We start from the raw sequence: 72089 nt of genomic DNA on the forward strand, positions 1-72089 counted from the left end.
GCATTCTATAACAGCCGTGTTAGAACCCCATTAACATGACACTACAACATTCTAAAACAGCCGTGTTAGAACCCCATTAACATGACACTACAACATTCTAAAACAGCCGTGTTAGAACCCCATTAACATGACACTACAACATTCTATAACAGCCATGTTAGAACCCCATTAACATGACACTACAACATTCTATAACAGCCGTGTTAGAACCCCATTAACATGACACTACAACATTCTATAACAGCCATGTCAGAACCCCATTAACATGACACTACAACATTCTATAACAGCTATGTTAGAACCCCATTAACATGACACTACAACATTCTATAACAGCCATGTTAGAATCCCATTAACATGACACTACAACATTCTATAACAGCCATGTTAGAACCCCATTAACATGACACTACAACATTCTATAACAGCCATGTTAGAACCTCATTAACATGACACTACAACATTCTATAACAGCCATGTTAGAACTTCATTAACATGACACTACAAAATTCTATAACAGCCGTGTTAGAACCCCATTAACATGACACTACAACATTCTATAACAGCCGTGTTAGAACCCCATTAACATGACACTACAACATTCTATAACAGCCGTGTTAGAACCCCATTAACATGACACTACAACATTCTAAAACAGCCGTGTTAGAACCCCATTAACATGACACTACAACATTCTATAACAGCCGTGTTAGAACCCCATTAACATGACACTACAACATTCTAAAACAGCCGTGTTAGAACCCCATTAACATGACACTACAACATTCTAAAACAGCCATGTTAGAACCCCATTAACATGACACTACAACATTCTATAACAGCCATGTTAGAACCCCATTAACATGACACTACAACATTCTATAACAGCCATGTTAGAACCCCATTAACATGACACTACAACATTCTATAACAGCCATGTTAGAACCCCATTAACATGACACTACAACATTCTTTAACAGCCATGTTAGAACCCTATTAACATGACACTACAACATTCTATAACAGCCATGTTAGAACCCCATTAACATGATACTACAACATTCTATAACAGCCATGTTAGAACCCCATTAACATGACACTACAACATTCTATAACAGCCATATTATAACACCATTAACATGACACTACAACATTCTATAACAGCCATGTTAGAACCCCATTAACATGACACTACAACATTCTATAACAGCCATGTTAGAACCCCATTAACATGACACTACAACATTCTATAACAGCCATGTTAGAACCCTATTAACATGACACTACAACATTCTATAACAGCCATATTATAACACCATTAACATGACACTACAACATTCTATAACAGCCATGTTAGAACCCCATTAACATGACACTACAACATTCTATAACAGCCATGTTAGAACCCCATTAACATGACACTACAACATTCTATAACAGCTATGTTAGAACCCCATTAACATGATACTACAACATTCTATAACAGCCATGTTAGAACCCCATTAACATGACACTACAACATTCTATAACAGCCATGTTAGAACCCCATTAACATGACACTACAACATTCTATAACAGCCATGTTAGAACCCCATTAACATGACACTACAACATTATATAACAGCCATGTTAGAACCTCATTAACACGACACTACAACATTCTATAACAGCCATGTTAGAACTTCATTAACATGACACTACAACATTCTATAACAGCCGTGTTAGAACCCCATTAACATGACACTACAACATTCTATAACCGCCGTGTTAGAACCCCATTAACATGACACTACAACATTCTATAACAGCCGTGTTAGAACCCCATTAACATGACACTACAACATTCTAAAACAGCCGTGTTAGAACCCCATTAACATGGCACTACAACATTCTAAAACAGCCGTGTTAGAACCCCATTAACATGACACTACAACATTCTATAACAGCCATGTTAGAACCCCATTAACATGACACTACAACATTCTATAACAGCCGTGTTAGAACCCCATTAACATGACACTACAACATTCTATAACAGCCATGTCAGAACCCCATTAACATGACACTACAACATTCTATAACAGCTATGTTAGAACCCCATTAACATGACACTACAACATTCTATAACAGCCATGTTAGAATCCCATTAACATGACACTACAACATTCTATAACAGCCATGTTAGAACCCCATTAACATGACACTACAACATTCTATAACAGCCATGTTAGAACCTCATTAACATGACACTACAACATTCTATAACAGCCATGTTAGAACTTCATTAACATGACACTACAAAATTCTATAACAGCCGTGTTAGAACCCCATTAACATGACACTACAACATTCTATAACAGCCGTGTTAGAACCCCATTAACATGACACTACAACATTCTATAACAGCCGTGTTAGAACCCCATTAACATGACACTACAACATTCTAAAACAGCCGTGTTAGAACCCCATTAACATGACACTACAACATTCTATAACAGCCGTGTTAGAACCCCATTAACATGACACTACAACATTCTAAAACAGCCGTGTTAGAACCCCATTAACATGACACTACAACATTCTAAAACAGCCATGTTAGAACCCCATTAACATGTCACTACAACATTCTATAACAGCCATGTTAGAACCGCATTAACATGACACTACAACATTCTATAACAGCCATGTTAGAACCCCATTAACATGACACTACAACATTCTATAACAGCCATGTTAGAACCCCATTAACATGACACTACAACATTCTTTAACAGCCATGTTAGAACCCTATTAACATGACACTACAACATTCTATAACAGCCATGTTAGAACCCCATTAACATGATACTACAACATTCTATAACAGCCATGTTAGAACCCCATTAACATGACACTACAACATTCTATAACAGCCATATTATAACACCATTAACATGACACTACAACATTCTATAACAGCCATGTTAGAACCCCATTAACATGACACTACAACATTCTATAACAGCCATGTTAGAACCCCATTAACATGACACTACAACATTCTATAACAGCCATGTTAGAACCCTATTAACATGACACTACAACATTCTATAACAGCCATATTATAACACCATTAACATGACACTACAACATTCTATAACAGCCATGTTAGAACCCCATTAACATGACACTACAACATTCTATAACAGCCATGTTTCAACCCCATTAACATGACACTACAACATTCTATAACAGCCATGTTAGAACCCCATTAACATGACACTACAACATTCTATAACAGCCATGTTAGAACCCCATTAACACTGCATGGGGAATATAAACATTAGCTATGAAACTGAATGTCTGGAATTAGAACAATATTCAAATTTCTAAAAGTGGGCCTAACTAAATATACCTGGTGGAAACCATCACTAGCCGGCCCCCGATTGTGTAACCCTGCTCCTTAGAGGCTGCTGCCCCTGTATACATAGACTTGGAATCACTGGCCACTTTAATAATGAACACTAGTCACTTTAATAATGTTTAAATAATGTTTACATACTGCTTTAATCATCTCATATATACAATACCAGTCAAAAGTTTGGACACCTACTCAGTGTTTTTATTTGTATTCATTTTTACATTGTAGAATAATAGTGAAGACATCAAAACTATGAAATAACACATATGGAATCATGTAGTAACCAAACAAAAAAGTTAACAAATCAAAATATGTTATATTTGAGATTCTTCAAAGTAGCCAGCCTTTCCATTGATGACAACTTTGCACACTCTTGGCATTCTCTCAACCAGCTTCATGAGGTAGTCACTTAGAATGCATTTCAATTAACAGGTGTGTCTTGTTAAAAGTGAATTTGTGGAATTTCAATCAGTTGTGTTGTGAGAAGGTAGGGTTGTTATACAGAAGATAGCCCTATTTGATGAAAGACCAAGGCAAGAAGAGCTCAAATAAGCAAAGAGAAATGACAGTCCATCATTACTTTAAGACAGGAAGGTCAGTCAATCCGGAAAATTTCAATAACTTTGAAAGTGCAGTCGCAAAAACCATGAAGCGCTATTATGAAACTGGTTCTCATGAGGACCGCCACAGGAAAGGAAGACCCAGAGTTACCTCTGCTGCAGAGGATAAGTTCATTAGATTTACCAGCCTCAGAAATTGCAGACCAAATAAATGCTTCAGAGTTCAAGTAACAGACACATCTCAGTATCAGCTGATCAAAGGAGACTGCGTGAATCAGGCCTTCCTTGGTCCAATTGCTGCAAAGAAACCACTACGAAAGGACACCAATAAGAAGAAGAGACTTGTATGGACCAAGAAACACGAGCAATGGACATTAGACCGGTGTAAATCTGTCGTTTGGTCTGATGAGTCCAAATTTGCGATTTTTGGTTCAAACTACCGTGTCTTTGTGAGACGCAGAGTAGATGAACGGATGATCTTCGCATGTGTGATTCCCACTGTGAAGCATGGAGGGGGAGGTGTGATGGTGTGGGGGTGCTTTGCTGATGACAATGTTGGTGATTTATTTAGAATTTGAGGCACACTTAACCAGCATGGCTACCACAGCATTCTGCAGCGATACGCCATCCCATCTGGTTTGCGCATAGTGGGAATATAATTTGTTTTTCAACAGGACAATGACCCAACACAGCTGCAGGATGTGTAAGGGCTATTTGACCAAGGAGAGTGATTGAGTGCTGCATCAGATGACCTGGCCTCCACAATCACCCGACCTCAACCCAAGTGAGATGGTTTGGGATGAGTTGGACCGCAGAGTGAAGGACAAGCAGCCAACAAGTGCTCAGCATATGTGGTAACTCCTTCAAGACTGTTGGAAAAGCATTCCTCATGAAGCTGGTTGAGAGAATGCCAGGAGTGTGCAAAGCTGTCATCAAGGCAAAGTGTGGCTATTTTGAAGAATCTCAAATATAAAATACATTTTGATTTGTTTAACACTTTTTTGGTTACTACATGATTCCATATGTGTTATTTCATAGTTTTGATGTCTTCACTATTATTTTACAATGTAGAAAATAGTACAAATAAAGTAAAACCCTTGAATGAGTATGTGTCCAAACTTTTCACTGGTACTGTATATATTTGTATTCTATTCTACTATATTTCAGTCAATGCCACTATGCTCAATTAATATTTATATATTTCTTAATTCCATTCTTTAACTTTTAGATGTGTGTGTATTCTTGTGAATTGTTAGATACTACTGCACTGTTGGAGCCGGGAACACAAACATTTCACTACACCCACAATAACATCTGATTAATATGTGTATATGACCAATAACATTTGATTTGGCTCCGATGGTGTCTCCATAGTTTCGGTTCCGTTTTCAGTCTCTTGACTGAGTGATGCTGAGTTGTTCTGAGAAAGCGATCAGCGTTTCTGTGACCTGGATAGAGAGGAGTGGGTGGACAGTGTCTTCTTCCCAGGGTTCAATTTGAGACACTGCCAGTGTGTCTGAAGATGGTGCATCTTTACATGATCCACCTCTGTCTGCTTCCTCTCAGTCATAGAGACAGTTCTGTTGTCTGCTTCCTCTCAGTCATAGAGACAGTATTCTGTTATGTCTGCTTCCTCAGTCATAGAGACAGTATTCTGTTGTCTGCTTCCTCAGTCATAGAGACAGTATTCTGTTGTCTGCTTCCTCTCAGTCATAGGGACAGTATTCTGTTGTCTGCTTCCTCAGTCATAGAGACAGTATTCTGTTGTCTGCTTCCTCTCAGTCATAGAGGCAGTATTCTGTTGTCTGCTTCCTCAGTCATAGGGACAGTATTCTGTTGTCTGCTTCCTCAGTCATAGAGACAGTTCTGTTGTCTGCTTCCTCAGTCACAGAGACAGTATTCTGTTGTCTGCTTCCTCAGTCATAGGGACAGTATTCTGTTGTCTGCTTCCTCAGTCATAGAGACAGTTCTGTTGTCTGCTTCCTCAGTCATAGAGACAGTATTCTGTTGTCTGCTTCCTCAGTCATAGGGACAGTATTCGGTTGTCTGCTTCCTCAGTCATAGAGACAGTATTCTGTTGTCTGCTTCCTCAGTCATAGAGACAGTTCTGTTGTCTGCTTCCTCTGTCATAGAGACAGTTCTGTTGTCTGCTTCCTCTGTCATAGAGACAGTTCTGTTGTCTGCTTCCTTAGTCATAGAGACAGTATTCTGTTGTCTGCTTCCTCTCAGTCATAGAGACAGTATTCTGTTGTCTGCTTCCTCTCAGTCATAGAGACAGTTCTGTTGTCTGCTTCCTCTCAGTCATAGAGACAGTATTCTGTTGTCTGCTTCCTCAGTCATAGAGACAGTATTCTGTTGTCTGCTTCCTCTCAGTCATAGAGACAGTATTCTGTTGTCTGCTTCCTCAGTCATAGAGACAGTATTCTGTTGTCTGCTTCCTCTCAGTCATAGAGACAGTATTCTGTTGTCTGCTTCCTCTCAGTCATAGAGACAGTATTCTGTTGTCTGCTTCCTCTCAGTCATAGAGACAGTATTCTGTTGTCTGCTTCCTCTCAGTCACAGAGACAGTTCTGTTGTCTGCTTCCTCAGTCATAGGGACAGTATTCTGTTGTCTGCTTCCTCAGTCATAGGGACAGTATTCTGTTGTCTGCTTCCTCAGTCATAGAGACAGTATTCTGTTGTCTGCTTCCTCAGTCATAGAGACAGTATTCTGTTGTCTGCTTCCTCAGTCATAGAGACAGTATTCTGTTGTCTGCTTCCTCTCAGTCATAGAGACAGTATTCTGTTGTCTGCTTCCTCAGTCATAGAGACAGTATTCTGTTGTCTGCTTCCTCTCAGTCATAGAGACAGTATTCTGTTGTCTGCTTCCTCTCAGTCATAGAGACAGTATTCTGTTGTCTGCTTCCTCAGTCATAGAGACAGTATTCTGTTGTCTGCTTCCTCTCAGTCATAGAGACAGTATTCTGTTGTCTGCTTCCTCAGTCATAGAGACAGTATTCTGTTGTCTGCTTCCTCTCAGTCATAGAGACAGTATTCTGTTGTCTGCTTCCTCTCAGTCATAGAGACAGTATCCTGTTGTCTGCTTCCTCTCAGTCATAGAGACAGTATTCTGTTGTCTGCTTCCTCAGTCATAGAGACAGTATTCTGTTGTCTGCTTCCTCAGTCATAGAGACAGTATTCTGTTGTCTGCTTCCTCAGTCATAGGGACAGTATTCTGTTGTCTGCTTCCTCAGTCATAGAGACAGTATTCTGTTGTCTGCTTCCTCTCAGTCATAGGGACAGTATTCTGTTGTCTGCTTCCTCAGTCATAGAGACAGTATTCTGTTGTCTGCTTCCTCTCAGTCATAGAGACAGTATTCTGTTGTCTGCTTCCTCTCAGTCATAGGGACAGTATTCTGTTGTCTGCTTCCTCAGTCATAGAGACAGTATTCTGTTGTCTGCTTCCTCTCAGTCATAGAGGCAGTATTCTGTTGTCTGCTTCCTCAGTCATAGGGACAGTATTCTGTTGTCTGCTTCCTCAGTCATAGGGACAGTATTCTGTTGTCTGCTTCCTCTCAGTCATAGAGACAGTTCTGTTGTCTGCTTCCTCTCAGTCATAGAGACAGTTCTGTTGTCTGCTTCCTCTCAGTCATAGAGACAGTATTCTGTTGTCTGCTTCCTCTCAGTCATAGAGACAGTTCTGTTGTCTGCTTCCTCTCAGTCATAGAGACAGTTCTGTTGTCTGCTTCCTCTCAGTCATAGAGACAGTTCTGTTGTCTGCTTCCTCTGTCATAGAGACAGTTCTGTTGTCTGCTTCCTTAGTCATAGAGACAGTATTCTGTTGTCTGCTTCCTTAGTCATAGAGACAGTATTCTGTTGTCTGCTTCCTTAGTCATAGAGACACTATTCTGTTGTCTGCTTCCTCACAGTCATAGAGACAGTATTCTGTTGTGTCTGCTTCCTCACAGTCAGACAGTATTCTGTTGTGTCTGCTTCCTCACAGTCAGACAGTATTCTGTTGTGTCTGCTTCCTCACAGTCGGACACAGTATTCTGTTGTCTGCTTCCTCACAGTCAGACACTATTCTGTTCTGTGTGTTTAGTTGGATCCACAGATATTTAAATATTGACTGGCTTTCATCAAGGTGCCCACTTAAGAAAAAGCTTCAAACTGTAACCAGTGCTTGCAACCTGGTTCATGTTATCAGTCAACCTACCAGGGTAGTTACAAACAGCACAGGAATGAAATCATCAACATGTATTGATCCCATCTTTATTAATGCTGCAGAAATCTGCTTTAAAGCAGTATCCAGATCCATCAGATGTAGTGATCACAATACAGGAGCCATTTCTAGGAAAACCACAGTTCCAAAGGCTGGGCCTAATATACCGTATAAGAGGTCATACAGTAAGTTTTGTAGTGATTCATATGTTTTTGATGTAAATAATATTTGTTGGTCCGTGGTATGTAAATGAGGAGCAACCAGATGCTGCACTTTATCCATTAATGAAATAGATTTTTCCAGTTACTAATAAGCATGCACCCTTTAGGAAAATGACTGTAAAAACTGTTAAATCCCCGGGGATTGATGAGGAATTTAAAAATGGTTGAGAGGGATGAGACAAAAGGGATGGCAAATAAGTCTGGCTGCACAACCAATTGGAAAACGTATTTCAAATCGAGAAGTCATGTGACTAAACTGAATTAAAAAACAACACCAATTATATCCAATTATATCTGACCAAATTATGAAAGACAAGCATTGTAATTTTGAATTCCGTGAAGTGAGTGTGGAAGAAGTGAAAAAGTATTGTTGTCTAGCAACAATGACAAGCCCCCGTAGTCTGACAATTTGGATGGAAATTACTGAGGATAATAGCAGACGATATTACCACTCCTATTTGCCACTTCAATTTAAGCGTACTAGAAAGTGTGTGCCCTCAGGCCTGGAGGGAAGCTAAAGTCATTCCCCTACCTAAGAATAGTAAAGCCCCCTTTACTGGCTCAAATAGCCGACCAATCAGCCTGTTACCAACCCTTAGTAAACTTCTGGGGAAAAATGGTGTTTGACCAGATACAATGCTATTTTACAGTAAACAAATTGACAACAGACTTTCAGCACGCTTATTTTTTATTTATTTTATTTAACTTTTATTTATTAACTAGGCAAGTCAGGGAAGGACTTATAAGGAAGGATATTAAACAAGCACAGCACTTACACAAATGACTGATGACTGGCTGAGAGAAATTGATGATAAAAAGATTGTGGGAGCTGTTTTGTTAGACTTCAGTGCAGCTTTTGACATTATCGATCATAGTCTGCTGCTGGAAAAACGTATGTGTTATGGTTTTACACCTCCTGCTATAATGTGGATAAAGAGTTACCTGTCTAACAGAACACAGAGGGTGTTCTTTAATGGAAGCCTCTCCAACATAATCCAGTTAGAATCAGGAATTCCCCAGGGCAGCTGTCTAGGCCCCTTACTTTTTTCAATCTTTACTAACGACATTCCACTGGCTTTGAGTAAAGCCAGTGTGTCTGTGTATGTGGATGACACAACACTATACACGTCAGCTACTATAGCGACTGAAATGACTGCAATTCTTATCAAAGAACTGCAGTTAGTTTCAGAGTGGGTGACAAGGAATAAGTTAGTCCTAAATATTTCTAAAACTAAAAGCATTGTATTTGGGACAAATCATGCACCAAACCCTAAACCTCAGCTAAATCATGTAATAAATTGGATTGTAAACTGTCATGGTCAGAACATATCGATACAACAGTAGCTAAGATGGGGAGAAGTCTGTCCATAATAAAGCGCTGCTCTACCTTAACAGCACTATCAACAAGGCAGGTCCTACAGGCCCTAGTTTTGTCGCACCTGGACTACTGTTCAGTTGTGTTGTCAGGTGCCACAAAAAGGGACTTAGGAAAATTGCAATTGGCTCAGAACAGGGCAGCACGGCTGGCCCTTGGATGTACACAGAGAGCTAATATTAATAATATGCATGTCAATCTCTCCTGGCTGAAAGTGGAGGAGAGATTGACTTCATCACTACTTGTATTTATGAGAGGTATTGACATGTTGAATGCACCCATGCATAACCCACAAGAAATGCCACCAGAGGTCTCTTCATAGTCCCCAAGTCCAGAACAGACTATGGGAGGCGCACAGTACTACATAAAGCCATGACTACATGGAACTCTATTCCACATGAAGTGTAACGCACGTCGTCGGGAGAAGGAGAAGAGGACCAAGGTGCAGCGTGGTAAGTGTTCATACTATTTAATTAAAATATGAAACACTAGACAAAACAACAAAACACGACAAACGAACAGTCCTGAAAGGTGAAACAAACACTAAACAGGAAACAACCACCCACAAACACAGGTGAAAACAGGCTACCTAAGTATGATTCTCAATCAGAGACAACGATAGACAGCTGCCTCTGATTGAGAACCATACCAGGCCAAACACATAGAAATACAAAACAAGGACAACATAGAACACCAGACATAGAATGCCCACCCAAACTCACGCCCTGACCAACCAAAATAGAGACATAAAAAGGATCTCTACGGTCAGAGCGTGACATGAAGTAACTTATGCAAGCAGTACAATTTTATTTAAAAAACAGATAAAAATACAGCTTATGGAACAGCGGGGACTGTGAAGCAACACAAACATAGGCACAGACACAATGATGGTCTGACCAATCGGATTCCACGCTTCAAGATTGCTTCGACCACGTGGACTGGGATATGTTTCCGGGTAGCCTCAGACAATAACATTGATGTATACAAGTGAGTGGTGAGTGAGTTTATAAGAAGTGCATTGGAGATGTTGTACCCACTGTGACTATTAAAACCTTCCCTAACCAGAAACCGTAGATTGATGGCAGCATTCTCGCAAAACTGAAAGCGCGAACCACCACATTTAATCATGGCAAGGCGACTAGAAACACGACCGAATACAAACAGTGTAGTTATTCCCTCCGCAATCAAACAAGCAAAGCGTCAGTATATAGACAAAGTAGAGTCGCAATTCAACGGCTCAAACACGAGACGTATGTGGCAGGGTCTACAGTCAATCACGGATTACAACAAGAAAACCAGCCACGTCGTGGACATCAACATGTTGCTCCCAGACAAATTAACCAACTTCTTTACGCGCTTTGAGGACAATACAGTGCCACCGACACAGCCCGCTACCAAAGACTGTGGGCTCTCCTTCTCTGTGGCTGACGTGAGTAAAACATTTAAACGTGCTAACCCTCGCAAGGCTGCCGGCCCAGACGGCATCTCTAGCCGCGTCCTCAGACCATGCGCAGACCAGCTGTCTGGTGTGTTTACGGGCGTATTCAATCAATCCCTATCCCAGTCTGCTGTCACCACATGCTTCAAGATGGCCACCATTGTTCCTGTTCCCAAGAAAGCTAAGGTAACTGAACTAAATGACTATCGCCCTGTAGCACTTACTTCTGTCATCATGAAGTGCTTTGAGAGACTAGTCAAAGATCACATCACCTCCACCCTACCTAATACCCTAGACCAGAGGTGCACAATTGGCGGAACTCCGGGTCCGGACCGGGTGAAGGTTCTATCTGGACCTCGACACATTCCCCATAAATAATTGTTAAATTAAATACTGATGAAGCAACCTTTTTTTTCCAATGTACTCACACTGCGCTGGCTCAGCGCAGCTGGGAAGGTCCCAGACAGCGCCCCATACTGCGCTGGCTGTGTGTTGTCCAATCACGTACGTTATTTAAATCACTTCACGAAACTCAGCAAATCAAAGCGAATGTTTACAATGAATGTTAGGAGACTGATGTTGTCAGAGAGAGAGAGACAGCGGGAGAAACAAAAGCGTCAGCGAGAGGAGAAATTATAGAATGGCGTGCGCAAAAGTCAGGAAATTCGATACAGAAAATCGAGCTTTCAAAGAGGAGTGGACAGACAAATATACCTTTATCCTTCCCGCAGCGAGTGTCAAACCACTCTGCATGATATGTTCAGAGACCGTGGCTCTCATAAAAAGTGCCAACGTGAAGCGCCACTACGAGACAAAGCACAGATCTTTTGAGCAAACATATCCACAGCAGTCTGAGGTGAGGACACAAACATATCCACAGCAGTCTGAGGTGAGGACACACACATATCCACAGGAGTCTGAGGTGAGGACACAAACATATCCACAGCAGTCTGAGGTGAGGACACAAACATATCCACAGCAGTCTGAGGTGAGGACACAAACATATCCACAGCAGTCTGAGGTGAGGACAAACATATCCACAGGAGTCTGAGGTGAGGACACAAACATATCCACAGCAGTCTGAGGTGAGGACACAAACATATCCACAGGAGTCTGAGGTGAGGACACAAACATATCCACAGGAGTCTGAGGTGAGGACAAACATATCCACAGGAGTCTGAGGTGAGGACACAAACATATCCACAGCAGTCTGAGGTGAGGACACAAACATATCCACAGCAGTCTGAGGTGAGGACACAAACATATCCACAGCAGTCTGAGGTGAGGACACAAACATATCCACAGGAGTCTGAGGTGAGGACAAACATATCCACAGGAGTCTGAGGTGAGGACAAACATATCCACAGGAGTCTGAGGTGAGGACACAAACATATCCACAGCAGTCTGAGGTGAGGACACAAACATATCCACAGCAGTCTGAGGTGAGGACACAAACATATCCACAGCAGTCTGAGGTGAGGACACAAACATATCCACAGCAGTCTGAGGTGAGGACACAAACATATCCACAGCAGTCTGAGGTGAGGACACAAACATATCCACAGGAGTCTGAGGTGAGGACACAAACATATCCACAGCAGTCTGAGGTGAGGACAAACATATCCACAGGAGTCTGAGGTGAGGACACAAACATATCCACAGGAGTCTGAGGTGAGGACAAACATATCCACAGGAGTCTGAGGTGAGGACACAAACATATCCACAGCAGTCTGAGGTGAGGACACAAACATATCCACAGCAGTCTGAGGTGAGGACACAAACATATCCACAGCAGTCTGAGGTGAGGACACAAACATATCCACAGGAGTCTGAGGTGAGGACACAAACATATCCACAGGAGTCTGAGGTGAGGACACAAACATATCCACAGCAGTCTGAGGTGAGGACACAAACATATCCACAGCAGTCTGAGGTGAGGACACAAACATATCCACAGCAGTCTGAGGTGAGGACACAAACATATCCACAGGAGTCTGAGGTGAGGACACAAACATATCCACATCGGAGTCTGAGGTGAGGACAAACATATCCACAGGAGTCTGAGGTGAGGACACAAACATATCCACAGGAGTCTGAGGTGAGGACACAAACATATCCACAGCAGTCTGAGGTGAGGACACAAACATATCCACAGGAGTCTGAGGTGAGGACACAAACATATCCACAGCAGTCTGAGGTGAGGACACACATATCCACAGGAGTCTGAGGTGAGGACAAACATATCCACAGCAGTCTGAGGTGAGGACACAAACATATCCACATCAGTCTGAGGTGAGGACACAAACATATCCACAGCAGTCTGAGGTGAGGACACAAACATATCCACAGGAGTCTGAGGTGAGGACACAAACATATCCACAGGAGTCTGAGGTGAGGACAAACATATCCACAGCAGTCTGAGGTGAGGACACACATATCCACAGCAGTCTGAGGTGAGGACACAAACATATCCACAGCAGTCTGAGGTGAGGACACAAACATATCCACAGCAGTCTGAGGTGAGGACACAAACATATCCACAGGAGTCTGAGGTGAGGACACAAACATATCCACAGCAGTCTGAGGTGAGGACACAAACATATCCACAGCAGTCTGAGGTGAGGACACAAACATATCCACAGCAGTCTGAGGTGAGGACACAAACATATCCACAGCAGTCTGAGGTGAGGACACAAACATATCCACAGGAGTCTGAGGTGAGGACACAAACATATCCACAGCAGTCTGAGGTGAGGACACAAACATATCCACAGGAGTCTGAGGTGAGGACAAACATATCCACAGCAGTCTGAGGTGAGGACAAACATATCCACAGCAGTCTGAGGTGAGGACACACATATCCACATCAGTCTGAGGTGAGGACACAAACATATCCACAGGAGTCTGAGGTGAGGACACACACATATCCACAGCAGTCTGAGGTGAGGACACACACATATCCACAGCAGTCTGAGGTGAGGACACAAACATATCCACAGGAGTCTGAGGTGAGGACAAACATATCCACAGGAGTCTGAGGTGAGGACAAACATATCCACAGGAGTCTGAGGTGAGGACAAACATATCCACAGCAGTCTGAGGTGAGGACACAAACATATCCACAGCAGTCTGAGGTGAGGACACAAACATATCCACAGCAGTCTGAGGTGAGGACACAAACATATCCACAGCAGTCTGAGGTGAGGACACGCAAAATAAACTATCTCAAAGCCCAGTATGATCGGTCCACCGGAGTCCTCTCGCATTTATTGGATATGGATATTTTTTTGTTTTTTTTGTTTCGACATCACACCTTAATGAGCTCGACGTGAAACTACAGGGTAAGAACAACTCGGTGTGTAATTTGATGACATCTGTCCTCTCCTTCCAGAGGAAACTGGAAGTGTTCAAGGAAGATGTTCAAGGAGACTGTGAACACTTCCCGAAAGTGCAGGAACAGATTCAGGGTGAGAGAGATGTTTCTCCTCAAACAATACAACTAAAAAACAAATACAAAACAATTCAACTAAAGATATAATGTTTGTTAGTGTGTCTGTGTGTGTGTCCTCTCATATGAGTAATTTTTTAAAATCCGTTTAAAAAAAAGTTAATTTTACTATTTGCTTGAGTATTTGGGGATGGGAGTTCCATGTGATCATGGTTCTGTATAGAACTGTGCGTTGCTGTGAGTTCGTTTCAGACTTGGGGACTGTGAAGAGACCCCTGGTAGCATGTCTTGTGAGGTATCGGTGTCTGAGCTGAATGTTATTTGATTATGCGGAAAATCTGGAATTTTCATCATCAGTAATATTTCTCATAAAAACTCTTGAGAGAAGCAGTCCGTCTCTCATCAACCCGTCAAACCAGGAAAGACTGACATGCATTGCCCACTACAGACTTACTGTATTATCACCACAGCACTCCTTGAAAACTCCCTGTTCACACCTTTCTAACCCCAGACGTAGGCATTTGTCTGTTCAGTATGTCTGTCACCTAGGTCGTCAGTTTCACAGCTTTGATATATGTGTGTTCTTGTTAGCTAACAAGGGTTAGAGTTTTAACAACAGGAGAAAGACTCTAGCGGGGGGTTTTCTAACGTTGAGATTACAGTAAGTCAAAACAAGGTCAAGTCAAATGGAACAGCTTAAGGAAATGGAAAGAAGAAGAAGAAAAGAGATAAGGCCAACAAGAGGATGTAGAGAAGAAGTCGTAGTAGAGGCACAGCATGTGCCGTTGTCAGATCGTTCTGGTGATAAATGGTAAAAAGGAATGGGATTCTGTAGAACACTACCATTTAAACAGAGTTATATGTTGGCTTCCTGAGTTAAAGGTCACCACCTGAGGTTTATTTTGATATGTGTTCCTGCTGACATGATTCTCTCAAAACCAACTGTATGTACCTGACAGGGTTAAAGGTCAATTCCATTTAAATTCCAGTCTATTCAGAAAGTTCACCAAAATTCCAGTGAACATTTTTTTGCTCATTGAAAAAGCATTGAAGATAATCGAAATTTGGAATTTTTAGTGTATTTCCTGATTTGACTGGAATTAAAATGGAATTGACCCCAACCTTGGTTGTTACTACTTAATAGATATTCTATGGTTTTGCATTTTCATTACGTATGCTCTGAAACATCTTGATACTATCTCTGAGATAAAACATCTAACTACATCATCAATTTTTTTGTTGCTCTAAGTGTGTTATCTGTTGATCGATGACAGTCACCGGAAATACGTACAGCATTGGAACACTGCTTCTAGAACAAAGGCAACTTGAAACATTCTGTCACAGCAACGTTTCACTCTGAAGAGACAGACAGCAGAGAGAGCGAGAGAGAGACAGACAGAGACAGAGCGAGAGAGACAGACAGATATGCTTCTGGTCATGGTGAGTCTCAGCTGTTCTTTAACTCTTGCTACAGAATAGGACTATTTCACTATGTACAGTTAGGTGACATTTTTCTGCCATTCATTTTTGATTTTGACATTTAATTTAGACTTTGTTTGTCTGCGTTTACACAGGCAACCCAATTCTGATATTTTTCCTCTAATTGGTCTTTCCAATAATTAGGCAAAAGATCAGAATTGGGTTGTCTGTGTAAACCAGCCTTTATATCATGATATCTTTATGTGCTGTACATCACTAAATGACCACCATTTTATAAGTGTTATTATAGATATAGGGAACTGGTATTGAAGCTCTGTCGTGTTGGTCAGGTCTTCAGAGGTTTACTGGTGCTGGGTCTGATCATGTCACTGGACGGACGTAAGAAAGGCCAGAAGACCAAACCGAAGGCCGCCAAAAGCTCCGGACCAGTCAAGGTCTTTGGACAGAGAGGAATGACTGTAGGGTTGTTTCTGGATCCTAACCTGAAGACCGCTGTCCCTGTCCTTGATATAGCCTCCAGGTCTCTCTCTCCATGGACATACAGGTGACTTTGTTATTGTACATGGATGTGATGTGTTCATAACTATAAAATGTACAGTACATAAATGACATGTTTAACGGAAATAGAATGGAATTTCCATGTATATTATTAAATGTGTTTTATGGCATTTTGTGTCTCAATTATATACACGAGTTCATTCTTTAGGCGATGAATAACAGGTCTCTCTCCCCCTCTCCCCCTATTCCTCCCGCTGTCCCTAACCAGCGACACGTACGATGAGACCCGGGTCCCTCAACATCTCTCCCAGGCTCAGTGCCAGAGGTCTGGCTGTCTAACCCCAGACGGAGTAGAGGACATGGGGTTGGAGTCCAAACCCATGATCCATCAGACCTTGGTGCTCCGCAGGTAATCTTTGGACAAATGATGATATTATTATGATTAAGATGCTTATAATTGACTTACCTTTTCTTAAATCGCTCCTCAGAGGATAAATTCATGTATTGAATTGAATTAAGTTAACATTCACTTTTGCTTGAGAAATAAAGGGTGATAAATGTACATTTTTTATTTTTTATTTTTATATGTTATAATTAATGTATCTGAAACAGTTGTCTGACCTTTGGGACTTTTCTGCAGGGTTCAGGGAGAGAAGGGCAGCAGCGGAGGGAGGAAGAAGAAGGGGAAGAAGAAGGGATATTTCTACAAACTGGACAGTGAGATTGTAAATGTGGGCTGTACCTGTGTGAGACCCAGCATTTTCCCTCAGAAGCAGTGATGATAAGAGAATGCCTAATTCAGGAAATAAATTCAAAATTCTTTAAATATAAAAAAAGGTTTCCATGGAAAATGGATTTCTGATCATTTTGTACATTTCCTGAATTGATTGAAATGGACGTTAACTTTAGTGAAGGCTTCCATCTGTGGAGTGTAGCGTGGCTGTAACGTAGACGTCTTCGAAGTGAATAATGGACGTTGACGTGTTTTTGTCTTCGGCTTTGATGTTGACCCGTGGAAATGGACCAAGTGATTGTATCACTGACCTCTTGACATAGAGTCGACCTGGACACATCTGAGGTCAACGGTTCACATTCTCTGTTTCTACTATGTTTTATTTCATTTAAATGACTTGTTAAATGACTTGTTTAATGACTTGTTAAATGACTTGTTTAATGACTTGTTAAATGACTTGTTAAATGACTTGTGTAATGACTTGTTTAATGACTTGTTAAATGACTTGTTTAATGACTTGTTTAATGACTTGTTAAATGACTCGTTAAATTTCGTGTTTAATGACGTGTTTAATGACTTGTTTAATGACTTGTTTAATGACTTGTTAAATTACTGGTTAAATTACTTGTTAAATGACTCGTTAAATGACTCGTTAAATGACTTGTTTATTTAAAGGGATAATTCGGGATTTTGGCAATGATGCCCTTTGTCTACTTCCCCAGAGTCAGATGAAATCGTGGATACCATTTTTATGTCTCTGTGTTTAGTATGAAGGAAGTTAGAGGTAGTTTTGTGAGCCTATGCTAACTAGCGTTAGCGCAATGACGAAGTCTAGGGGTATCTGCTATCATTGCCAAAATGCCGAAGTTTTCCTTTAAAAGACTTGTTAAACTAGCTGTTTATATAAATGACAGCGACATCATTAACTTTAAATTGCACAAGACTAAAATGTCAATGTAAACATTCTTATTGTATAGGCATGTCCATATGATATGTAGCCTGTGACTAAATATTGAGCCTAGTTTGTAGTAGAATGAATAAATTTCTGAATAAATTCTATTATTTTGTTATAAATGTGTTATTTGTATTTATTATGCAAGTCACTCTGGATAAGAGTGTCTGCTAAATTACCAACATGTAAACAACAGAGGACAGAGAAGAGAGATCCCTTGGAGCTGTGACTTCAGTTAAAAACACAACACACAACACACATAAAGAAATAAGAATAAAGAAATGGCAAGTAAAATCTCCACATTCCCAGCAACCAACAGGGCAAACATTTCCCACAATGCCAGAATGAAGTCTGAGCTTGCACCCTATTCCCTATGTAATGCATTCCTTTTGACCCAGGACCCATAGGGCTCTGGTAAAAGGTAGTACACTATGTACAGTTGTGGCCAAAAGGTTTGAGAATGACACAAATATTAGTTTTCACAAAGTCTGCTGCCTCAGTTTGTATGATGGCAATTTGCATATACTCCAGAATGTTATGAAGAGTGATCAGATGAATTGCAATTAATTGCAAAGTCCCCCTTTTCCATGCAAATTAATTGAATCTCCCCAAAAACATTTCCACTGCATTTCAGCCCTGCCGTAAAAGGACCAGCTGACATCATGTCAGTGATTCTCTCCTTAACACAGGTGTGAGTGTTGACGAGGACAAGGCTGGAGATCACTCTGTCATGCTGATTGAGTTCGAATAACAGACTGGAAGCTTCAAAAGGAGGGTGGTGCTTGGAATCATTGTTCTTCCTCTGTCAATCATGGTTACCTGCAAGGAAACATGTGACATCATCATTGCTTTGCACAAAAAGGGCTTCACAGGCAAGGATATTGCTGCCAGTAAGATTGCACCTAAATCAACCATTTATCGGATCATCAAGCAATTCAAGGAGAGCGGTTCAATTGTTGTGAAGTGCCAGGACCGTCTCCTAAAGTTGATTCAGCTGCGGGATCGGGGCACCACCAGTACAGAGCTTGCTCAGGAATGGCAGCCGGCAGGTGTGAGTGCATCTGCACGCACAGTGAGGCGAAGACTTTTGGAGGATGGCCTGGTGTCAAGCAGGGCAGCAAAGAAGCCACTTCTCTCCAGGAAAAACATCAGGGACAGCCTGATATTCTGCAAAAGGTACAGGGATTGGACAGCTGAGGACTGGGGTAAAGTAATTTTCTCTGATATATCCCCTTTCCGATTGTTTGAGGCATCCGGAAAAAAGCTTGTCCGGAGAAGACAAGGTGAGCGCTACCATCGGTCCTGTGTCATGTCAACAGTAAAGCATCCTGAGACCATTCATGTGTGGGGTTGCTTCTCAGCCAAGGGAGTGAGCTCACTCACAATTTTGCCTAAGAACACAGCCATGTATAAAGAAAGGTACCAACACATCCTCTGAGAGCAACTTCTCCCAACCATCCAGGAACAGTTTGGTGACGAACAATGCATTTTCCAGCATGATGGAGCACCTTGCCATAGGCAAAAGTGATAACTAAGTGGCTCGGGGAACAAAACATCGATATTTTGGGTCCATGGCCAGGTGCTTTTACAAACTGTTATGCTGTTTTCAAATGAAATGCAATACCTTGCTCTTGTTAAAGCTTTTAGAATGTATTCGTTTTTTCCCCAGACTTTAGTCCCATTGAGAACTTGTGGTTCAAGCGGCGGGTGGACAAACAAAACCCCACAAATTCTGACAAACTCCAAGCATTGATTATGCAAGAGGGGGCTGCCATCAGTCAGGATGACCAATATCTATCCTACCCTGTCTTTCTAAGGTCTTCGAAAGCCAAGTTAACAAACAGATTACCGACCATTTCAAATCCCAACGTACCTTCTCTGCTATGCAATCTGGTTTCAGAGCTGGTCATGGGTGCACCTCAGCCACGCTCAAGGTCCGAAACGACATCATAACCGCCATTGATAAGAGACATTACTGTGCAGCCGTATTCATCGACCTGGCCAAGGCTTTCGACTCTGTCAATCACCACATTCTTATTGGCAGACTCGACAGCCTTGGTTTCTCAAATGATTGCCTCGCCTGGTTTACCAACTACTTCTCTGATAGAGTTCAGTGTGTCAAATCGGAGGGCCTGTTGTCCGGACCTCTGGCAGTCTCTATGGGGGTGCCACAGGGTTCAATCCTCGGACCGACTCTTTTCTCTGTATATATCAATGATGTCGCTCTTGCTGCTGGTGATTCTCTGATCCACCTCTACGCAGACGACACCATTCTGTATACTTCTGGCCCTTCTTTGGACACTGTGTTAACAAACCTCCAGACGAGCTTAAATGCCATACAACTCTCCTTCCATGGCCTCCAACTGCTCTTAAACGCAAGTAAAACTAAATGCATGCTATTCAACCGATCACTGCCCGCACCTGCTCGCCCGTCCAGAGTTGTAATTACAACTTTGGACGGCTCTGACTTAGAATATGTGGACATCTATAAATACCTAGGTGTCTGGTTAGACTGTAAACTCTCCTTCCAGACTCACATTAAGCATCTCCAATCCAAAATTAAATCTAGAATCGGCTTCCTATGTCGCAACAAAGCCTCCTTCACTCATGCTGCCAAACATACCCTCGTATAACTGACCATCCTACCGATCCTCGACTTCGGTGATGTCATTTTAAAAATAGCCTCCAACACTCTACTCAACAAACTGGATGCAGTCTATCACAGTGCCATCCGTTTTGTCACCAAAGCCCCATATACTACCCACCACTGCGACCTGTATGCTCTCGTTGGCTGGCCCTCGCTTCATACTCGTTGCCAAACCCACTGGCTACAGGTTATCTACAAGTCTCTGCTAGGTAAAGCCCCGCCTTATCTCAGCTCACTGGTCACCATAGCAGCACCCACTCGTAGCACGCGCTCCAGCAGGTATATCTCACTGGTCACCCTCAAAGCCAATTCCTCCTTTGGTCGTCTTTCCTTCCAGTTCTCTGCTGCCAATGACTGGAACGAACTGCAAAAATCACTGAAGCTGGAGACTCATATCTCCCTCACTAACTTTAAGCACCAGCTGTCAGAGCAGCTCACAGATCACTGCACCTGTACATAGCCCATCTGTAAATAGCCCATCCAATCTACCTCATCCCCATACTGTATTTATTTTATTTATCTTGCTCCTTTGCACCCCAGTATCTCTACTTGCACATTCATCTTCTGCACATCTACCATTCCAGTGTTTAATTGCTATATTGTAATTACTTCACCACCATTTGCACTCAATGTATATAGACTTTTTGTTTTCTTTTGTTCTACTGTATTATTGACTGTATGTTTTGTTTATTCCATGTGTAACTGTGTTGTTGTATGTGTCAAATTGCTATGCTTTACCTTAGCCAGGTCGCAGTTGCAAATGAGAACTTGTTCTCAACTAGCCTACCTGGTTAAATAAAGGTGAAATAAAAAATAAATAAATAAAAATGTTGCCCAGAAGTTAATTGACAGCATGCCAGGGCGAATTGCAGAGGTCTTGAAAAAGAAGGGTCAACACTGCAAATATTGACTCTTTGCATCAACTTCATGTAATTGTCAATAAAATCCTTTGACACGTATGAAATGCTTGTAATTATACTTCAGTATTCCATAGTAACATCTGACAAAAATATCTAAAGACACTGAAGCAGCAAACTTTGTGAAAATTAATATTTGTGTCATTCTCAAAACTTTAGGCCACGACTGTAGGGAATATGGTGCCATTTGGGACATCCTCAGAGTGACTCCAGCTAACATCATCTCCAATCTCTCTCTTTTCTCTCTTTTTCTCTCATCCAAAAACAACAGACAATCACAGTTAACAGAGTACAGTGACATCATGCCAAAGCAAAATGCACCATAGGATGGTCTGGTCTGACAGCTCAAGCAGCTTACCATCCTGTCAGTCAATCAATCAATCAATCAATCAATCAATCAATCAATCAATCAATCAATCAATCATCAATCATCAATCAATCAATCAATCAATCAATCAATCAATCAATCAATCATCAATCAATCAATCAATCAATCAATCAATCAATCATCAATCAATCAATCAATTAGTCAATCAATCAATCAATCAATCAATCAAAGAGAACCAGGTCAACACCCTACCTAGCCTCTGCCGAGTCCCTAACAACCGGCGGATGACCTGTTGTCAGGGAAAATGGAAATTGAGCTTTAGGACGTTAACAAGGAGACACTCCATCTTAACTCCTCCTCCACATTTACTGGATTGGTGGAACAGTGCAGAAGAGAACCTCCCCTGACAGTTTGCTTTCTTCTTGTCAAGAACAGTATGTAGGGAATCTAGTTTCAGACCAGTATGTCGGGGATCTAGTTTCAGACCAGTATGTAGGGGATCTAGTTTCAGACCAGTATGTAGGGGATCTAGTTTCAGACCAGTATGTAAGGGGATCTAGTTTCAGACCAGTATGTAGAGGATCTAGTTTCAGACCAGTATGTAGGGGATCTAGTTTCAGACCAGTATGTAGGGGGATCTAGTTTCAGACCAGTATGTAGGGGATCTAGTTTCAGACCAGTATGTAGGGGATCTAGTTTCAGACCAGTATGTAGGGGATCTAGTTTCAGACCAGTATGTAGGGGATCTAGTTTCAGACCAGTATGTAGGGGATCTAGTTTCAGACCAGTATGTAGGGGGATCTAGTTTCAGAACAGTATGTCGGGGATCTAGTTTCAGACCAGTATGTAAGGGGATCTAGTTTCAGACCAGTATGTAGGGGATCTAGTTTCAGACCAGTATGTAGGGGGGATCTAGTTTCAGACCAGTTTGTAGGGGGATCTAGTTTCAGACCAGTATATCGGGGATCTAGTTTCAGACCAGTATGTAGGGGATCTAGTTTCAGACCACTATGTAGGGGATCTAGTTTCAGACCAGTACATCAGGGATCTAGTTTCAGACCAGTATGTAGGGGATCTAGTTTCAGACCACTATGTAGGGGATCTAGTTTCAGACCAGTATGTAGGGGGATCTAGTTTCAGACCAGTATGTAGGGGATCTAGTTTCAGACCAGTATGTAGGGGATCTAGTTTCAGACCAGTATGTAGGGGATCTAGTTTCAGACCAGTATGTCAGGGATCTCGTTTCTGACCAGTATGCAGGGATCTCGTTTCTGACCAGTATGCAGGGATCTAGTTTCAGACCAGTATGTAGGGGGATCTAGTTTCAGACCAGTATGTAGGGAGATCTAGTTCCAGACCAGTATGTAGGGGATCTAGTTTCAGACCATTATGTAGGGGGATCTAGTTTTAGACCAGTATGTAGGGGATCTAGTTTCAGACCAGTATGTCGGGGATCTCGTTTCTGACCAGTATGCAGGGATCTCGTTTCTGACCAGTATGCAGGGATCTAGTTTCAGACCAGTATGTAGGGGGATCTAGTTTCAGACCAGTATGTAGGGAGATCTAGTTCCAGACCAGTATGTAGGGGGATCTAGTTTCAGACCAGTATGTAGGGGGATCTAGTTTCAGACCAGTATGTAGGGAGATCTAGTTCCAGACCAGTATGTAGGGGGATCTAGTTTCAGACCAGTATGTAGGGGATCTAGTTCCAGACCAGTATGTAGGGGATCTAGTTTCAGACCAGTATGTAGGGAGATCTAGTTCCAGACCAGTATGTAGGGGATCTAGTTTCAGACCAGTATGTAGGGGATCTAGTTCCAGACCAGTATGTAGGGGATCTAGTTTCAGACCAGTATGTAGGGGATCTAGTTTCAGACCAGTATGTAGGGGATCTAGTTCCAGACCAGTATGTAGGGGATCTAGTTTCAGACCAGTATGTAGGGGATCTAGTTCCAGACCAGTATGTAGGGGATCTAGTTTCAGACCAGTATGTAGGGAGATCTAGTTCCAGACCAGTATGTAGGGGATCTAGTTCCAGACCAGTATGTAGGGAGATCTAGTTCCAGACCAGTATGTAGGGGATCTAGTTCTAGACCAGTATGCAGGGATCTAGTTTAATGTGTTTCTTGTACGCCTGCTACTGTAGGTTACACCCTCCCTTTCCTTTTCCCAAGACGTATTTGGCCCTCTACATGTACATCACCATCAGAAAGTCTTCACCTTAACTTTTCCCACATTTTGTTGTGTTACAGCCTGAATTTAAAAATGGATTAAATTGAGATTTTGTGTCACTGGCCTCTCCACACAATACCCCATAATGTCAAAGTGGAATTATGTTTTAAAAATTTTACAAATTAATTCAAAATGAAAAGTCGAAATGTCTTACATCAAGTATTCAACTCCTTTGTTACTTAATTATTATATATATTTTTTTATTTAACTAGGCAAGTCTGTTAAGAACAAAATCTTATTTACAATGACAGCCTACATGGGAACAGTGGGTTAACTGTCTTGTTCAGGGGCAGAACGACAGAGTTGTACCTTGTCAGCTCAGCGATTTGATCCATCAACCTTTCAGTTACTGGCCCAACGCTCTAACCACTAGGCTACCTGCCGCCCCAAAATGTGGCAAGCCTAAATACGTTTAGGACTAAAAAATATGCTTAAGTCACATAATAAGTTGCATGGACTAACTCTGTGTTCAATAATAGTGTTTAATATGATTTTTGTAATGACTACCTCATCTCTGTACCCCACATATACACTTATCTGTAAGGTGCCTCAGTGGAGCATTGAATTTCAAACACAGATTCAACCACGAAGACCAGGGAGGTTTTCTAACGCCTCGCAAAGAAGGGCACCTATTGGTAGATGGGTAAAAAAAACTAACTTTGGATGGTGTATCAATACACCCAGTCACTACAAAGATACAGGCGTTCTTCCTAACTCAGTTGCCGGAGAGGTAGGAAACCGCTCAGGGATTTCACCATGAGGCCAATGGGGACTTTAAAACAGTTACAACAGTTACAGCAATAAACAGCATTGTAGTTATGCCACAATACTAACCTAATTGACAGAGTGAAAAGGAAGACTGTACAGAATTAAAATATTCCAAAACAAGGTACTAAAATAATACTGCAAAAAAAATGTGGCAAAGCAAATCACATTTTGTCCTGAATACAAAGTGTTATGTTTTGGGTCAAATCCACTAGAACACATCACTGAGTACTACTCTCCATATTTCCAAGTATAGTGGTGGCTGCATCATGTTATGGGTATGCATGTAATCGTTGAGGAGGACTGAGGAGTTTTTCAGGATAAAAAATAAATGTAATTCATTTAGAGGAAAACCTGGTACAGTCTGCTTTCCACCAGACACTGGGAGATGAATTCACCTTTTCAGCAGGACAATAACCTAAAACACAAGGCCAAATATACACTGGAGTCGCTTACCAACAAGACAGCAAATGTTCCTGAGTGCCCTAGTTACATTTTGGACTTAACTTGGATGGAAAATCTATAGCAAGACTTGAAAATGGCTGTCTAGTAATGATCAACAACCAACTTGACAGAGCTTGAAGAATTTGTGCAAATGTTGTACAATCCAGGTGTGCAAAGTTCGTAGAGACACAGAAAGACTCACAGCTGTAATCGATGCCAAAGGTGATTCAAACATTTATTGACTGTGTGAATACTTATGTAAATTAGATATTTCTGTATTAGCTAAAATTACTTGAGAGTACTTGAGACATATTTTGCCTTTTCCAATGACACAATCCAATCTGACATATCTGACATACACAAATTATTTATCATTGATAATGTCCCCCGGTAAATTGAAAATAGTGCATGGCTGAATGACGTGCATGAGCTGGTTACAGCATCCCGATAAAGCTATAGGGGAAAACGTATCACAGTAGAAATCATTTTGACGTGTAAGAGCCTGCAAGTGAGATAGAGAGTGTGGATGTTGTTGCGTCAGCTCTGGGATAGTGGGCTCTGAGGGTGTGTTCAGTCAGCTAGTGGGATAGTGGGCTCTGAGGGTGTGGTCAGTCAGCTAGTGGGATAGTGGGCTCTGAGGGTGTGTTCAGTCAGCTAGTGGGATAGTGGGCTCTGAGGGTGTGGTCAGTCAGCTAGTGGGATAGTGGGCTCTGAGGGTGTGGTCAGTCAGCTAGTGGGATAGTGGGCTCTGAGGGTGTGTTCAGTCAGCTAGTGGGATAGTGGGCTCTGAGGGTGTGTTCAGTCAGCTAGTGGGATAGTGGGCTCTGAGGGTGTGTTCAGTCATCTCTGGGATAGTGGGCTCTGAGGGTGTGTTCAGTCAGCTAGTGGGATAGTGGGCTCTGAGGGTGTGGTCAGTCAGCTAGTGGGATAGTGGGCTCTGAGGGTGTGATCAGTCAGCTAGTGGGATAGTGGGCTCTGAGGGTGTGTTAGTCAGCTAGTGGGATAGTGGGCTCTGAGGGTGTGTTCAGTCATCTAGTGGGATAGTGGGCTCTGAGGGTGTGTTCAGTCAGCTAGTGGGATAGTGGGCTCTGAGGGTGTGTTAGTCAGCTAGTGGGATAGTGGGCTCTGAGGGTGTGTTCAGTCATCTAGTGGGATAGTGGGCTCTGAGGGTGTGTTAGTCAGCTAGTGGGATAGTGGGCTCTGAGGGTGTGGTCAGTCAGCTAGTGGGATAGTGGGCTCTGAGGGTGTGGTCAGTCAGCTAGTGGGATAGTGGGCTCTGAGGGTGTGGTCAGTCAGCTAGTGGGATAGTGGGCTCTGAGGGTGTGATCAGTCAGCTAGTGGGATAGTGGGCTCTGAGGGTGTGGTCAGTCAGCTAGTGGGATAGTGGGCTCTGAGGGTGTGATCAGTCAGCTAGTGGGATAGTGGGCTCTGAGGGTGTGTTCAGTCAGCTAGTGGGATAGTGGGCTCTGAGGGTGTGGTATTGTATGTTTTGGCACCATATTGAGAAGCTACCACTCCACTGTGTTCCACCACAAACACCAGCTTCACTCTCTCTGTTCCCCCATAATTAACATCATTAAAACATCCCTTCACACCCAGATCCCTTCTCTCCATCCCCTCACAATGCCAGTCAGACACATGTCCTTATCTCTTTTTATTTAATCACAATGTTGTGTGTTGTGGAAAATCCCTGTTTAATTTTGTGTGCTTGTTCCGATTCGTTACCGTGTACATGAACTCCTGTGTTCATAGTTCAGATGGGCTTGTTTTCACTTTTCTTTTTTTCCCTTATTGTCTTGATCTCTTCTTTTATTTATTTTTTATTGACTCACAAAACCACTCCCTCGCTCCACTCGTCTTCCTCCTTCAGGGCTTTGTTCTTCCTCACCTCTTCTCTGTGTTTATTCTGCCACACGGAAAACAACAACAACAATATTTACATTTAGGAAACTATTAGCATAAACAAAATAAAACAAAAACTCCTGAGGTTCTCAAGGGGAGGAACTCAACATGGGAATGACCAGACAAACACTCCTGAGGTTCTCAAGGGGAGGAACTCAACATGGGAATGACCAGACAAAAACTCCTGAGGTTCTCAAGGGGAGGAACTCAACATGGGAATGACCAGACAAAAACTCCTGAGGTTCTTAAGGGGAGGAACTCAACATGGGAATGACCAGACAAAAACTCCTGATGTTCTTAAGGGGAGGAACTCAACATGGGAATGACCAGACAAAAACTCCTGAGGTTCTTAAGGGGAGGAACTCAACATGGGAATGACCAGACAAACACTCCTGAGGTTCTCAAGGGGAGGAACTCAACATGGGAATGACCAGACAAACACTCCTGAGGTTCTTAAGGGGAGGAACTCAACATGGGAATGACCAGACAAAAACTCCTGAGGTTCTTAAGGGGAGGAACTCAACATGGGAATGACCAGACAAACACTCCTGAGGTTCTTAAGGGGAGGAACTCAACATGGGAATGACCAGACAAACACTCCTGAGGTTCTTAAGGGGAGGAACTCAACATGGGAATGACCAGACAAACACTCCTGAGGTTCTCAAGGGGAGGAACTCAACATGGGAATGACCAGACAAAAACTCCTGAGGTTCTCAAGGGGAGGAACTCAACATGGGAATGACCAGACAAAAACTCCTGAGGTTCTCAAGGGGAGGAACTCAACATTGGAATGACCAGACAAAAACTCCTGAGGTTCTCAAGGGGAGGAACTCAACATGGGAATGACCAGACAAAAACTCCTGAGGTTCTTAAGGGGAGGAACTCAACATGGGAATGACCAGACAAAAACTCCTGAGGTTCTCAAGGGAGAAACTCAACATGGGAATGACCAGACAAAAACTTAGACAAGCTAGAAACCAACATGGGTTTAGTGTCTGTATAATATGAGGTTTGAGATTTTAGACAGGAGGAAAATACGGTAGATGAGAGTTTGTGGTGATGCAATTTATTTTAGAGAGTTAGAATAGATTAACTAAAGGGAGAGAGACATAGAGAGACTAGGAGAGAGAGACACTAGAGAGAGACATAGAGAGACTAGGAGAGACTAGGAGAGACTAGGAGAGAGAGAGACATAGAGAGAGACATAGAGAGACTAGGAGAGACTAGGAGAGAGAGAGACATAGAGAGATTAGGAGAGACTAGGAGAGAGAGAGACATAGAGAGAGACATAGAGAGACTAGGAGAGAGAGACACTAGAAAGAGACATGGAGTGACTAGGAGAGAGAGACACTAGAGAGAGACACAAAAGAGAGACAAAGAAAGACTAGGAGAGAAAGACACTAGAGAGAAACACAAGAGAGAGACATAGAGAGACTAGCAGAGAGAGTCACTAGAGAGAGACATGGAGAGACTAGGAGAGAGAGACACTAGAGAGAGACACTAGAGAGAGACATAGAGAGACGAGGAGAGAGAGACACTAGAGAGAGACACTAGAGAGATCAGGAGAGAGAGACACTAGAGAGAATAGGAGAGAGAGACACTAGAGAGAGACATGGAGAGACTAGGAGAGAGAGACACTAGAGAGAGACACTAGAGAGACTTGGAGAGAGAGACACTAGAGAGACTAGGAGAGAGAGACACTAGAGAGAGACACAAGAGAGAGACATAGAGAAACGAGGAGAGAGAGACACTAGAGAGAGACACTAGAGAGATCAGGAGAGAGAGACACTAGAGAGAATAGGAGAGAGAGACACTAGAGAGAGACATGGAGAGACTAGGAGAGAGAGACACTAGAGAGAGACATAGAGAGACTAGGAGAGACTAGGAGAGAGAGAGACACTAGAGAGAGACACTAGAGAGACTTGGAGAGAGAGACACTAGAGAGACTAGGAGAGAGAGACACTAGAGAGAGACACAAGAGAGAGACATAGAGAGACGAGGAGAGAGAGACACTAGAGAGAGACACTAGAGAGATCAGGAGAGAGAGACACTAGAGAGAATAGGAGAGAGAGACACTAGAGAGAGACATGGAGAGACTAGGAGAGAGAGACACTAGAGAGAGACATAGAGAGACTAGGAGAGAGAGAGACACTAGATAGAGACACTAGAGAGAGACATAGAGAGACTATGAGAGACTAGGAGAGAGAGAGACACTAGAGAGAGAGACACTAGAGAGAGACATAGAGAAACTAGGAGCGACTAGGAGAGAGAGACACTAGAGAGACTAGGATGGACTAGGAGAGAGAGACACTAGAGAGAGACATAGAGTGACTTGGAGAGAGAGACATACAGAGACTAGGAGAGACTAGGAGAGAGAGACACTAGAGAGAGACATAGAGAGACTATGAGAGACTAGGAGAGAGAGACACTAGAGAGAGACACTAGAGAGAGACATAGAGAAACTATGAGAGACTAGGAGAGAGAGACACTAGAGACACTAGGATAAACTAGGAGAGAGAGACACTAGAGAGAGACATAGAGAGACTAGGAGAGAGAGACACTAGAGAGACTAGGATAGACTAGGAGAGAGAGACACTAGAGAGAGACATAGAGTGACTTGGAGAGAGAGACATAGAGAGACTAGGAGAGAGAGACACTAGAGAGAGACATAGAATGACTAGGAGAGAGAAACACTAGAGAGAGACATGGAGTGACTAGGAGAGAGAGGCACTAGAGAGACACTAGAGAGAGACACTAGAGAGAGACACTAGAGAGAGACACTAGAGAGAGAGACACTAGAGAGAGACATGGAGAGACTAGGAGAGAGAGACACTAGAGAGAGACATAGAGAGAGACACTAGAGAGAGACACTAGAGAGAGAGACACTAGAGAGAGACATAGAGAGACTAGGAGAGAGAGACACTAGAGAGAGACATGGAGTGACTAGGAGAGAGAGGCACTAGAGAGACATAGAGAGACTAGGAGAGAGAGAGACACTAGAGAGACTAGGAGAGAGAGAGACACTAGAGAGACTAGGACAGACTAGGAGAGAGAGACACTAGAGAGAGACATAGAGTGACTAGGAGAGAGAGACATAGAGAGACTAGGAGAGACTAGGAGAGAGAGACACTAGAGAGAGACATAGAGTGACTAGGAGAGAGAGACACTAGAGAGAGACATAGAGAGAGACACTAGAGAGAGACACTAGAGAGAGACACTAGAGAGAGACACTAGAGAGAGACACTAGAGAGAGAGACACTAGAGAGAGACATAGAGAGACTAGGAGAGAGAGACACTAGAGAGACTAGGAGAGAGACATAGAGAGAATAGGAGAGAGAGACACTAGAGAGACATAGAGAGACTAGGAGAGAGAAACACTAGAGAGACTAGTAGAGAGAGACTAGGAGAGAGAGACACTAGAGAGAGACACAAGAGAGAGACACTAGAGAGACTAGGAGAGAGAGACACTAGAGAGAGACACTAGAGAGAGACACTAGAGAGAGAGACACTAGAGAGAGACATAGAGAGGTTAGGAGAGAGAGACACTAGAGAGACTAGGAGAGAGACATAGAGAGAATAGGAGAAAGAGACACTAGAGAGAGACATGGAGAGACTAGGAGAGAGAGACACTAGAGAGAGACACTAGAGAGACACTAGAGAGAGACACTAGAGAGACTAGGAGAGAGAGACACCAGAGAGAGACATAGAGAGACTAGGAGAGAGAGAGACACTAGAGAGACACATAGAGTGACTAGGAGAGAGAGACACTAGAGAGAGACACTAGAGAGAGACATAGAGAGACAAGGAGAGAGAGACATTAGAGAGAGGGAGATTAAAGAAAGAGGGATACTAAAGAGAGAGGGAGAATAAAGAGAGAGGGAGACTAAAGAGAGAGGGAGACTAAAGAGAGAGGGAGACTAAGGAGAGAGGGAGAATAAAGAAAGAGGGATACTAAAGAGAGAGGGAGAATAAAGAGAGAGGGAGACTAAGGAGAGAGGGAGATTGAAGAAAGAGGGAGACCAAAGAGAGGGAGGGAGACTAAAGAGAGAGGGAGACTAAAGAGAGAGGGAGACTAAAGAGAGAGGGAAATTAAAGAGAGAGGGAGACTAAAGAGAGGGAGACTAAAAAGAGAGGGAGACTAAAGAGAGAGGGAAATTAAAGTGAGAGGGAGACTAAAGAGAGAGGGAGACTAAAGAGAGAGGGAGACTAAAGAGAGAGGGAGACTAAAGAGAGAGAGAGAGACTAAAGAGGGAAACTAAATACAGAGGGAGATTAAAGAGAGAGGAGACTAAAGAGAGAGGGAGACTAAAGAGAGAGGGAAATTAAAGAGAGAGGGAAATTAAAGAGAGAGGGAAATTAAAGAGAGAGGGAGACGAAAGAGAGAGGGAGACTAAAGAGAGATGGAGACTAAAAAGCGAGGGAGACTAAAGAGCGAGGGCAATTAAAGAGAGAGGGAAATTAAAGAGAGATGGAGACTAAAGAGAGAGGAGACTAAAGAGGGAAATTAAAGAGAGAGGGAGACTTAAGAGAGACGGAGACTAAAGAGAGAGGGAGACTTAAGAGGGAAACTAAAGACAGAGGGAGACTAAAGAGAGAGGGAGACTAAAGAGGGAAACTAAAGACAGAGGGAGACTAAAGAGAGAGGGAAATTAAAGAGAGAGGGAGACTAAAGAGAGAGGGAGACTAAAAAGAGAGGGAGACTAAAGAGAGAGAGAGAGATTAAAGAGGGAAACTAAAGACAGAGGGAGATTAAAGAGAGAGGAGACTAAAGAGAGAGGGAGACTAAAGAGCGAGGGAGACTAAAGAGAGAGGGAAATTAAAGAGAGAGGGAGACTAAAGAGAGAGGGAGACTAAAGAGAGAGGGAGACTAAAGAGAGGGAGAGAGACTAAAGAGAGAGAGAGAGACTAAAGAGGGAAACTAAAGACAGATGGAGATTAAAGAGAGAGGAGACTAAAGAGAGAGGGAGACTAAAGAGTGAGGGAGACTACAGAGAGAGGGAGACTAAAGAGAGAGGGAGACTAAAGAGAGAGGGAAATTAAAGAGAGAGGGAGACTAAAGAGAGAGGGAGACTAAAGAGAGAGGGTGACTAAAGAGAGAGGGAAATTAAAGAGAGAGGGAGACTAAAGAGAGAGGGAAATTAAAGAGAGAGGGAGACTAAAGAGAGAGAGAGAGAGCGACTAAAGAGGGAAACTAAAGACAGAGGGAGATTAAAGAGAGAGGAGACTAAAGAGAGAGGAGACTAAAGAGAGAGGGAGACTAAAGAGAGAGAGAGAGACTAAAGAGGGAAACTAAAGACAGAGGGAGATTAAAGAGAGAGGAGACTAAAGAGAGAGGGAGACTAAAGAGAGAGAGAGACTAAAGAGGGAAACTAAAGACAGTGGGAGATTAAAGAGAGAGGAGACTAAAGAGAGAGGAGACTAAAGAGAGAGGGAAACTAAAGAGAGAGAGAGAGACTAAAGAGGGAAACTAAAGACAGAGGGAGATTAAAGAGAGGGGAGACCAAAGAGAGAGAGAGACTAAAGAGGGAAACTAAAGACAGAGGGAGATTAAAGAGAGTGGAGACTAAAGAGAGAGGAGACTAAAGAAAGAGGGAGATTAAAGAGGGGAAAGAGGAAGGTCAAAAAGAGGGGGATTAAAGAGCGAGGGAGGCTAAAGAGAGAGGGAGACTAAAGAGAGAGGGAGACTAAAGAGAGAGGGAGATTAAAGAGAGAAGGAAATTAAAGAGAGACGGAGACTAAAGAGAGAGGGTGACTAAAGAGAGAGAGAGGGAGACTAAAGAGAGAGGGATACTAAAGAGAGAGGGAGACTAAAGAGAGAGGGAGATTAAAGAGAGAGTTAGGAGAAAGATATAGAGATATATAGAAATAGAGAGTGATAGAGATGGGAGGGAAAGAGAGAGAGAGAAACTCAAGAGTAAGAAAGGAGAGGTAAACGTTACTTCTCCTAGAGAAGAGACTATAGAGAGAGACAGAGAGCGTGACTAGAGGGAAAGAGAAAGAAACTCGAGAGAAAGAAAGGAGAGGTAAACGTTACTTCTCCTAGAGAAGAGACTATAGAGAGAGAGACAGAGAGCGTGACTAGAGGGAAAGAGAAAGAAACTCGAGAGAAAGAAAGGAGAGGTAAACGTTACTTCTCCTAGAGAAGAGACTATAGAGAGAGACAGAGAGCGTGACTAGAGGGAAAGAGAAAGAAACTCGAGAGAAAGAAAGGAGAGGTAAACGTTACTTCTCCTAGAGAAGAGACTATAGAGAGAGAGACAGAGAGCGTGACTAGATGGAAAGAGAAAGAAACTCGAGAGAAAGAAAGTATCACCTTCTCCTGCAGTCGTTCCAACATGGCCGCCAGCAGAGCCTCTCTGTTCTCCTTGTTGGCCTCCATCTTCTGCTCCAGCTTCTCCTTGGAGTTCTTGATGAAGTTGTTGTTCTCCTCTAAGGCCTTCTGGATCACCTCTCTCTCGTGCTCTCTCTTCTCTGCCAGGTGCTTCAGCAGCTCAGCCTCCTGGCACTGGAGGGCGGTGTGAGGAGTGGTATCAGGAGCAGGATACAGACAGACATGGATTATGGTGAGTGTGTTTATGCGTGGTGAGTGTATTTGTGCGTAGTGAGAGTACGTGCATGATTATGTGTGTTTGTGTGTCTTCCCTGCCTCATCATCCTCCTCATCTTCCTCTTCTCCTCTCCTCCCTCTCTGTCTCCTAATGTCTCCTCTCCTCCTCCCTGTCTCCTTGTGTGTCTCCACTACCTCCTCCCTGTCTCCTAATGTCTCCTCTCCTCCTCCCTGTCTCCTAATGTCTCCTCTCCTCCTCCCCGTCTCTTGGTGTCTCCTCTCCTCCTCCTTGTCTCCTACCGTCTCCTCTACCTCCCCCTTGTCTCCTAGTGTCTCCTCTCCTCCTCCCTGTCTCCTAGTGTGTCTCCTCTACCTCCTCCCTGTCTCCTCTCCTCCTCCCTGTCTCCTAGTGTCTCCTCTCCTCCTCCTTGTCTCCTACCATATCCTCTACTTCCTCCCTGTCTCATAGTGTCTCCTCTCCTCCTCCCTGTCTCCTAGTGTGTCTCCTCTCCTCCTCCCTGTCTCCTAATGTCTCCTCTCCTCCTCCCTGTCTCCTAGTGTGTCTCCTCTCCTCCTCCCTGTCTCCTAATGTCTCCTCTCCTCCTCCCTGTCTCCTCTACCTCCTCCCTGTCTCCCAGTGTTTCCTCTACCTCCTCCCTGTCTCCTAGTGTCTCCTCTACTCCTCTCTGTCTCCTAGTATCTCCTCTCCTCCTCCCTGTCTCCTACTGTCTCCTCTACTCCTCTCTGTCTCCTAGTATCTCCTCTCCTCCTCCCTGTCTCCTAGTGTCTCATTTCTTCCTCCCTGTCTCCTTGTGTTGCTCCTCTACTCCTCCCTGTCTCCTTGTGTCTCATTTCCTCCTCCCTGTCTCCTAGTGTCTCATTTCTTCCTCCCTGTCTCCTTGTGTGTCTCCTCTACTCCTCCCTGTCTCCTTGTGTCTCATTCCTTCTTCCCTGTCTCCTAGTGTCTCATTTCTTCCTCCCTGTCCTCCTTACCTTCCTCCTCTCCTCTGCAGCCTCTAATTTCTTCTGGATCTCCTCCATGGAGAGTTCTCTGCGTTGGGGCATGGTAGCGTTGAGCTCTGGGACGCCATCAAATGACGGAGGCTTCAGGATGACCTCGAAGGCCTGGCCCGAAGAACGCTTGTTCAACTCTATCACCTCCACGTCCTTTATCACACACCAGTCCAGATCCACTGCGTCTGCCAAAGCTAGTACCTTTTTCCTCACCTCTTCTGCATGTTTGTCCTGCCACACAGGAAAACAACAACAATATTTACATTCAGGAATCTATTAGCATTAATTCGGTAAAACCCAGACGGAAAAACAGCATGAAACAAAAGCTCCTAAGGCACTCAATGAAGGTAATCAACATGGAAATGATCTGACAGAAACAAAAATAATGTTGTGGCTGTATAATATTCATTAATTCAAATTTTTTGAAAATGTAAAAATTCTAATTTAGAGAGACTGGTAAGTGGAAGAGAAAGAGTTTGAGTAGATAAACGAAAGTGAACGCCCCCTTTCTAATTTTCTCTATTTTATTTTAAATTTGTACATTTTTATTTATTTCACCTTTATTTAACCAGGTAGGCTAGTCGAGAACAAGTACTCATTTACAACTGCGACCTGACCAAGATAAAGCAAAGCAGTGCGACACAAACAACAACACAGAGTTACACATGGAATAAACAAACATACAATCAATAATACAGTAGAAAAAGTCGATATACAGTGAGTGCAAATGAGGTAGGATAAGGGAGTTAAGGCAATAAACAGGCCATAGTGGCGAAATAATTACAATATAGCAATTAAACACTGGAGTGATAGATGTGCAGAAGATGAACGTGCAAGTAGAGATACTGGGGTGCAAAGGAGCAAAATAAATAAATAAATACAATATGTGGATGAGGATGTTGGATGGGCTATTACAGATGGGCTATGTACAGGTACAGTGATCTGTGAGCTGCTGTGACAGCTGGTGCTTAAAGTTAATGAGGGAGATATGAGTCTCCAGCTTCAGTAATTTTTGAAGTTCGTTCCAGTCACTGGCAGCAGAGAACTGGAAGGAAAGATGGCCAAAGGAGGAATTGGCTTTGGGGGTGACCAGTGAGATATACCTGCTGGAGCACGTGCTATGGTTGGGTGCTGCTATGGTGACCAGTGAGCTGAGATAAGGCGGGGCTTTACCTAGCAAAGACTTATAGATGACCTGGAGCCAGTTGGTTTGGCGATGAATATGAAGCGAGGGCCATCCAACGAGAGCATGCTGGTCGCAGTGGTGGGTAGTATATGAGGCTTTGGTGACAAAACGGATGGCACTGTGATAGACTGCATCCAATTTGCTGAGTAGAGTGTTGGAGTATTTTGTAAATGACACCACCGAAGTCAAGGATAGGTAGGATAGTCAGTTTTACGAGGGTACGTTTGGCAGCATGAGTGAAGGCTGCTTTGTTGCAAAATAGGAACCCGATTCTAGATTTAATTTTGGATTGGAGATGCTTAATGTGAGTCTGGAAGGAGAGTTTACAGTCTAACCAGACACCTAGGTATTTGTAGTTGTCCACATTATCTAAGTCAGAACGGGCGGGCAGGTGTGGGCAGCGATCAGTTGAAGAGCATGCATTTAGTTTTACTTGCATTTAAGAGCAGTTGAAGGCTACGGAAGGAGAGTTGTAATGGCATTGAAGCTCGTCTGGAGGGTTGTTAACACAGTGTCCAAAGAAGGGCCAGAAGTATACAGAATGGTGTCGTCTGCGTAGAGGTGGATCAGAGAATCTCCAGCAGCAGGAGCGACATCATTGATGTATACAGAGAAGAGAGTCGGCCCGATGATTGAACCCTGTGGCACCCCCATTGAGACTGCCAGAGTTCCGGACAACAGGCCCTCCGATTTGACACACTGAACTCTGAGAAGTAGTTGGTGAATCAGGCGAGGCAATCATTTGAGAAACCAAGGCTGTTGAGTCTGCCGATAAGAATGTGGTGATTGACAGAGTCGAAAGCCTTGGCCAGGTCGATGAATACAGCTGCACAGTATTGTCTCTTATCGATGGCGGTTATGATATCGTTTAGGACCTTGAGCGTGGCTGAGGTACACCCATGACCAGCTCGGAAACCAGATTGCATAGCGGACAAGGTACTTTGGGATTCGAAATGGTCGGTGATCTGTTTGTTATCTTGGCTTTCGAAGACCTTAGAAAGGCAGGGCAGGATAGTTATAGGTCTGTAGCAGTTTGGGACTAGAGTGTCTCCCCCTTTGAAGAGGGGGATGACCGCGGCAGCTTTCCAATCTTTGGGATCTCAGAAGATACGAAAGAGAGGTTGAACGGGCTAGTAATAGGGGTTGCAACAATTTCGGCGGATAATTTTAGAAAGAGAGGGTCCAGATTGTCTAACCCGGCTGATTTGTAGGGGTCCAGATTTTGCAGATCTTTCAGAACATCAGCTATCTGGATTTGGGTGAAGGAGAAATGGGGGAGGCTTGGGCGAGTTGCTGTGGGGGGTGCAGGGCTGTTGACCGGGGTAGCCAAGTGGAAAGCATGGCCAGCCGTAGAAAAATGCTTATTGAAATTCTCAATTTTTGCAGATTTATCGGTGTTGACAGTGTTTTCTATCCTCAGTGCAGTGGGCAGCTGGGAGGAGGTGCTCTTATTCTCCATGGACTTTACAGCGTCCCAGAACATTTTGGAGTTTGTGCTAAAGGATGCAAATGTCTGTTTGAAAAAGCTAGCCTTTGTTTTCCTAACTGCCTGTGTATTTTGGTTCCTAACTTCTCTGAAAAGTTGCATATCACGGGGGCTATTCGATGCTAATGCAGTACGCCACAGGATGTTTTTGTGCTGGTCAAGGGCAGTCAGGTCTGGAGTGAACCAAGGGCTATATCTGTTCCTGGTTCTACATTTTATGAATGGGGCATGCTTATTTAAGATGGTGAGGAAAGCACTTTAAAGAATAACCAGGCATCCTCTACTGACGGAATGAGGTCAATATCCTTCCAGGATACCCGGGCCAGGTCGTTTAGAAAGGCCTGCTCGCTGAAGTGTTTTTGGGAGCGTTTGACAGTGATGAGGGGTGGTCGTTTGACCGCAGACCCATTACGGACGCAGGCAATGATCGCTGAGATCCTGGTTGAAGACGGCAGAGGTGTATTTGGAGGGCAGATTGGTTAGGATGATATCTATGAGGGTGCCCATGTTTACGGATTTGGGGTTGTACCTGGTAGGTTCATTGATAATTTGTGTGAGATTGAGGGCATCAAGCTTAGATTGTAGGATGGCCTGGGTGTTAAGCATTTCCCAGTTTAGGTCACCTAATAGCACGAGCTCTGAAGATAGATGGGGGGCAATCAGTTCACATATGGTGTCCAGGGCACAGCTGGGGGCAGAAGGTGGTCTATAGAAAGCGACAACGGTGAGAGACTTGTTTCTGGAAAGGTGGATTTTTAAAAGTAGAACCTCAAATTGTTTGGGTACAGACCAGGATAGTAAGACAGAACTCTGCAGGCTATCTCTGCAGTAGATTGCAACTCTGCCCCCTTTGGCAGTTCTGTCTTGTAGAAAAATTGTATAGTTAGGGATGGAAATTTCAGTGTTTGTGGTGGTCTTCCTAAGCCAGGATTCAGACACGGCTAGGACATCCGGTTTGGCAGAGTGTGCTAAAGCAGTGAATAAAACAAACTTAGGGAGGAGGCTTCTAATGTTAACATGCATGAAACCAAGGCTTTTACAGTTACAGAAGTCAACAAATGAGAGCGCCTGTGTGATGGGAGTGGAGCTAGGCACTGCAGGGCCTGGATTAACCTGTACATCACCAGAGGAACGGAGGAGAAGTAGGATGAGGGTACGGCTAAAGGCTATAGGAACTGGTCGTCTAGTACGTTCAGAACAGAGAGTAAAAGGAGCAGGTTTCTGGGCACAGTAGAATAGATTCAAGGCATAATGTACAGACAAAGGTATGGTAGGATGTGAATACAGTGGAGGTAAACCTATGCACTGAGTGACGATGAGAGAGATATTGTTATTTGTAAACTCAGGTTCCCTTTATCTAATATTAGGTTTTGGTTGAAGATCTGATAACATTCAGTATTTAAAATAGAGAAAATCAGAAAGGGGCAAATACTTTTTCAAGGCACTGTATATAAAATAGAGGGAGGGAGACTAGAGAGAGAGAGAGACTAGAGAGAGAGAGAGTGAAAGACTAGAGAGGGACTAGAGAGAGAGAGACTTGAGAGGGACTAGAGAGAGAGAGAGACTAGAGAGAGATGAGAGAGACTTGAGAGGGACTAGAGAGAGAGAGAGAGAGACTAGAGAGAGATGAGAGAGACTTGAGAGGGACTAGAGAGAGAGAGAGACTAGAGAGAGATGAGAGAGACTAGAGATGGACTAGAGAGAGAGACTTGAAAGAGACTAGAGAGAAACTAGAGACAGATAGAGACTAGAAAGAGACTAGAGAGGGAGAGAAAGATCGAGAGAGAGACTCGAGACTAGAGAGAAACTAGAGAGAGACTAGAGAGAGACTAGAGACTATAGAGGGACTAGAGAGAGACTAGAGACTAGAGAGAGACTAGAGAGAGACTAGAGAGAGACTATAGACTAGAGAGAGACTAGAGAGAGACTAGAGACTAGAGAGAGACTAGAAAGAGACTAGAGAGAGACTAGAGACTAGAGAGAGACTAGAGACTAGAGAGGGACTAGAGAGAGACTAGAGACTAGAGAGAGACTAGAGAGAGACTAGAGACTAGAGAGAGACTAGAGAGAGACTAGAGACTAGAGAGAGACTAGAGAGAGACTAGAGAGACTAGAGACTAGAGAGAGACTAGAGAGAGACCAGAGACTAGAGAGAGACTAGAGAGAGACTAGAGAGAGACTAGAGAGAGACTAGAGAGAGACTAGAGACAAGAGAGAGACTAGAGAGAGACTAGAGACTAGAGAGAGACTAGAGAGAGACTAGAGAGAGACTAGAGACTAGAGAGAGACTAGAGAGAGACTGGAGACTAGAGAGAGACTAGAGAGAGACTAGAGAGAGACTAGAGAGAGACTAGAGACTAGAGAGAGACTAGAGAGAGACTAGAGACTAGAGAGAGACTAGAGACTAGAGAGGGACTAGAGAGAGACTAGAGACTAGAGAGAGACTAGAGAGAGACTAGAGACTAGAGAGAGACTAGAGAGAGACTAGAGAGAGACTAGAGACTAGAGAGAGACTAGAGAGAGACTAGAGACTAGAGAGAGACTAGAGAGAGACTAGAGAGAGACTAGAGACTAGAGAGAGACTAGAGAGAGACTAGAGATAGACTAGAGAGAGACTAGAGACAAGAGAGAGACTAGAGAGAGACTAGAGACTAGAGAGAGACTAGAGACTAGAGAGAGACTAGAGAGAGACTAGAGACTAGAGAGAGACTAGAGAGAGACTAGAGAGAGACTAGAGACTAGAGAGAGACTAGAGACTAGAGAGAGACTAGAGACTAGAGACTAGAGACTAGAGAGAGACTAGAGACTAGAGACTAGAGACTAGATACTAGAGACTAGAGAGAGACTAGAGACTAGAGAGTAGAGAGAGACTAGAGAGAGTCTAGAGACTAGAGACTAGAGAGAGACTAGAGACTAGAGAGAGACTAGAGACTAGAGAGAGACTAGAGACTAGAGACTAGAGAGAGAAACTCAAGAGAAATAAATAAGGAGAGTAGCTAAACATTAACTTCTTCTGAGACAGACAGACAGACAGACAGACAGACAGACAGACAGACAGACAGACAGACAGACAGACAGACAGACAGAAAAGAGAATAAAGAGAAAGAGCGTGATCGTGGCGAAACATCACCTTCTCCTGCAGTCGTTCCAACATGGCCGCCAGCAGAGCCTCTCTGTTCTCCTTGTTGGCCTCCATCTTCTGCTCCAGCTTCTCCTTGGAGTTCTTGATGAAGTTGTTGTTCTCCTCTAAGGCCTTCTGGATCACCTCTCTCTCGTGCTCTCTCTTCTCTGCCAGGTGCTTCAGCAGCTCAGCCTCCTGGCACTGGAGGGCGGTGTGAGGAGTGGTATCAGGAGCAGGATACAGACAGGTGTGTGTTTGTGCCATAGAGATACTTAGAGGATGCAACATCTGTCCCATTATGGCGCCTGAGAGCCTTAGGCAGTGCCATTGAGGGCCATCTCCATTTTGAAGTAGTCAATGTTCTTCTTCTACTTGTTCTATGAATTGGTAAATAAACAGAACCTTCCTTAACCAATAGGAAGTCCCACTTCAAATTGGTGAAAGTCCTCAATGGCGCTGCCCATGCTAAAAACGGGCTTTTGAGAGTCCTCTATCGCTATGGTTATTGCGTGTATGTATCTCTCCTCCTCCCTGTCCTCCTTACCTTCCTCCTCTCCTCTGCAGCCTCTAATTTCTTCTGGATCTCCTCCATGGAGAGTTCTCTGCGTTGGGGCATGGTAGCGTTGAGCTCTGGGACGCCATCAAATGACGGAGGCTTCAGGATGACCTCGAAGGCCTGGCCCGAAGAACGCTTGTTCAACTCTATCACCTCCACGTCCTTTATCACACACCAGCCCAGGGCCACCGCATCTGGGAATGGGACAGGAGGTAAGCGCTTTAAAACACAACCTAGCTAGCTCACATGTTTCCACATATTTTGCAAATATAGTGTTCTATATTGTTATAGTGTTATAGTGTTCTATGGTGTTATAGTGTTCTATGGTGTTATAGTGTTCTATGGTGTTATAGTGTTACAGTGTTCTATATTGTTATAGTGTTCTATGTTGTTATAGTGTTCCATATTGTTATAGTGTTCTATATTGTTATAGTGTTCCATATTGTTATAGTGTTCTATATTGTTATAGTGTTCTATATTGTTATAGTGTTCTATATTGTTATAGTGTTCCATATTGTTATAGTGTTCTATATTGTTATAGTGTTCTGTATTGTTATAGTGTTCTATATTGTTATAGTGTTCTATATTGTTATAGTGTCCTATAGTGTTCTATATTGTTATAGTGTTCTATATTGTTATAGTGTTCTATATTGTTATAGTGTTATATATTGTTATAGTGTTCTATATTGTTATAGTGTTCTATATTGTTATAGTGTTCTATATTGTTATAGTGTTCCATATTGTTATAGTGTTCTATATTGTTATAGTGTTCTGTATTGTTATAGTGTTCTATATTGTTATAGTGTTCTGTATTGTTATAGTGTTCTATATTGTTATAGTGTTCTGTATTGTTATAGTGTTCTATATTGTTATAGTGTTCTGTATTGTTATAGTGTCCTATAGTGTTCTATATTGTTATAGTGTTCTATATTGTTATAGTGTTCTATATTGTTATAGTGTTCTATATTGTTATAGTGTTCTGTATTGTTATAGTGTCCTATAGTGTTCTATATTGTTATAGTGTTCTGTATTGTTATAGTGTCCTATAGTGTTCTATATTGTTATAGTGTTATATTCTGCAAATGTATTTCTTTCTTCAATGTTGTCTTTTCTTTTTCGTTTCTACCTGAATATGTTGTACTTCTGTATGAAATGTCAGGAAGTACAAGGTATAACTTATAAATTAACTTTATGAATGTGTTGTTTTACCTTCTGCTTGGTATGTGGGCTTACAGTCGATGGTCTGAGGGTTGATGCAGGAGCAGAACAGAGACACCAGGGGGAGCTCTTTCACCTTCTCTCTGTACGCTGCAGGGGAAACACACCTATAGTTATATATACAGTGCCTTCGTCTCCTCTCTGATCACAGTGCCTTAGGAAAGTATTCAGACCCCTTTACTTTTTCCACATTTTGTTATGTGACATACAGCCTTATTCTAAAATGTATTACATTGTTCCACCCCCCTATCAATCTACACACAATACCCCATAATGACAAAGGATTTATTTTTTATTTTTTTAGAAATGTTACAAATGTATTAAAAATAAAACGCTGAATATCACATTTTACATAAGTATTCAGACCCTTTACTCAGTACTTTGTTGAAACACCTTTGGCAGCGATTACAGCCTCGAGTCTTCTTGGGTATGACGCTAAAAGCTTGACACACCTGTATTTGGGGAGTTTCTGCCATTCTTCTCTGCAGATCCTCTCAAGCTCTGTCAGGTTGGATGGGGTGTCGCTGCACAGCTATTTTCAGGTCTCTCCAGAGATGTTCGATCAAGTCCGTGCTCTGGCTGGGCCACTCAATGACATTCAGAGACTTGTCCCGAAGACACTCCTGTGTTGTCTTGGCTGTGTGCTTAGGGTTGTTGTCCTGCTGGAAGGTGAACCTTTGCCCCAGTCTGGAGCAGGTTTTCACCAAGGATCTCTCTGTACTTTGCTCCATTCATCTTTCCCTCGATCCTGACTAGTCTCCCAGTCCCTGCCTCTGAAAAACATCCCCACAGCATGATGCTGCCACCACCACGCTTCACCATGATGATGCCACCACCACGCTTCACCATGATGCTGCCACCACCATGCTTCACCAGAGGGATGGTTCCAGGTTTCCTCCAGATGTGACGCTTGGCATTCAGACCAAAGAGTTCAATCTTGGTTTCATCAGACCAGAGAATCGTGTTTCTCATGGTCTGAGAGTCCTTTAGGTGCCTTTTGGCAAACTCCAAGCGGGCTGTCATGTGCCTTTTACTGAGGAGTGGCTTCCATCTGGCCACTCTACCATAAAAGCCTGATTGGTGGAGTGCAGCAGAGATGGTTGTCCTTCTGGAAGGTTCTCCCATCTCCACAGATGAACTCTGGAGCTCTGTCAGAGTGACCATCAGGTGCTTGGTCACCTCCCTGACCAAGGCCTTTCTTCCCTGGTTGCTCAGTTTGGACGGGCGGCCAGCTCTCGGAAGAGTCTTGGTGGTTCCAAACTTCTTCCATTTAAGAATGATGGAGACCACTGTGTTTTTGGGGACCTTCAATGCTGCAGACTTTATTTGGTACCCTTCGAATCCTGTCTCTTTATTTGACCTCATGGCTTGGTTTTTGCTCTGGCATCAACTGTGGGACCTTATCTAGACAGGTATGTTCCTTTCCAAATCATGATCAATCAATTGAATTTACCACAGGTGGACTCCAATCAAGTTGTAGAAACATCTCAAGGATGAGCAATGGAAACAGGATGCACCTGAGCTAGATTTCGAGTCTCATAGCAAAGGGTCTGAATACTTATGTAAATAAGGTATTTCATTTTTATTATGTTTTTATATTTTCAATAACTTTGAAAAAACAGTTATCGCTTTGTCATTATGAGGTATTGTGTGTAGATTGTTTAGGAAATTGTTTTATTTAAAACATTTTAGAAAAAGGCTCTAATGTAATAAAATGTGGGAAAAGTCTAATGAATTTTAGATTTTTGGTTCCGACCGCCGTGTCTTTGTGAGACGCAGAGTAGGTGAATGGATGATCTCCGCATGTGTGGTTCCCACCGTGAAGCATGGAGGAGGAGGTGTTATGGTGTAGGAGTGCTTTTCTGGTGACAATGTTGGTGATTTATTTAGAATTCAAAGCACACGTAACCAGCATGGCTACCACAGCATTCTGCAGCGATACGCCATCCCATCTGGTTTGTGCTTAGTGGGACTATCAATTGTTTTTCAACAGGACAATGACCCAAAACACACCTCCAGGCTGTGTAAGGGCTATTTGACCAAGAAGGAGAGTGATGGAGTGCTGCATCAGATGACCTGGCCTCCACAATCACCCGACCTCAACCCAATTGAGATGCTTTGGGATGAGTTGGACCGCAGATTGAAGAAAAAGCAGCCAACAAGTGCTCAACATATGTGGGAATTCCTTCATGACTGTTGGAAAAGCATTCCTCATGAAGCTGGTTGAGAGAATGCCAAGAGTGTGCAAAACTGTCATCAAGGTAAAGGGTGTTTACTTTGAAGAATATAAAATATATTTAGATTTGTTTAAAACTGTAGGCTACTGCACAATCCCTCTGCTGTAGTTAGCCTAGCCTAACCTAGGCCACTGCACAATCCCTCTGCTCTAGGTAGCCTAACCTAACCTAGGCCACTGCACAATCCTTCTGCTCTAGGTAGCCTAACCTAACCTAGGCCACTGCACAATCCCTCTGCTCTAGGTAGCCTAACCTAACCTAGGCCACTGCACAATCCCTCTGCTCTAGGTAGCCTAACCTAACCTAGGCCACTGCACAATCCCTCTGCTCTAGGTAGCCTAACCTAACCTAGGCCACTGCACAATACCTCTGTTCTAGGTAGCCTAACCTAACCTAGGCCACTGCACAATCCCTCTGCTCTAGGTAGCCTAACCTAACCTAGGCCACTGCACAATCCTTCTGCTCTAGGTAGCCTAACCTAACCTAGGCCACTGCACAATCCCTCTGCTCTAGGTAGCCTAACCTAACCTAGGCCACTGCACAATCCCTCTGCTCTAGGTAGCCTAACCTAACCTAGGCCACTGCACAATACCTCTGTTCTAGGTAGCCTAACCTAACCTAGGCCACTGCACAATACCTCTGTTCTAGGTAGCCTAGCCTACAATGCCTTGCAAAAGTATTCATCCCCCTTGGCGTTTGTCCTATTTTGTTGCATTACAACCTGTAATTTAAATAGATTTTTATTTGGATTTCAGGTAATGGACATACACAAAATAGTCCAAATTGTTGAAGTGAAATGAAATTGTTTCAATTTAAAAAAAATAAAATATAGAAAACGGAAAAGTGGTGCATGTATATGTATTCATCCCCTTTGCTATGAAGATCTGGTGCAACCAATTACCTTCAGAAGTCACATAATTAGTTAAATAAAGTCCACCTGTGTGCAATCTAAGTGTCACATGATCTCAGTATATATACACCTGTTCTGAAACGCCCCAGAGTCTGCAACACCACTAAGCAAGGGGCACCACCAAGCAAGAGGCATCATGAAGACCAAGGAGCTCTACAAACAGGTCAGGGACAAAGTTGTGGAGAAGTACAGATCAGGTTTGGGTTATAAAAAAATATCATAAACTTTGAACATCCCACGGAGCACCATTAAATCCATTATTAGAAAACGTTAAGAATATGGCACCACAACAAACGTGCCAAGAGAGGGCCGCCCACCAAAACTCACAGACCAGGCAAGGAGGGCATTATTAATCAGAGAGGGAACAAAGAGACCAAAGCTAACCCTGAAGGAGCTGCAAAGCTCCACAGTGGAGATTGGAGTATCTGTCCATAGGGCCACTTTAAGCCGTACACTCCACAGAGCTGGGCTTTACGGAAGAGTGGCCAGAAAAAAACATTACTTCAAGAAAAAAATGAAGCAAAAGAAGGTACTCTGGTCAGACGAGACAAAAATTGAGCTTTTTGGCCATCAAGGAATGCGTTATGTCTGGCGCAAACCCAACACCTCTCATCACTCTGAGAACACCATCCCCACAGTGAAGCATGGTGGTGGCAGCATCATGCTGTGGGGATGTTTTTCATCTGCAGGGACTAGGAAACTGGTCAGAATGGAAGGAGTGATGGATGTCGCTAAATACAGGGAAATTCTTGAGGGAAACCTGTTTCAGTCTTCCAGAGATTTGAGATTGGGACGGAGGTTCACCTTCCAGCAGGACAATGACCCTAAGCATACTGCTAAAGCAACACTCGAGTGGTTTAAGGGGAAACATTTAAATGTCTTGGAATGGCCTAGTCAAAGCCCAGACCTCAATCCAATTGAGAATCTGTGGTATGACTTAAAGATTGCTGTACACCAGCGGAACCCATCCAACTTGAAGGAGCTGGAGCAAAAATCCCAGTGGTTAGATGTGCCAGGCTTATAGAGACATACCCCAAGAGACTTGCAGCTGTAAATGCTGCAAAAGGTGGCTCTACAAAGTATTGACTTTGGGGGGGTGAATAGTTATGCATGCTCAAGTTTTCTGTATTTTTTGTCTTATTTCTTATTTGTTTCACAAATAAACATATTTTGCATCTTCAAAGTGGTAGGCATGTTGTGTAAATCAAATGATAAACCCCCCAAAAAATCTATTTTAATTCCAGGTTGTAAGGCAACAAAATAGGAAAAATGCCAAGGGGGATGAATACTTTTGCAAGCCACTGTAGTCCACTGTACAGTACAGTGTGTCTCTGACAGTGTAAACCTAGCCAACACCCAAACTACAGCCCCTGGCTAGGCTAGACTAATATCAACCCAGCCTACCCCCAAAAATATACAAAGCATCATCCCCAACTCATTAGTTTACAGCTGAATATAACACCTCCCAAACATGGCTTAACACAGTAGCTACAGTACATGCAGTGTAATGGTTCATTACCTACATTGGTGGTATTATGAAAGGCCTTATGTATCGTTTACAGAAAATGGCATATACTATGTTGAAGTTATGTTTCCAATGTAGGACCTCTGTTGGAGGTACAAAAGGAGTATAATATGAAGGTATAGGGCAATGTTATTTTACATTATAAATAAGTATACATACTTATGTTTTGCTGTGTCTAAATTATGTCTCAGGTTAAGCAGTGTCAGCATTAATGGCCTTTGTTGGAGGTACATTTGGGGTTTCATGAAGGTATTGTGTATATGGAGATAAGTGCTTACCTGCTAGGGTCATGATTTCACTGTGTTGAGCTCAGGTCAATTCTGCTCAATGCTGTTCCTGTAGATAAAGAGAGCTTCAATGAGATTTAACTTTACAAGAATGATTATTAAAATAATCTGGAGTTAACGTATCACCCAGGGTCACGCTATGTTCAAGAGACTGGTGCTTGAAGTCTTAATGAGAAAATAGAAAAATCTGCGAATGGTAATACATTTTTCTCTTCATTTTGAAGAGAGGGTATCTGATAATCCTGATGCTTGTGATATACGTTGTTCAGGTTAACCTTACTGCCACGCACTATAACCTGTACCTGTGTGACTATGTGTTTGTGTGTGTGCCTGTGTGTGGGTGTATGCACGTGTTTTAACCCCATAATAAATCACAGTCGTGACACGTGGAGGAAAACGGCAGAGTGAATTCTGAGAGAGAGAGAGAGAGGTGGAGAGGGAGAGGGTAGGAGGGGTGGCAGCCCTTCTCCCTCCAGATCTCTGCACCAGCTGCTCTCTCTGTCTCCACCCTTCCTCAGATGGGCTCCTCAACACTGAATTAATGCAAAATAATACCAAAATCTATTCTTACATGACTTTCTTCTTCAGGGGCCAAACACTACTACCAACTGGGCACACACCACGTCATTTCAATGAAATTGCTTTGAACCAACCTGGAATAGACGTTGAATTGACATCTGTGCCCAGTGGGTAGTTTGTTCTTCAGGCTCTAATACAACTCATTTTAGGACCACTTCTTGGATTGAAAAGGGTTAAACCGTCCCGTCTTAGTCAGACTAACTCCTAACTCCAAGTTCCCTGACTAACCCTTAGTCAGACTAACTCATAACTCCAAGTTCCCTGACTAACCCTTAGTCAGACTAACTCCTAACTCCAAGTTCCCTGACTAACCCTTAGTCAGACTAACTCCTAACTCCAAGTTCCCCTGACTAACCCTTAGTCAGACTAACTCCTAACTCCAAGTCCTCCTGACTAACCCTTAGTCAGACTAACTCCTAACTCCAAGTTCCCTGACTAACCCTTAGTCAGACTAACTCATAACTCCAAGTCCTCCTGACTAACCCTTAGTCTGGCTAACTCATAACTCCAAGTCCTCCTGACAAACCCTTAGTCAGACTAACTCCTAACTCCAAGTTCCCCTGACTAACCCTTAGTCAGACTAACTCCTAACTCCAAGTTCCCCTGACTAACCCTTAGTCAGACTAACTCCTAACTCCAAGTTCCCCTGACTAACCCTTAGTCAGACTAACTCCTAACTCCAAGTTCCCCTGACTAACCCTTAGTCTGGCTAACTCCTAACTCCAAGTCCTCCTGACTAATCCTTAATCAGACTAACTCCTAACTCCAAGTCCTCCTGACTTCAAAGTCAGGAAGGCTATTTTGATGTTGCAATGTAGGCACGAGGCGTTGATAATAAAGGGGCCTTGCTTTTTTAGTGATTGATTGTCCACGTGGGTTTGAGTGAGAAAGACACAGAGGAGAACCAAACACAGCCCTCGAGCGCAGACCCCTTCCAATACAACTGTTGGATTTTCAAATCTTAACAACGTGACGTCTCAACCCACCAGGAAATAAAAAATAAAGAACGTTTTGGAGAACCAATTACAAATGGAGACAGAGAAAAGCCGACCTCTGATATAATTTAGGATACCTTTAAGGTGTACATTAGGAGAAAGAAAATGTCACACTCTGCAAAAATGTAATCTGAGTTTGAAATTAAAATGAAATAAAAAGAAATCACTATCTTAGAAAAAGGACATAAAAAATCTTTACAAGGTAAAAAAGAAAATACAATTTTTGAAAATAAGCAGGAATACGATATTTTAAAAGCATAAAGCTTAATGGCAAATAAACCTGGTAAATATCTCGCAGCTCTCACGAAACAAATACACACTAAACCAGTTATAATTTAAAAGACAAAGATACAAATGTGGTAATTAGAAAAAGCAATGTCATTAATGACGATTTTATGAGTTTCTATGAAAATGTCCAGTTACAGATGGATTAAATTTAAAAAAAATCTTCATCAATCTACACACAATACCCCATAATGCCAAAGCGAAAACGGGTTTTTAGAAAAGTTTGCAAATGTATTAAAAATGTATTTATTTATTTATTATTTATTTACATTAGTATTCAAACCCTTTGCTATGAGACTCGAAATTGAGCTCAGGTGCTTCCTGTTTCCATTGATCATCCTTGAGATGTTTCTACAACTTGATTGGAGTCCACGTGTGGTAAATTCAATTGATTGGACATGATTTGGAAAGGAACACGCTTGTCTATGTAAGGTCCCACAGTTATTAGAGCAAAAACTAAGCCATGAGGTTGAAGGAATTGTCCGTAGAGCTCCAAGACAGGATTGTGTCGAGGCACAGATCTGGGGAAGGATACCAAAAGATTTCTGCAGCATTAAAGGTCCGCAAGAACACAGTGGCCTCCATCATTCTTAAATGGAAGAAGTTTGGAAGCACCAAGATTCTTCCTAGAGCTGGCCGCCCAGCCAAACTGAGCAATCTGGGGAGAAGGGTCTGGGAGGTGACCAAGCACCTGATGGTCACTCTGACAGAGCTCCAGAGTTCCTCTGTGGAGATGGGAGAACCTTCCAGAAGGACACCCATCTCTGCAGCACTCCACCAATCAGGCCTTTATGGTAGAGTGGCCAGACGGAAGCAACTCCTCAGTAAAAGGCACATGACAGCCCGCTTGGAGTTTGCCAAAGGGCATCTAAAGCCTCTCAGACCATGAGAAACAAGATTCTCTGGTCTGATGAAACCAAGATTGAACTCTTTGGCCTGAATGCCACGTCTGGAAGAAACCTGGCACCATCCCTACGGTGAAGCATGGTGGTGGCAGCATCATGCTGTGGGGATGTTTTTCAACAGCAGGGACTGGGAGACTAGTCAGGATCAAGGGAAAGATGAATGGAGCAAAGTACAGAGAGATCCTTGGTGAAAACCTGCCCGAGAGCGCTCAGGAACTCAGACTGGGGTTCGGGACCTTCCAACAGGACAACGACCCTAAGCACACAGCCAAGACAGTGCAGGTGTGGCTTCGGGACAAGTCTCTGAATGTCCTTGAGTGGCCCTGCCAGAGCCCGGACTTGAACCCATTGAAACATCTCTGGAGAGATCTGAAAATAGCTGTCCAACCTGACAGAGCTTGAGAGGATCTGCAGAGAAGAATGGGAGAAACTCCCCAAATACAGGTGTGCAAGCTTGTAGCATCATACCCAAGAAGACTCGAGGGTGTAATCGCTGCCAAAGGTGCTTCAACAAAGTACTAAGTAAAGGGTCTGAATACTTATGTAAATGTGAAATGACCATTTGATTTTAAACATTTGCAAACATTTCTAAAAACCTGTTTTGCTTTGTCGTTATGGAGTATTGTGTGTCGGTTGATAAGCGAAAAATAACAATTTAATCCATTTTAGAATAAGGCTGTAACTTAAAAAAATGTGGAAAAATGTCATGCTTACCGATTGCACAGTATATAATACTAACATAAATCAGAATTAAACAACAGTTGGACGTATTCTATAGCCTTCTTAGACTTAACAACCCTGAAGCAATTATCAACAGACAAAAAAGAATCACTGAAAACAGAGATAGAGATCACCCAAAAATAAATATTAGATACAGTTAAAATATTTGCAATTTTACAGAAATGACAACACATGTCACTCAATTCAGTACTTCCTAGTTCCATGTATCAACCTGTTTTTCCCCAGTTACATTAAAACCAGGAAAATCAGGAGAGTTGCCTGCTGATTATAGACCCATACTTTTAATAAATTGTGACAATAAAATAATAAAATAATAATGAAGATTATAAGCAATAAAATGGCAAAAGTCTTACCAGACTTGATACATATTGTCACGTTCTGACCATAGTTCTTTTGTGTTTTCTTTGTTTTAGTGTTGGTCAGGACGTGAGCTGAGTGGGCATTCTATGTTGTGTGTCTAGTTTTCACGTTTCTATGTTTGGCCTGATATGGTTCTCAATCAGAGGCAGGTGTTAGTCATTGTCTCTGATTGGGAACCATATTTAGGTAGCCTGTTTTGTGTTGGGTTTTGTTGGTGGTTGTTTTCTGTCTTTGTGTCTCTGCACCAGATAGGACTGTTTCGGTTTTCACGTTTTGTTGTTTATGTATTTTGTAGTGTTCAAGTTTATGGTCTTCATTAAACATGATGAACATTGGCTACGCTGCGCTTTGGTCCTCTCCTTCGTCCACAGAAGAAAGCCGTTACACATATAAATCAAAAAGGGTTTATAAAAAATAGACACTTAAAAACAAATACAAGAACATGTTTCAGTTTAATACAATATGCAAAAAAACAAGATATACATTTATCAATAATGGCTGTTGATGCCGAAAAGGCCTTCGACCATCTTGAATGGCCTTTTCTATTCAAAACTTTGGAAGCTTTTTACTTTCCAGCTGAAATAATACATTTAATAAAAATATTATATAATGCAAAAAAATATACACAAATAACACGTTATCTGATGAAATTGCTTTAGAAAGGGGCACACGACAGGGATGTCCCGTCTCCCCTCTCCTGTTTGCACTGGCAATTTAACCGCTTGCAGAAAGAAAAAGTCAGGACCCAAACATAACAGCTATCAGTATTGGCAAACATGAACTAAACATGTTTGCAGATGATCTCACGATATACCTGACTAATATTAAAAACTTAAAGCCCCCTTTGCTGAAAAAAAAAATCGGAATACTTTTAAATCTCAGAATCTTTTATCGTGTCTATTTCCAATGGATAATGCTAAGAACATTAATAACTTTATAGTTAAGAACACTACAACAATATAGAACACTATAACAATATGGAACACTATAACAATATAGAACACTATAACAATATAGAACACTATAACAATATGGAACACTATAACAATATAGAACACTATAACAATACGGAACACTATAACAATATAGAACACTATAACAATACAGAACACTATAACAATATAGAACACTATAACAATATGGAACACTATAACAATATAGAACACTATAACAATATGGAACACTATAACAATATGGAACACTATAACAATATAGAACACTATAACAATATGGAACACTATAACAATATAGAACACTATAACACTATGGAACACTATAACAATATAGAACACTATAACAATATGGAACACTATAACAATATGGAACACTATAACAATATGGAACACTATAACAATATAGAACACTATAAGAATGTGGAACACTATAACAATATAGAACACTATAACAATATAACAATATAGAACACTATAACACTATAACAATATAGAACACTATAACAATATGGAACACTATAACAATATAGAACACTATAACAATATAGAACACTATAACAATATAGAACACTATACAATAGAACACTTTAACAATATAGAACACTATGGAACACTATAACAATATAGAACACTATAACAATATGGAACACTATAACAATATAGAACACTATAACAATATGGAACACTATAACAATATAGAACACTATAACAATATAGAACACTATAACAATATAGAACACTATAACAATATAGAACACTATAACAATATGGAACACTATAACAATATGGAACACTATAACAATATAGAACACTATAACAATATAGAACACTATACAATAGAACACTTTAACAATATAGAACACTATGGAACACTATAACAATATAGAACACTATAACAATATAGAACACTATAACAATATAGAACACTATAACAATATAGAACACTATAACAATATAACAATATAGAACACTATAACACTATAACAATATAGAACACTTTAACAATATGGAACACTATAACAATATAGAACACTATAACAATATAGAACACTATAACAATATAGAACACTATAACAATATAGAACACTATACAATAGAACACTTTAACAATATAGAACACTATACAATAGAACAATTTAACAATATAGAACACTATGGAACACTATAACAATATAGAACACTATAACAATATAGAACACTATAACAATATAGAACACTATAACAATATGGAACACTATAACAATATAGAACACTATAACAATATAGAACACTATAACAATATGGAACACTATAACAATATAGAACACTATAACAATATGGAACACTATAACAATATAGAACACTATAACAATATAGAACACTATAACAATATGGAACCCTATAACAATATGGAACACTATAACAATATAGAACACTATAATAATATATATAATATATAATATATAATAATATATAATAATAATATAGAGCACTATAACAATAGGCACTAGGGATGGGGGTGTGGCCAGGCACTAGGGATGGGGGTGTGGCCAGGCACTAGGGATGGGGGTGTGGCCAGGCACTAGGGATGGGGGTGTGGCCAGGCACTAGGGATGGGGGTGTGGCCAGGCACTAAGGATGGGGGTGTGGCCAGGCACTAAGGATGGGGGTGTGGCCAGGCACTAGGGATGGGGTGTGGCCAGGCACTAGAGATGGGGGTGTGGCCAGGCACTAAGGATGGGGGTGTGGCCAGGCACTAGGGATGGGGTGTGGCCAGGCACTAGGGATGTTAGTGTGTATGTTAGTATTTGGTGTAAAAATAAATTATTGGATATTAAAAAAAGAACCAATCAAAGCTCAGCTAGAAATAAGCACAACTCTGTGCAAATAGTGTATTTCCAACGGCCTCCTGTCCAGACCACTGTGACTGTCCAGACCCCTGTGACTGTCCAGACCCCTGTGACTGTCCAGACCCCTGTGACTGTCCAGACCCCTGTGACTGTCCAGACCCCTGTGACTGTCCAGACCGCTGTGACTGTCCAGACCTCTGTGGCTGTCCAGACCACTGTGACTGTCCAGACCACTGTGACTGTCCAGATCAGTGTGACACAGCTCTCTCTCCACTGTGACTGTCCAGACCACTGTGGCTGTCCAGACCACTGTGACTGTCCAGACCACTGTGACTGTCCAGACCACTGTGACTGTCCAGACCACTGTGTCACAGCTCTCTCTTCACTGTGACTGTCCAGACCGCTGTGACACAGCTCTCTCTCCACTGTGACATGAAACCTCCAGAGACCAGTGGTCTCACGCACGCGCACACTCAACACCTGTCACCCGAGAGGCTGGTCGATACACACATTCTGCATGGTAAGCTGTTCACTTCTTGTTTGTCAATAAAGAAGACAGGAAGTCTGCATTCTCTCCTCTGTCTGTCTTCCTCTCTCCTGTCTGTCTTCCTCTCACCTGTCTGTCTGTCTGTCTTCCTCTCCTCTGTCTGTCTGTCTGTCTGTCTGTCTGTCTGTCTGTCTGTCTGTCTGTCTGTCTGTCTGTCTGTCTGTCTGTCTGTCTGTCTGTCTGTCTGTCTGTCTGTCTGTCTGTCTGCTCTCTCTCTCTCTCTCTCTCTCTCTCTCTCTCTCTCTCTCTCTCTCTCTCTCTCTCTCTCTCTCTCTCTCTCTCTCTCTCTCTCTCTCTCTCTCTCTCTCTCTCTCTCTCTCTCTCTCTGTCCTCACTTCCCCTCTATCACCCCTCTCTCTCCTCCTCCCCTTTCCTTATCCTATTACCTAATGTCCAGTCAGCACCGCTCATCCCAGTACACACCCACCCAGAGTGAATCCAGTGCTCGGAAGCTGATATCCAACGACATGAATATACACAGAATATCATTGAGCTGAAAGTGCTGTTACGGAACGCTTGGTTACGAGGATCGAGGTAAATACCTGAATTATGAACCTTATATCCTCCTGTTCTAACAGCCCAGACAGAAGACACAACAGATACACATACCCTGCCTGTTGTCATACATACTGTAAACACCCAGACAGAAGACACAACAGATACACATACCCTGCCTGTTGTCATACATACTGTAAACACCCAGACAGAAGACACAACAGATACACATACCCTGCCTGTTGTCATACATACTGTAAACACCCAGACAGAAGACACAACAGATACACATACCCTGCCTGTTGTCATACATACTGTAAACACCCAGACAGAAGACACAACAGATACACATACCCTGCCTGTTGTCATACATACTGTAAACACCCAGACAGAAGACACAACAGATACACATACCCTGCCTGTTGTCATAAATACTGTAAACACACAGACAGACAACGCTGAATAGGATACATTATTAATGACAGACAGACGGACACAATGCTGCATAGAATACATGATTACTGACAGACAGAGGGACACAACGTGGCGAGAGAGGACCTGATTACTGACAGACAGACAGACACAACGTGGAGAGAGAGGACCTGATTACTGACAGACAGAGGGACACAACGTGGAGAGAGAGGACCTGATTACTGACAGACAGAGGGACACAACGTGGAGAGAGAGGACCTGATTACTGACAGACAGAGAGACACAACGTGGAGAGAGAGGACCTGATTACTGACAGACAGAGGGACACAACGTGGAGAGAGAGGACCTGATTACTGACAGACAGAGGGACACAACGTGGAGAGAGAGGACCTGATTACTGACAGACAGAGAGACAGACACAACGTGGAGAGAGAGGACCTGATTACTGACAGACAGAGGGACACAACGTGGAGAGAGAGTACCTGATTACTGACAGACAGAGAGACAGACACAACGTGGAGAGAGAGGACCTGATTACTGACAGACAGACACAACGTGGAGAGAGAGGACCTGATTACTGACAGACAGAGGGACACAACGTGGAGAGAGAGGACCTGATTACTGACAGACAGACAGACACAACGTGGAGAGAGAGGACCTGATTACTGACAGACAGACGGACACAACGTGGAGAGAGAGGACCTGATTACTGACAGACAGAGGGACACAACGTGGAGAGAGAGGACCTGATTACTGACAGACAGACAGACACAACGTGGAGAGAGAGGACCTGATTACTGACAGACAGAGGGACACAACGTGGAGAGAGAGGACCTGATTACTGACAGACAGACAGACACAACGTGGAGAGAGAGGACCTGATTACTGACAGACAGACGGACACAACGTGGAGAGAGAGGACCTGATTACTGACAGACAGAGGGACACAACGTGGAGAGAGAGGACCTGATTACTGACAGACAGACGGACACAACGTGGAGAGAGAGGACCTGATTACTGACAGACAGAGGGACACAACGTGGAGAGAGAGGACCTGATTACTGACAGACAGACAGACACAACGTGGAGAGAGAGGACCTGATTACTGACAGACAGAGGGACACAACGTGGAGAGAGAGGACCTGATTACTGACAGACAGAGGGACACAACGTGGAGAGAGAGTACATGGAGTTCCCTAGACGACAGTTGTTGCATCGTTTTCCAGTACAGCCAACAGCTACACTACTACATCCTATAGTAACATCCCATAATATTAGTGTAACTACCTCCAATAACATCCTTGCTATGTTTCTGTGTTATGTTCAGGAGAGGCTTATTCTTTCTTACCCTCCTCCGGAGCAGGGCTGAGTTGATGATGGTGGATGGGGGTGGTGGGGTAGGTCCGGGTTATCAGACTGTCTCTCTCTCTGTCTTGCTCCTTGGATACAGACTAGCGGCAGCATCAGCAACAGACCCTCTCCTACCCCATGACATCACCACCGGGCCCTGCTATTGGTCCAGAGGAGTGCCAGCATCTAGCCCCGGCAGCCTATCAGGGGTTGAGAGCAGGGAGGGGGGGGGGAGGCTGTTAACCCTTTGTGTTGTACTGCAGGGGGCCATCATATGGTATGATGGGTTGTTACTATATGATGGGTTGTTATGGTATGATGGGTTGTTACTGTATGATGGGTTGTTACTGTATGATGGGTTGTTACTGTATGATGGGTTGTTATGGTATGATGGGTTGTTATGGTATGATGGGTTGTTACTGTATGATGGGTTGTTACTGTATGATGGGTTGTTACTGTATGATGGGTTGTTACTATATGATGGGTTGTTACTGTATGATGGGTTGTATGATGGGTTGTTACTGTATGATGGGTTGTTATGGTATGATGGGTTGTTATGGTATGATGGGTTGTTACTGTATGATGGGTTGTTATGGTATGATGGGTTGTTACTGTATGATGGGTTGTTATGGTATGATGGGTTGTTATGGTATGATGGGTTGTTACTGTATGATGGGTTGTTACTGTATGATGGGTTGTTACTGTATGATGGGTTGTTACTGTATGATGGGTTGTTACTATATGATGGGTTGTTACTGTATGATGGGTTGTTATGGTATGATGGGTTGTTACTGTATGATGGGTTGTTATGGTATGATGGGTTGTTATGGTATGATGGGTTGTTACTGTATGATGGGTTGTTATGGTATGATGGGTTGTTACTGTATGATGGGTTGTTACTGTATGATGGGTTGTTATGGTATGATGGGTTGTTACTGTATGATGGGTTGTTATGGTATGATGGGTTGTTACTATATGATGGGTTGTTATGGTATGATGGGTTGTTATGGTATGATGGGTTGTTACTGTATGATGGGTTGTTATGGTATGATGGGTTGTTACTGTATGATGGGTTGTTATGGTATGATGGGTTGTTACTGTATGATGGGTTGTTATGGTATGATGGGTTGTTACTGTATGATGGGTTGTTATGGTATGATGGGTTGTTACTGTATGATGGGTTGTTATGGTATGATGGGTTGTTACTATATGATGGGTTGTTATGGTATGATGGGTTGTTACTATATGATGGGTTGTTATGGTATGATGGGTTGTTATGGTATGATGGGTTGTTATGGTATGATGGGTTGTTATGGTATGATGGGTTGTTATGGTATGATGGGTTGTTACTATATGATGGGTTGTTACTATATGATGGGTTGTTATGGTATGATGGGTTGTTATGGTATGATGGGTTGTTATGGTATGATGGGTTGTTATGGTATGATGGGTTGTTATGGTATGATGGGTTGTTACTATATGATGGGTTGTTACTATATGATGGGTTGTGGACCACAGGATAAAGAATATAATTACATCTTCATTCGGCACCGATAATATCTGCATCAAATCTAAGAGCATAAGAAACATTTTTACCGTAAGAATGATGTCACAGAATGATGTGTAGAGAAGTATTGATGTCACAGAATGATGTGTAGAGAAGTATGGATGTCACAGAATGATGTGTAGAGAAGTATGGATGTCACAGAATGATGTGTAGAGAAGTATGGATGTCACAGAATGATGTGTAGAGAGGTAATGATGCCATAGAATGATGTGTAGAGAAGTCAGGATGTCACAGAATGATGTGTAGAGAAGTCAGGATGTCACAGAATGATGTGTAGAGAAGTAAGGATGTCACAGAATGATGTGTAGAGAAGTAATGATGTCACAGAATGATGTGTAGAGAAGTAAGGATGTCACAGAATGATGTGTAGAGAGGTAATGCTGTCACAGAATGATGTGTAGAGAGGTAATGATGCCATAGAATGATGTGTAGAGAAGTAATGATGTCACAGAATGATGTGTAGAGAAGTAAGGATGTCACAGAATGATGTGTAGAGAGGTAATGCTGTCACAGAATGATGTGTAGAGAGGTAATGATGCCATAGAATGATGTGTAGAGAAGTAATGATGTCACAGAATGATGTGTAGAGAAGTAAGGATGTCACAGAATGATGTGTAGAGAGGTAATGCTGTCACAGAATGATGTGTAGAGAGGTAATGATGTCACAGAATGATGTGTAGAGAGGTAATGATGTCACAGAATGATGTGTAGAGAGGTAATGATGTCACAGAATGATGTGTAGAGAGGTAATGATGTCACAGAATGATGTGTAGAGAAGTCAGGATGTCACACAATGATATGTAGAGAAGTAATGATGTCACAGAATGATGTGTAGAGAAGTCAGGATGTCACACAAGGATGTGTAGAGAAGTAATGATGTCACAGAAGGATGTGTAGAGAGGTAATGATGTCACAGAATGATGTGTAGAGAGGTAATGATGTCACAGAATGATGTGTAGAGAAGTAAGGATGTCACAGAATGATGTGTAAAGAGGTACGTACAGTGGTAGTATAAGGAAGGAGAAAATGTATGAGGTCTACAGATGTGGTGTGTAAGGTAGAGAAGGGGCTTGTGGTGTTGTCGCCCTTTGTTCTGTTATTCAGCTCACAGATCCCTCATGATGTCACCACGCTGTCTACAGGCAGCAGATGATGTCCCTACACTGTCTACAGGAACCAGATGAAAGTGCAGTGTGTTGCTTAGACCGCCCTGAGAGAGAGACAGAGGGAGGGGAGGAGAGAGGGGGCAGAGAGAGAGAGGGGAGATGGATAGAGAGAGAAGAGAGCAGGGAAGGGACAGAGAGTGAGAGAGAGAGAGAGAGAGAGAGAGAGAGAGAGAGAGAGAGAGAGAGAGAGAGAGAGAGAGAGAGAGAGAGAGAGAGAGAGAGAGAGAGAGAGAGAGAGAGAGAGAGATGTATAGAGAGAGAAGAGAGAGGGGAAGGAACAGAGAGAGCAAGAGAAAAATGAGGGATGAGGGAGGGGGTCATTTCAGGGCGTGTCCTATTGTCACTGTCTGTCCCTCTGCATCCCTCTTCTCTCTCTCCACTCCTCTCCCTTCCCCTTCTCTCCTTTTGAATCTCCTCTCCTTTTCTCCCTTTCTCTTCCTCTTCTCTCCTTTTCTCTCTCCTCTCTTTTTCTCTCTCTCTCCACTCCTCTCCCTTCCCCTTCTCTCCTTTTGAATCTCCTCTCCTTTTCTCCCTTTCTCTTCCTCTTCTCTCCTTTTCTCTCTCCTCTCTTTTTCTCTCGCTCTCCTCTCCTTTTCTCTCCCTCTCCTGTCTGCCCCCTCCTCTCTTCTCTTCACCTCTTCTCCTTGCTCATCTCTGTTCTGCTCTACTTAAATCACCAGCCTCTGACAGGAAATACACACCTCAGATCAGACATTATACATATCCTGGAAATGAGAGAGAGTGAGAGGAACAGGGAGAAAGAGAGAGGAACAGGGGGAAAGAGAGAGGAACAGGGGGAAAGAGAGAGGAACAGGGGGAAAGAGAGAGGAACAGGGGGAAAGAGAGGGGAACAGGGGGGAAGAGAGAGGAACAGGGGGAAAGAGAGAGGAACAGGGGGAAAGAGAGAGGAGAGGAACAGGGGGAAAGAGAGGAACAGGGGGAAAGAGAGGAACAGGGGGAAAGAGAGAGGAACAGGGGGAAAGAGAGAGGAACAGGGGGAAAGAGAGAGGAACAGGGGGAAAGAGAGAGGAACAGGGGGAAAGAGAGAGGAACAGGGGGAAAGAGAGGGGAACAGGGGGAAAGAGAGAGGAACAGGGGAAAGAGAGGGGAACAGGGGGAAGAGAGAGGAACAGGGGGAAAGAGAGAGGAACAGGGGGAAAGAGAGAGGAACAGGGGGAAAGAGAGAGGAACAGGGGGAAGAGAGAGGAACAGGGGAAGAGAGAGGAACAGGGGGAAGAGAGAGGAACAGGGGGAAAGAGAGAGGAACAGGGGGAAAGAGAGAGGAACAGGGGGAAAGAGAGAGGAACAGGGGGAAAGAGAGAGGAACAGGGGGAAAGAGAGAGGAACAGGGGGAAAGAGAGAGGAACAGGGGGAAAGAGAGAGGAACAGGGGAGAAGGAGAGAGGAACAGGGGGAAGAGAGAGGAACAGGGGGAAGAGAGAGAGGAACAGGGGAAAGAGAGAGGAACAGGGGGAAAGAGAGAGGAACAGGGGGAAGAGAGAGGAACAGGGGGGAAGAGAGAGGAACAGGGGGAAAGAGAGAGGAACAGGGGGAAGAGAGAGGAACAGGGGGAAGAGAGAGGAACAGGGGGAAAGAGAGAGGAACAGGGGGAACAGAGAGAGGAACAGGGGGAAGAGAGAGGAACAGGGGGAAGAGAGAGGAACAGGGGGAAGAGAGAGGAACAGGGGAAAGAGAGAGGAACAGGGGGAAAGAGAGAGGAACAGGGGGAAGAGAGAGGAACAGGGGAAAGAGAGAGGAACAGGGGAAGAGAGAGGAACAGGGGGAAAGAGAGAGGAACAGGGGGAAAGAGAGAGGAACAGGGGGAAGAGAGAGGAACAGGGGGGAAGAGAGAGGAACAGGGGGAAGAGAGAGGAACAGGGGGAAGAAGAGAGGAACAGGGGGAAGAGAGAGGAACAGGGGGAAGAAGAGGAACAGGGGAAGAGAGAGGAACAGGGGGAAAGAGAGAGGAACAGGGGAGAGAGAGGAACAGGGGGAAAGAGAGAGGAACAGGGGGAAAGAGAGAGGAACAGGGGAAGAGAGGAACAGGGGAAGAGAGAGGAACAGGGGAAGAGAGAGGAACAGGGAGAGAGAGGAACAGGGGGAAAGAGAGAGGAACAGGGGAAAGAGAGAGGAACAGGGGGAAGAGAGAGGAACAGGGGGAAAGAGAGAGGAACAGGGGAAGAGAGAGGAACAGGGGGAAAGAGAGAGGAACAGGGGGAAGAGAGAGGAACAGGGGGAAGAGAGAGGAACAGGGGAAAGAGAGAGGAACAGGGGGAAGAGAGAGGAACAGGGGGAAAGAGAGAGGAACAGGGGGAAGAGAGAGGAACAGGGGGAAAGAGAGAGGAACAGGGGGAAAGAGAGAGGAACAGGGGGAAGAGAGAGGAACAGGGGGAAGAGAGAGAGGAACAGGGGGAAGAGAGAGGAACAGGGGGAAGAGAGAGGAACAGGGGGAAGAGAGAGGAACAGGGGAAGAGAGAGGAACAGGGGAAAGAGAGAGGAACAGGGGGAAGAGAGAGGAACAGGGGGAAGAGAGAGGAACAGGGGGGAAGAGAGAGGAACAGGGGGAAGAGAGAGGAACAGGGGGAAAGAGAGAGGAACAGGGGGAAAGAGAGAGGAACAGGGGAAAGAGAGAGGAACAGGGGGAAGAGAGAGGAACAGGGGAAGAGAGAGGAACAGGGGGAAGAGAGAGGAACAGGGGGAAAGAGAGAGGAACAGGGGGAAAGAGAGAGGAACAGGGGGAAAGAGAGAGGAACAGGGGGAAAGAGAGAGGAACAGGGGGAAGAGAGAGGAACAGGGGGAAAGAGAGAGGAACAGGGGGAAGAGAGAGGAACAGGGGGAAGAGAGAGGAACAGGGGGAAAGAGAGAGGAACAGGGGAAAGAGAGAGGAACAGGGGGAGAGAGAGGAACAGGGGGAAGAGAGAGGAACAGGGGAAGAGAGAGGAACAGGGGGAAAGAGAGAGGAACAGGGGGAAGAGAGAGGAACAGGGGGAAGAGAGAGGAACAGGGGGAAGAGAGAGGAACAGGGGGAAAGAGAGAGGAACAGGGGAAAGAGAGAGGAACAGGGGGAAAGAGAGAGGAACAGGGGGAAAGAGAGAGGAACAGGGGGAAAGAGAGAGGAACAGGGGGAAGAGAGAGGAACAGGGGGAAGAGAGAGGAACAGGGGGAAGAGAGAGGAACAGGGGGAAAGAGAGAGGAACAGGGGGAGAGAGAGGGAACAGGGGGAAGAGAGAGGAACAGGGGGAAGAGAGAGGAACAGGGGGAAAGAGAGAGGAACAGGGGGAAGAGAGAGGAACAGGGGGAAGGAGAGAGGAACAGGGGGAAGAGAGAGAGGGAACAGGGGGAAGAGAGAGAGGAACAGGGGGAAGAGAGAGGAACAGGGGGAAGAGAGAGGAACAGGGGAAGGAGAGGAACAGGGGAAGAGAGAGGAACAGGGGGAAAGAGAGAGGAACAGGGGGGAAGAGAGAGGAACAGGGGAGAGAGAGAGAGGAACAGGGGGAAGAGAGAGGAACAGGGGGGAAGAGAGAGGAACAGGGGAAGAGAGAGGAACAGGGGGAAAGAGAGAGGAACAGGGGGAAGAGAGAGGAACAGGGGAAAGAGAGAGGAACAGGGGAAGAGAGAGGAACAGGGGGAAAGAGAGAGGAACAGGGGAAAGAGAGAGGAACAGGGGGAAAGAGAGAGGAACAGGGGAAGAGAGAGGAACAGGGGAAGAGAGAGGAACAGGGGGAAAGAGAGAGGAACAGGGGAAGAGAGAGGAACAGGGGAAGAGAGAGGAACAGGGGGAAGAGAGAGGAACAGGGGAAAGAGAGAGGAACAGGGGGAAGAGAGAGGAACAGGGGGAAGAGAGAGGAACAGGGGGAAGAGAGAGGAACAGGGGAAAGAGAGAGGAACAGGGGAAGAGAGAGGAACAGGGGGAAGAGAGAGGAACAGGGGGAGAGAGAGGAACAGGGGAAGAGAGAGGAACAGGGGAAGAGAGAGGAACAGGGGGAAGAGAGAGGAACAGGGGGAAAGAGAGAGGAACAGAGGGAACAGGAAGAGAGGAACAGGGGGAAAGAGAGGAACAGGGGGAAAGAGAGAGGAACAGGGGGAAGAGAGAGGAACAGGGGAAAGAGAGAGGAACAGGGGGAAGAGAGAGGAACAGGGGGAAAGAGAGAGGAACAGGGGGAAGAGAGAGGAACAGGGGGAAGAGAGAGGAACAGGGGGAAGAGAGAGGAACAGGGGGAAAGAGAGAGGAACAGGGGGAAAGAGAGAGGAACAGGGGGAAGAGAGAGGAACAGGGGGGAAGAGAGAGGAACAGGGGGAAAGAGAGAGGAACAGGGGGAAGAGAGAGGAACAGGGGGAAGAGAGAGGAACAGGGGGAAGAGAGAGGAACAGGGGGAAGAGAGAGGAACAGGGGGAAGAGAGAGGAACAGGGGGAAGAGAGAGGAACAGGGGGAAAGAGAGAGGAACAGGGGGAAGAGAGAGGAACAGGGGGAAAGAGAGAGGAACAGGGGGAAGAGAGGGAACAGGGGAAAGAGAGAGGAACAGGGGGAAAGAGAGAGGAACAGGGGGAAAGAGAGAGGAACAGGGAGAAGAGAGAGGAACAGGGGAAGAGAGAGGGAACAGGGGGAAGAGAGAGGAACAGGGGGAAGAGAGAGGAACAGGGGGAAGAGAGAGGAACAGGGGAAAGAAGAGGAACAGGGGAAGAGAGAGGAACAGGGGAAAGAGAGAGGAACAGGGGAAAGAGAGGAACAGGGGAAGAGAGAGGAACAGGGAGAGAGAGGAACAGGGGAAGAGAGAGGAACAGAGGGAAAGAGAGGAACAGGGGAAAGAGAGAGGAACAGGGGGAAGAGAGAGGAACAGGGGGAAGAGAGAGGAACAGGGGGAAGAGAGAGGAACAGGGGGAAGAGAGAGGAACAGGGGAAAGAGAGAGGAACAGGGGGAAAGAGAGAGGAACAGGGGAAAGAGAGAGGAACAGGGGGAAGAGAGAGGAACAGGGGGAAGAGAGAGGAACAGGGGGAAGAGAGAGGAACAGGGGGAAGAGAGAGGAACAGGGAGAAGAGAGAGGAACAGGGGAAAGAGAGAGGAACAGGGGAAGAGAGAGGAACAGGGGGAAGAGAGAGGAACAGGGGGAAGAGAGAGGAACAGGGGGAAGAAGAGGAACAGGGGAAGAGAGAGGAACAGGGGGAAGAGACAGGGGAGGAGAGGAACAGGGGAAGAGAGAGGAACAGGGGAAGAGAGAGGAACAGGGGGAAGAGAGAGGAACAGGGGGAAGAGAGAGGAACAGGGAGAAGAGAGAGGAACAGGGGGAAGAGAGAGGAACAGGGGGAAGAGAGAGGAACAGGGGAGAAGAGAGGAACAGGGGAAGAGAGAGGAACAGGGGAAGAGAGAGGAACAGGGGAAGAGAGAGGAACAGGGGAAGAGAGAGGAACAGGGGAAGAGAGAGGAACAGGGGAAGAGAGAGGAACAGGGGGAAGAGAGAGGAACAGGGGAAAGAGAGAGGAACAGGGGGAAGAGAGAGGAACAGGGGGAAGAGAGAGGAACAGGGGGAAAGAGAGAGGAACAGGGAGAGAGAGAGGAGAGGGAACAGGGGGAAAGAGAGAGGAACAGGGGGAAGAGAGAGGAACAGGGGGAAAGAGAGAGGAACAGGGAAGAGAGAGGAACAGGGGGAAGAGAGAGGACAGAGGGAAGAGAGAGGAACAGGGGAAAGAGAGAGGAACAGGGGGAAGAGAGAGGAACAGGGGGAAGAGAGAGGAACAGGGGAAAGAGAGAGGAACAGGGAAGAGAGAGGAACAGGGAGAGAGAGAGGAACAGGGGGAAGAGAGAGGAACAGGGAAGAGAGAGGAACAGGGAAGTAGAGAGGAACAGGGCAAGAGAGGAACAGGGGAAAGAGAGGAACAGGGGAAGAGAGGAACAGGGAAGAGAGAGGACAGGGGAAGAAGAGAGGAACAGCTGGAAAGAGAGAGCAACAGGGAAAGAGACTACATGGAAGAGAGAGGAACAGGGGAAGAGAGAGGAACAGGGAAAGAGAGAGGAACAGGGGCGAAGAGAGAGGAACAGGGGGAAGAGAGAGGAACAGGGGGAAGAGAGAGGAACAGGGGGAAGAGAGAGGAACAGGGGAAGAGAGTAGGAACAGGGGAAGAGAGAGGAACAGGGGAAGAGAGAGGAACAGGGAAGCAGAGGACAGGGAAGAGAGAGGAACAGGGGGGAAGAGAGAGGAACAGGGGGAAAGAGAGAGGAACAGGGGGAAGAGAGAGGAACAGGGGAAGAGAGAGGAACAGGGAAGAGAGAGGAACAGGGAGAGAGGAACAGGGAAAAGAGAGAGGAACAGTGGAAGAAGAGAGGAACAGGGGGAAGAGAGAGGAACAGGGGAAGAGAGAGGAGACAGGGAGAAGAGAGGAACAGGGGAAGAGAGAGGAACAGGAGGAACAGAGAGGAACAGGGCAAGAGAGAGGAACAGGGGAAGAGAGAGGAACAGGGAGAGAGAGACCAACAGGGCGAAGAGAGAGGAACAGGGAAGAGAGAGGACAGGACAAGAGAGAGGAGACCTAGAGAGAGGACAGGGAAAGAGAGAGGAACAGGGGAAGAGAGAGGAACAGGGAGAAGAGAGAGGAACAGGGGGAAAGAGAGAGGAACAGCTGGAAGAGAGAGGAACAGGGGAAGAGAGAGGAACAGGGGAGAGAGAGGAACAGGGGAAAGAGAGAGGAACAGGGGAAAGAGAGAGGAACAGGAGAAAGAGAGACGTACAGGGGGAAGAGAGAGGAACAGGGGAAAGAGAGAGGAACAGGGGGAAAGAGAGAGGAACAGGGGGAAGAGAGAGGAACAGGGGAAAGAGAGAGGAACAGGGGAAGAGAGAGGAACAGGGGGAAGAGAGAGGAACAGGGGAAAGAGAGAGGAACAGGGGGAAAGAGAGAGGAACAGGGGGAAAGAGAGAGGAACAGGGGGAAAGAGAGAGGAACAGGGGGAAAGAGAGAGGAACAGGGGGAAGAGAGAGGAACAGGGGAAAGAGAGAGGAACAGGGGAAGAGAGAGGAACAGGGGAAGAGAGAGGAACAGGGGGAAAGAGAGAGGAACAGGGGAAAGAGAGAGGAACAGGGGAAGAGAGAGGAACAGGGGGAAAGAGAGAGGAACAGGGGGAAGAGAGAGGAACAGGGGAAGAGAGGGAACAGGGAGAGAGAGGAACAGGGGAAGAGAGGGGAACAGGGGAAGAGAGAGGAACAGGGGGAAGAGAGAGGAACAGGGGGGAAGAGAGAGGAACAGGGGGAAAGAGAGAGGAACAGGGGGAAGAGAGAGGAACAGGGGGAAAGAGAGAGGAACAGGGGAAAGAGAGAGGAACAGGGGGAAGAGAGAGGAACAGGGGGAAGAGAGAGGAACAGGGGAAAGAGAGAGGAACAGGGGGAAAGAGAGAGGAACAGGGGGAAAGAGAGAGGAACAGGGGAAGAGAGGGGAACAGGGGAAAGAGAGAGGAACAGGGGAAGATAGAGGAACAGGGGAAGAGAGAGGAACAGGGGGAAGAGAGAGGAACAGGGGGAAGAGAGAGGAACAGGGGGAAAGAGAGAGGAACAGGGGGAAGAGAGAGGAACAGGGGGAAAGAGAGAGGAACAGGGGGAAAGAGAGAGGAACAGGGGGAAGAGAGAGGAACAGGGGGAAGAGAGAGGAACAGGGGAAGAGAGGAACAGGGGGAAGAGAGAGGAACAGGGGGAAGAGAGAGGAACAGGGGGAAGAGAGAGGAACAGGGGGAAGAGAGAGGAACAGGGGGAAAGAGAGAGGAACAGGGGAAAGAGAGAGGAACAGGGGGAAGAGAGAGGAACAGGGGGAAGAGAGAGGAACAGGGGAAAGAGAGAGGAACAGGGGAAGAGAGAGGAACAGGGGGAAGAGAGAGGAACAGGGGGAAGAGAGAGGAACAGGGGGAAGAGAGAGGAACAGGGGAAAGAGAGAGGAACAGGGGGAAGAGAGAGGAACAGGGGGAAGAGAGAGGAACAGGGGGAAAGAGAGAGGAACAGGGGAAAGAGAGAGGAACAGGGGAAAGAGAGAGGAACAGGGGGAAAGAGAGAGAGGAACAGGGGAAAGAGAGAGGAACAGGGGGAAGAGAGAGGAACAGGGGAAAGAGAGAGGAACAGGGGGAAAGAGAGAGGAACAGGGGGAAGAGAGAGGAACAGGGGGAAAGAGAGAGGAACAGGGGAAAGAGAGAGGAACAGGGGGAAGAGAGAGGAACAGGGGGAAGAGAGAGGAACAGGGGAAGAGAGAGGAACAGGGGGAAGAGAGAGGAACAGGGAGAAGAGAGAGGAACAGGGGGAAAGAGAGAGGAACAGGGGGAAGAGAGAGGAACAGGGAGAAAGAGAGAGGAACAGGGGAAGAGAGAGGAACAGGGGAAAGAGAGAGGAACAGGGGAAAGAGAGAGGAACAGGGGGAAGAGAGGAACAGGGAAGAGAGAGGAACAGGGGAGAGAGGAACAGGGGGAGAGAGAGAGGAACAGGGGGAAGAGAGAGGAACAGGGGAAGAGAGAGGAACAGGGGAAGAGAGGAACAGGGGGAGAGAGAGAGGAACAGGGGGAAAGAGAGAGGAACAGGGGGAAAGAGAGGAACAGGGGGAGAGAGAGAGGAACAGGGGAAAGAGAGAGGAACAGGGGAAGAGAGAGGAACAGGGGGAAGAGAGAGGAACAGGGGAGAGAGAGGAACAGGGGAAGAGAGAGGAACAGGGGAAAGAGAGGAACAGGGGGAAAGAGAGAGGAACAGGGGAAGAGAGAGAACAGGGGGAAAGAGAGGAACAGGGGGAAGAGAGAGGAACAGGGGGAAAGAGAGAGGAACAGGGGGAAGAGAGAGGAACAGGGGAAAGAGAGAGGAACAGGGGGAAAGAGAGAGGAACAGGGGGAAGAGAGAGGAACAGGGGGAAGAGAGAGGAACAGGGGAAAGAGAGAGGAACAGGGGAAAGAGAGAGGAACAGGGGGAAGAGAGAGGAACAGGGGGAAAGAGAGAGGAACAGGGGGAAAGAGAGAGGAACAGGGGGAAAGAGAGAGGAACAGGGGGAAAGAGAGAGGAACAGGGGGAAAGAGAGAGGAACAGGGGGAAAGAGAGAGGAACAGGGGGAAAGAGAGAGGAACAGGGGGAAGAGAGAGGAACAGGGGGAAAGAGAGAGGAACAGGGGAAAGAGAGAGGAACAGGGGGGAAGAGAGAGGAACAGGGGGAAAGAGAGGGGAACAGGGGGAAAGAGAGAGGAACAGGGGGAAAGAGAGGGGAACAGGGGGAAAGAGAGAGGAACAGGGGGAAAGAGAGAGGAACAGGGGGAAAGAGAGAGGAACAGGGGGAAAGAGAGAGGAACAGGGGGAAAGAGAGAGGAACAGGGGGGAAGAGAGGGGAACAGGGGGAAAGAGAGAGGAACAGGGGGAAGAGAGAGGAACAGGGGGAAAGAGAGAGGAACAGGGGGAAGAGAGAGGAACAGGGGGAAAGAGAGAGGAACAGGGGGGAAGAGAGAGGAACAGGGGGAAAGAGAGAGGAACAGGGGGAAAGAGAGAGGAACAGGGGGAAAGAGAGAGGAACAGGGGGGAAGAGAGAGGAACAGGGGGAAAGAGAGAGGAACAGGGGGGAAGAGAGAGGAACAGGGGGAAAGAGAGAGGAACAGGGGGAAAGAGAGAGGAACAGGGGGAAGAGAGAGGAACAGGGGGAAAGAGAGAGGAACAGGGGGAAAGAGAGAGGAACAGGGAGAAAGAGAGAGGAACAGGGGGAAAGAGAGAGGAACAGGGGGGAAGAGAGAGGAACAGGGGGAAAGAGAGAGGAACAGGGGGAAAGAGAGAGGAACAGGGGGAAAGAGAGAGGAACAGGGGGGAAGAGAGAGGAACAGGGGGAAAGAGAGGAACAGGGGGGAAGAGAGAGGAACAGGGGGAAGAGAGAGGAACAGGGGGAAGAGAGAGGAACAGGGGGAAGAGAGAGGAAATTAGAAAGAGATGGATTAGAAAGAGATGGATTAGAAAGAGATGGATTAGAAAGAGATGGATTAGAAAGAGATGGATTAGAAAGAGATGGATTAGAAAGAGATGGATTAGAAAGAGATGGATTAGAAAGAGATGGATATGGAGAGAAAAGGAGGAGAGCGAGTGTGTAAGAGATCAGGGCTCGGTTGCATAAAACACTTTAAGTGTTTCCCCTTAAGGAATAAGGTAAAGGGAATCACTTAAGGGCGTTGCATCGAGTCCCTGAAATATTTCCTTAGGTAAAGGCATACTTAAGGAGTTTTACGGTTGTTAAGGAGTTTTTACAGTAGTTTGAAGGCATGTATGGCAGAAAGAGTATCTGGTTACCATGGAGATGGCCTGATTCACTGATGAAAAGTCTCATCAAATAGAGAATCAAAGACAGGACAAGCTAATTACTTCAGAAGATTTTTTGTAGGTTTTTCTCTCAACTTGTTTATGTTTCTTTCTAGCTAACTTACAGAGTAGCTTATAGCTCACTAGCCAGCTAGCTTTGTAGCCGTGGACTGTGCACCTTACATTGTTTAGCTAAGAAGCTAGCTAGCTGGTTGATGTTTTCCTTTTGTAACCAGAGCAAATGAAAGCAGCATTCACCTCCACAAATGCTGTTTACATTGATATCCGTACTGAATTAAACAGTTAAGGGACCTCATTGGCACCCTTACATTTTTTCACTTAATTTAAGGGGGAATTACATTTTTTTTTGCAACTGACTTAAAGTTAAGGAAACGTTAAAGGAACAGATAAGAGGAAAATTAACTTAAGGTGTTGGTTTGGTCAGGGTGTGAGTTGGGGTGGGTATTCTATGTTCTATTATTTGTATTTCTATGTTTTGGCCGGGTAGGGTTCTCAATCAGGGACAGCTGTCTATCGTTGTCTCTGATTGAGAACCATACTTAGGTATCCCTTTTTCCCACCTGTCTTTGTGGGAAGTTGACTTTGTTTATGGCACATAGCCTTTAGCTTCACAGTTTGTTTTGTAGTGTTTATTGTTTTGTTCGGCGTCTTTTCAAATAAAAAGAAAATGTATGCTCACCATGCTTCACCTTGGTCCTCTTCTTTTGACCACTGTGACAGGTGTTTTATGCAACCGGGCCTAGACATCAAACTGATTTTGAAACTGTACGAGATTCCAAAAGAGGAAGGAAAGAGGGTAGCCAGGGTAAGGGGAGGAGAGAGAGAATGAGGGTAAGGGTAGGAGAGAGAGAGGATGAGGGTAAGGGTAGGAGAGAGAGAGGATGAGGGTAAGGGTAGGAGAGAGAGAGGATGAGGGTAAGGGTAGGAGAGAGAGAGGATGAGGGTAAAGGTAGGAGAGAGAGGATGAGGGTAAGGGTAGGAGAGAGAGAGGATGAGGGTAAGGGTAGGAGAGAGAGGATGAGGGTAAGGGTAAGAGAGAGAGAGAATGAGGGAGAGGGGAGGAGAGAGAGAGAGGGAGGGAGGGAGGGAGGGAAAGGGTAGGAGAGAGAGAATGAGGGAGAGGGGAGGAGAGAGAGAGATGGAGGGAAAGATTAGGAGAGAGAGAGGAAAGGGAGGAGTATCGGGAGGAGAGGGAGGAGGAGAGGGAGGAAGAGAGGGGAAGAGAGAGAGAAAAGGGAGGAGGAGAGGGAGAGGAGGGAGGAGGAGCAGGAAGAAAAAGGACGAGTGGGAGATCCCTGCTGCTTCAAAATAGATATCCTCTATTTCTTCTCCTATCTCTTTCTCTCTCCTCCCCTCTCCCCCATTCTCTCCCTCCCCCCTCTCCCCATTCTCTCTCTCCTCCCCTCTCCCCGATTCTCTCCCCCCCTCTCCCCCATTCTCTCTCTCCTCCCCTCTCCCCCATTCTCTCCCTCCTCCCCTCTCCCCCATTCTCTCCCTCCTCCCCTCTCCCCCATTCTCTCTCTCCTCCCCTCTCCCCATTCTCTCTCTCCTCCCCTCTCCCCCATTCTCTCTCTCCAAACTCTCTGTCTTCAGTGTGTGTGTGTTTGTACTGATGTCTGTTAGACAGGTTAACACCTTCACTACATGGGATTTTCATATTCTACATGTTCACTCTCCTGCTCCAGAGTTTACCTGGCAACAGATAAAAGCAACACACACCACACACACACACACACACACACACACACACACACACACACACACACACACACACACACACACACACACACACACACACACACACACACACACACACACACACACACACACACACACACACACACACACACACACACACACACACACACACACACACACGCCTGTATTGACAAAAACAGATAGGGCAGCCAGCGAGAGAGAGTGGGCAGTAATCTAAAATCATGACATCATCCCTATTGTTTCACGATGAGATCATCTTCAATTGAATTATCTAGGGAAG

The 72089-nt window shown here is 44.5% G+C and overlaps 2 protein-coding genes across 3 annotated transcripts; one reads left to right on the forward strand and one right to left on the reverse strand.

The window, feature by feature from the left end:
- The first annotated feature begins 15940 nt into the window (after positions 1 to 15940).
- On the forward strand, positions 15941 to 18388 carry il17a/f3 (interleukin 17a/f3). The gene is made up of 4 exons (XM_071369205.1): positions 15941 to 16083; positions 16413 to 16627; positions 16850 to 16990; positions 17222 to 18388. The coding sequence occupies exons 1-4, from the start codon at positions 16069 to 16071 to the stop codon at positions 17358 to 17360; spliced, it is 510 nt and encodes a 169-aa protein (XP_071225306.1). The 5' UTR covers positions 15941 to 16068; the 3' UTR covers positions 17361 to 18388.
- Positions 18389 to 27290: 8902 nt separating this feature from the next.
- LOC139555900 (stathmin-4-like) lies at positions 27291 to 57261 on the reverse strand. Of its 2 annotated transcripts, none has more exons than XM_071369266.1 (8): positions 57058 to 57261; positions 47580 to 47637; positions 42621 to 42719; positions 41400 to 41605; positions 40865 to 41056; positions 35042 to 35293; positions 33815 to 34006; positions 27291 to 27505 (listed from the first exon to the last, which is right to left on the reverse strand). In XM_071369266.1, exons 2-8 carry the CDS (start codon positions 47590 to 47592, stop codon positions 27428 to 27430), a joined length of 1032 nt encoding a protein of 343 aa, XP_071225367.1. In that variant the 5' UTR covers positions 47593 to 47637; positions 57058 to 57261; the 3' UTR covers positions 27291 to 27427. The 2 variants fall into 2 exon arrangements, with proteins under 2 accessions (XP_071225367.1, XP_071225368.1); XM_071369267.1 differs by lacking the exon at positions 57058 to 57261 and adding an exon at positions 56997 to 57041.
- Between the last annotated feature and the right edge of the window lie 14828 nt (positions 57262 to 72089).

This window comes from Salvelinus alpinus, chromosome 27 (assembly GCF_045679555.1).
Source record: "Salvelinus alpinus chromosome 27, SLU_Salpinus.1, whole genome shotgun sequence".
In the NCBI taxonomy this organism is placed as follows: domain Eukaryota; kingdom Metazoa; phylum Chordata; class Actinopteri; order Salmoniformes; family Salmonidae; genus Salvelinus; species Salvelinus alpinus.

Coding starts and splice junctions, on each gene's coding strand:
- il17a/f3 (XM_071369205.1), top strand. Junction 16,628..16,849: donor CTCTCTCCATGGACATACAG/GTGACTTTGTTA, acceptor GTCCCTAACCAG/CGACACGTACGATGAGACCC. Junction 16,991..17,221: donor CAGACCTTGGTGCTCCGCAG/GTAATCTTTGGA, acceptor ACTTTTCTGCAG/GGTTCAGGGAGAGAAGGGCA.
- LOC139555900 (XM_071369266.1), bottom strand. Junction 41,606..42,620: donor GCCCACATACCAAGCAGAAG/GTAAAACAACAC, acceptor TCCCATTCCCAG/ATGCGGTGGCCCTGGGCTGG. Junction 27,506..33,814: donor TGGAACGACTGCAGGAGAAG/GTGATACTTTCT, acceptor TCCGTGTGGCAG/AATAAACACAGAGAAGAGGT.